Below are 72089 nucleotides of genomic sequence, written 5' to 3'. Positions count from 1 at the left end.
ACAGATGAGCTTCAGCTTCTCAGAACAGGCCAGACGAGATGAAATTAATCTAAAAGAACTGAAAAGCTTTAGGGAGTACAATTGCCCACCTTTCTGGTATCTCCAGTTACACACAGCAGTACACATGCACACAATTACAATCCCACAGGATGAAAAGCAACTAACAACCAATCAAAACATTATGATGTTAGAAAGTCTTAAAAGAACACAGCTACACAAGAGAATTATTAAATCATTAGATTAAAAAAGAGGATTTTGCAATGACAACTTATGTCAAATTACTGAATTCAAACTTCATAAGAACTTCAACTGGACTGAACATGACCAGGACGTTTAGGTTTTAGGTTCACGTTAGGTGAAATGGCTTGCGTCTGTGTGTGTGTGTGTGTCCAGCCAGTGTACAGACAGGGGGGGGCAGGCACAAGTGCCCTCAGGAGCTGGAGATGGAGCTGGCTGTAGCCTCCTCCAGAGACGCAGCACTCAACAGGTGCTGATGGGATGAAATGCCGGTTTGTAGGGGCCGCACTGTGGAAAGACATGAGATGTGGTGTCCATTTCCTGAAGATGAACCATAAACCATAATTACCAATTTAGAGATTGAACAAGGTCATCCTAACTGCAGATTGGTGCCCCCTGTAGGAACCCTGTGTGAGCACTCATTATATTCAAAGGGCAAGGTAAGTGTTATTTTGGGCACTGTATAGTCTCTACCTAAAGCTTTTTGAAAGTGGTTCTGACTGTGTTGCCCTCTTTTGTGGAATCAAGCTTTGATTGGATATTTAGGGAATGGGGTCTTATTGACACAGAATTATACTAAAGTCAAAGTATGATTTCCAGATCTGGGATCAGCTCCAATGAGTTTCACTGTTCTATGATGATTTGATTGGCTGACCTGTACTACTCTGGTCCAGAGTAAGGCTCTGATTGGCCAGGCCCTCATCACAGGCCAGCAGATGCTGGAAAGCATCGAAATTCACGGATGCGTCATCTTCCGACAGCGTCTGAGGGACCTGTCCGTCGCCTGGCCGACACACTTCAAACCGCACCCAGTGATAGCTTAAAGACAGGCGCACACAAACAAACAAACAACTCCAGGTAGACCTATGCCAGTTTCCGTTGTTTCTCATTTTAGCATGGCTTTAATACGTGACCCGAGAGAGAAAGAGCTGCCCACTTACTTCCTGCATTTGCGCGCTCCAGGACAGCTCTGGATCAGGTTCTGAACGGTTGGGTGAGAGAAACCAAAGAAGTCAGCGCCAGAGGGGCTGACGTTGGTCAAGGGCTTCCCTCTGTGCAAAGTCAAAAGACCAAACTTAGAACAGCAATACGTACATGCATTACACTGTTTATTGTGGCACAGAAGCACTGTGATCAGCAGTTGAAGAACTGGCAGCAGCAGACGCCTCTACCTCGTAGCTGCGATGGCCTTCAGCAGCTCAGCATGGCAGCTGAGTGCGGAGGCAGCCACGATAGTGTTCTGGGGGTCCTCTTCCGGGACTATCTCGAACTGTAACACACAAATCACCCAGCCCTCCAATGGCACTTAGGACATTTTGGAAAGTTGAAGAGTTAGACTTCAGGCGGTTCAGTGTGGCAACTGGGTAAACAAATGCACCAACTTCTGCCTTTTGATTCGTGAATTTGAAGGAAAAGGCTGGGAGCCATTATAGACCTCAAATTAATTCAGTAAACTGAAAGAGATGAACTACAATAGCTCAAAAAAGACTTGTCACATAATGAGAACTGCTTTAAAGACAGAACTCAAGTTTGACTTACCAACACCAAGCTACACAAAATCCTGTAGCTCACCTGGTAGAGCGAAGCTAAGAACGCTGAAGCCATGCGGTCGATTTCCAAGGGCACTCGCATATGAACATACTGACAAATATGTAAGCTGCTGTTGCTCTGGATAAATGAAATGGTCTTAAAGAACGGACTGACCATACCTGTGGTCCCTGGCCACCATCCTTGATTTGACAGGTGTACAGGCACTGCTGCTCGGGGTTCCTGGTGCTGGCAAACACTCGTGTGCTGCAAAAACCCACTGGGTAGATAGCGCTTTCATCATGGAAGAGGGCCCTGTCTGTGATTATCTGTGAGATGCATACAAGCCAGCTGTCATTTACTGTACATCTCCCGATTAACCCCTATGCTACGGTGCACAGTGGTCAGTGAGAATATGAAAGAATGATGACTTCTAGAGTTTATTACAAAATATTACTTAGATTATAGATAACCGATTATATTAGATTAGACTATAGATTACTGGTCTAATATTGTCCAATTAGCACTCTGTAGGCATCATTAATTGTGGTTTAAATAGTACTAATAGCAGTGAGTTGTGTTAATTTCTTTGAATGAAACATTGTATAGTGGGATGTTTCTTCAGCAGTGTAACAGCATAATCAAGGCTTTTTTAGAAGGTCAAAAGTGATACAAAGCACACCAAATACACAAGCACTCTCTGTACACAAACAAAATGCAATTGCAACACAAAGTTGGAATCTGTGTTAATACTTCAAAGCAGAAACTTCTCAGTACTGCAGTACATGGAATTCAGAAATCGATACTGCATAGGAAAGCCGGCCTCCATTCAGGTCTGCGCAGGAGACGGGAGATAATATGATATTCGTGTGTTGTGGGTAAAGGGCCTGCGCTGATTACTAACCTCCCCCAGGCTGTAGAGAGTGAGACCACCCAATACGATGGGGAACACGGGTCTACCAGTGGAGTCCAGTGGGATGGGCCGCACCAGCTTACGTACCCCGCCCTCGGCCACTTTCCTCTTCTTAGACATTTTCTTTGTCACTGAGAACAGTAGGAGAACGAACACTTGCACAAAGAGGACAATACCCAGCAACAGCGTTACTGCCCAATCTATGGGCGTCTGCCTTTTCACAACAGAAACCTTTTATTATGAAAGAAATGGAAACCGTTCTGCGGTGGGAGAGAATAAAACTGGCAAGCTTGGATGTTGTGACCCTCAGGGGAATTTCTGGCTCACCACTTTCTTCTCTTCCGTTTTCCCGCCCTCGTTCTTTTCGTTCTTTCTTGGGTTTCTTCTGGAAGCCGTCGTCGGGCCCTGAGGGGACAGGTGCCTGGCTTTGGCTGGCCGGCGCAACAGTGCCCCCTGCAGTACTGGAACTGAAAGTGGCAGGAGTGTGGGAAGTGTTGCTGGGGGTTGAGAGCAGCTCCCCCTCTGTCAGAGACTGGAACTGCAAGAGAGTCTTCAGTAGGAACCTGAAAAAACAGTGTGAATTCAAAGTGAATTCAACAAGCTCTTGAGACAGATGAGGACAGACACATGGGATACTAAACCAACTGGACCAGCATCTGCTGATGCCTGCTACTCACCCATAAACGCCAGCAAAATACATATCACGAAGAATTTCTACACACTCCAGATTTTTATTCAGATACCAACTTCATAAGTATGGGTTCATGAAAAACAGAAATGTAATCACAGTGGAAAATTGCGAAATACTATATACACATGGAATTTCCTTTCAGTAGCAATATGCAGCATACCTGCCAGAATGAAAATCAAGGCCTCTGTTATATTGTTTTCATGTCATTTGACCTCTTTACTGAAAAACAATACATGTGGCTTTGCATTTTAAAATACTGAATTCAGGTCAGAATTTAATATAACCCACCTTGAGATGCCAACGTGAATATACCAAGAGGTAAGTTTTGGTCATCTGTGATCATTTAGGAGTCTGTTGTGGCTCCTGGACTACACCCCAAATTCATCAGCAGGCTACGACTGGACAGTAATTGCATTTCACTGTGGCATGAATAGCACACTGAAATGCAATGAATTGTATCGTGTTTTATTTTGGCATGTCCACAGCAGCAGACAGTGGGATGCAATATTGTTGGGAGTTGATTGCACGTCAAATTTTGCATTGTTTTACTGCAAATTCAGCATTTCATTTATTAAAACAAATTCATTCATATTGCTTTTCTGATAAGAGATGGAGCGAATGTTAAAATCAATGTAATGAATCTTTCATTTGGTATTTTGGCATGTTTTGTGCATTTCACGGTTTAAACAACTTCATGTGTGTTCTGCATAACTACATTCACTACATCTCAGTGTGGCATATATGGTTGAATTGAAAAACAACTGTTGTGCCTTGAATACATTTCAAGGTGGATTGTATTCCATTCTGACATGAATTCAGCATTTGTTCTTTTTAAATGCATAGCTGCATGCAATGTTTTTCAATAAAGAGGTCAAATAACGTGAAAGCAATAACAGGATTTCCATTTCATTCTGGCTGGTATTCTGCATGTTAATTCCATTTCACATTTTTACCACTGTCAATTTGGCACAAATTCCTCTCCATGTATTAGCAAATATAAACCTGACAATATATTGACTATTAAGACACATCGTGAATCTTTCTTTCTTTGGAATGATTTATTGCACATATTTGTCACTGCGCTTGCCTGAAGTTATTTTTAAGATAGCAGATTAATTCAAAAACACCAACTTATTTTGCTTATTAGGACTATAATATGCCCACCAGGGGCAAAGCATCCATCATCCTGGGATTTTTCACCTACCTCCTCTCCTCCTTTGCACGCACAAACTTCTCCTCCAAGTGGGCAACTTCATCACACAGAGCTGCGTTTTCCTGCATTCGAAAGGGAGCTTAGCACTTGGAAATCAGGCACACAGTAATAGGTCAGTAAGTCTTGTACAAGTGTTGAAATATTCCCACCATGCTTCGGAATCTTCCCCACCGAAGGAATACTCACAAACACCATGGCACGAGCAGCTCTGCGAAGACGGAGGTACTTGAACCTGTACTTCTCATTCTGGTTCCTGCGCAGGGTCTTCCTGGCCTTCGATCTAGGTTCTGGGTGTCCATGAGGGGAAGGCGCGGACGGGAGAGCCGAGCTGGAAAAGGCCGTCTGCGTGGAGAAAGCCTGCAAAGCCTGCTGCCTTTCCTCATCTGTCTGGATGTGGCACAAAGTGGAAAAGTACACATGGTATGTGGGGAACGCTAAAGTTTAACACAGGAACAAATGTTGCACTAAAACGAATAAATAAACAGGAGTCTGGGCCACACACACACACACACACACACACACACACACACACACACACACACAGACAGACAGAGACGCAGACTGTGTGATGGCACAGGCTTTCTAGACACACACATTCACAAAATGGCCACTGTAGCATCCTGATGGTAACCTAAAAATACATTTACACAACAGGTAATAACAATTAATAGTGAATAAGAATAAAATAAATGATAGTGCTTATACAAAAATAACCTGAACACTGTACAGTGATGAACTTTAACAAATGTTTCAAATCAAAAGGTAAAATGTGCTTAGATGGTGAGACCTGGAGTGTCTTTTTCTTAATCTCCTTGCCATTTTGGCTTGGTTTTGGCCAACAGAGAAGTGAGATGTAGTCAGCACAAAGCAAACTTACCAAGAGGCAAGTTTGGTAAGAGATGTGTGCTCGGTATAATACACACACACTTACCAACTTACCAAAGTCGCACATATTACCGAGTTTGAGCTGTCTTATCTGGTGTTTCCTGGTCTGTTCTGCCCAGACTAATGATAGATTAGAAAAGTGACATGTACCCAGCATGAAACAAACTTACCAAGAGGGCAAAGACGCCGTTTCTGTTCTCAATCCTCTTGAAGCGCCTGCTTCCTTTCTGTGTCTGAAATACAGCGCGAAACTGAAGCCATGCTAAGTCTGGTGGCAAGGCCTGAGCGTCATAGTTGGAACACCACGGTGTAAACCTCTCATCATGTGGTGCTTGTCAGAGCTCCCTCTCGGGCAGAGGCATTAACCCCGATGCAAGTAACAATTGTGCTCTACCTCCCGGGTCATAATTAAATCAATATTTTATAACAAAAAGATGTAAATGAAAAACAGATACATGCTACTGGTTATAAATAAAATACATGGAATACAAATTATAAGTGGCATAATGACAGAAATGATATAGACACACACCATGGTAATCCATGCAATGACTTACCTCACGGTACATCACAGCTTCGAGACTTGACTTTGCACTGAGAATGGAATATTTTCTTTTAAATTTTTTTATTAATACTCCACTGAAAGTATTGGGTGTTGCATGCAAGGTGTCGCAAAGGACACAATTCGACTCCATACTTTGACTGCACCAGTCCCCGATCAATGATCCTCTGCTTGATCTCTTTGATGTGCATAGGTCTCCCTGCTTCTTCCAGAACAATCTGAAACAATTGAGGAAGGATTTAGTTCAAGAAGGCAGGAAATCACATGCAACAAAACAGAATTTAATTATTGTCTCACACCAGCATCTGAAGAAATAAGAAAAAGGTGTGACCTGGGCAGCATCAAGCCACGTAAGGTTTGGTTTATCTGAGACTTCTCCGGGTGGCTCACTTAATCAGAAAAACACCACAACACAACCTACTTGAATACAAATACAATACAAATCTAAGTGTGTTTTAAGCAGTACAAAGCTTAGTGTTTATACTTGTCTAGTTCATGTCATCCAGCAATCTAAACCTTTTGCTAATTGACTAAGGGGGGGGATTTTACAGACACTTGAATGCTTCACAGTACTGTCAAACACACACGTTTCAAGAGTTTCAGACGTCCCAGACAGGCCAGTCATGTTGTCCAATGCTGGGAAAAGTGAATAACTGCCTTGACCGTCGGACTCCATCTCTGACTCGAAGTTGGAAAGGGTGTTGAGAGAGTCCATTGGTACCAGTGGTACTGTCGTAGATCTGCGATTATGTGCTGTGTCGGTAAAGCAGGCTGGTGTGGGAAAACACAGACGATGGAGGTTAGCTAGCTAGGCAGCTAACTCGTATGTAAATAGGCTAAGTTAGTTAACCTAGCTAACTCGATCGCAATTAGCCAAATTCAGACTGCGGTCAGAAAAACAAACGGGCAAACCTCTCACTTACCTAGCTCTGCATCACCATCAAGAACGGGTGACAAACACCTAAGCTACGCTAACTAAGTAGCTAGCTAAGGATTTCATTGCATTTAAACCTAGCTAGCGCTACTTCACCTGGCTATATCCATCTTACCAACATTTAACGTTAGCTCGCTAACTAAATTAGTAGTCTTTTTTTAACCAGTGTTCTTATTTTGTGAAGAACAGCCGGAAATATAATGTAGGTAGATAACCTAGATATGCAATATATAGCCTATAACTAGCTACTTTATGCAGTCTGTACAGTGGTGGAACCCCTCACCATTCTCTTTTCCCGGGAAGGAATTTCCGAGAACACCAACGTCCGTTTGTTCTACATCGTCAGTCACCAAATTTGCATCGTCCGCTCGCCATCTAGTGGACGTGGAGTGAAGAATCCCGTGTTACTGCACGAGTACACGTTTACAAAGCTCGAGTGCACCATTTACTTCCACGCATATGTTACGGTTTACAAGCTGTCTTATCTGTACCGCGCGTGTATAGTATATATTAGACTATGCCATATCAGTCTGTATTATGGTTATAGTATGATATAATACTATATTATGAAATTAGGTCTGGCAGAATATTTCTGTTTATTTTCTTTTTTCAGTGTAGGTTATTGCGTGCATCGTGCTACAGTAGTGTCTGTGCTGCCTGATGTGATGTTATCATATCCTAGTCCCTTTGTTTGAGCCCCTTTTCACTTGTGTTCAACTCCTGTTGTGATAAACCTCACATTTCACCTAGATATTACTTAGTGGACAATTGTAATTAAGAATGTTTTAATAGTATATAAAGTCTATGGTTCAGTGGTTCAGTGATCTGGAATGGCCCTTACTGAAGCCAACAGGCTAGTAATCCTAGTAATCCTAGCAATATGTCTTGATGAGACACACTGTTGGCTCTTGCCCTGTGTTTGATTTTTCTTCTCCATGAACTCTTACCCCTCATGAACGCTAAATGACCTGAGTTCTTGAAAGTACTTAGTCTTGAATGTGCTATTTATAACCCACCCATGCACATGCACGTGTGCTCATGCACACACACACCACTAACAGTGGGGAGCAAACACACCCAGGTTTGGGAGGGTTATTTTAAAAGTATATTTGTTTACAGATTATTGATTAACTATTTAAAACATAAATTGTAAACTAATCCATTAGATTACTTACAATTCATTATTTTCTTGGTTTGACTGTCAGCGTTACCGATTCTGGCCACCAGTGGTCCACCTCGGAGGAATACTAGTTCGGTCTCCATAGTTACATTCTCATATCGTATTTTTCACCTCGAATCCCTGCCTAGCACTTTGTACTGTTGCTATTTCTGCCCTCTGCCCTCTCTGATTTTTGGCCCTGCTCTGCTTTTTGGAATACTCTTTACCTGGTCCTGTTGTACAGACTTTTGCTATTAAGTTTTACCCACATATGGTTTCTTCTTGTGCTCCTGAGTCTCATTCGTTACATTAACAAAGAGTTTCAGATCACTGGTCCTCTACTGTGCCAACTAGTGTAGCCAACAGCTCCCGCAAGATCCAGTATCTTCTCTGTGCAGAGTCATGAACAACTTAGCACAAGTGTGAAAGTCCTACACGCCTGTCAAATAGGCCCCAACAAACCTGGCAGACAAGCTAGTGTGATCACTTCAGAAAGAAACCAATGTGCTAAGAGAAAGATGCAAAGAAGAAGAATGGAGCAAAAGAGAATTTACAGGTATAACGAGGATAATATGAGTGAAAACAGAATGAAAATATGAGAGAGGAAGTCATCCAGATGCTGTCCAAGATGCTGAGTACTCACAGACAGGGTAAAAAGGGTCAAAACAGTCATAGACAGGTAACCCTGCAATGTATTACAAGTGCAACTACAATAACAAAATTCTGAAGATGTCAAAGAATTCTTGGAAGTGATGATGACGTGCCATGGATAATCGAGGATTCAGGAAGATGGTTTGGCAAGAGAGGATCTACCTGCAATTTGTTGATAAGGCTAGAAAAGCAGGTGAAAAAGCCACTGTCATGAAACCTGCATTCATAAATGCCAGACATGTCAGTACAGAAGACTAGCAGAGCATACATTAAGTACAAGCCATGACACTCCTGTGTTTACAAAACCTCTGGGTGTCCTCCACTGGTTGGCATCTGGCTGTCTCAGCATGGCCTGTAAACATGGCCACTCAATAAACAATACATTTTCAAGTAATATGCTAAACCAAACATGTCATCACCCATGTTGTGGCAAAGTACCCAAGATAAAACCTTGCAATTGGGTCCTCTGCCTTTTGTGTGTGTGTTTATGTGCTCAATCGTTACAGAATATTTTGCCTATCTATGGATCCAGTAGAGGTTCAAGACAGACTGGCCCAACAAGAAGTCTTCATTGCCAAACTACGTGAGACAGTTCAGACTTTCACAGGCTCTTCCCTCAGCTGCCTGGAACTGTTTTGTGTGAGATATATCAGGGGAGATGTACAGCTGCTGACTATGCTAGAGAATTCCGTACAACCACCCCTGGCAGTGGCTGGATGGAAACGGCACTGAAAACCATGTTTCATTGTGGACTCTCTCCTGAACTCCAAACAGAACTCATGTGGCAAGGAGAGTCAGCTACGCTATCTGAACTCATCAAATTCACCATTAACGTGGATAACCTACGACGTGCACATCGTCTATCGCAACGCACACCACAGCCATGTCGTTCTGGGCCACCCTGGCAGCGAATCCACTGAAGTCCCCAAGCCAATGCAAGTGGGTTGCTGATGCCTCACCATCCAAGAACTAGCTAGACAATTCTCCAGTGGGTTGTGCCTGTATTGTGGCGCTAACAGTCACTTCAGCGATTGCTGCCCTGTCCGCCTCTGTTGAGAGAACGAGAGGATTTCTACGTCTAGCACACATGTAAGAACATCTTCTCTACTGTATATTACTTGTTATCTTACACTACCTGTAGTTCTGTCTGTCAATGGTAAGTGTTTCTCTCTCTGCCTTCTGGATTCTGGAGCAGCTGGGATTTTTTTGGAGGTTGGGTTAGCTACACAACTAAGAATCACTAAAATGACCTTAGATCCCCCGTTATGTGTTAATTCCCTTAATGGCCAACCCATAGGTGAGGGTGTAATCACATACAAAACTGTCCTGGTCACACTTAAGATCGGCTTTTTTCACTGAGTCAATCCAGTTTATTCTTTTACCCACGTTCCGTGACTCCATTATATTGGACTTTCCCTGGTTGTCTACCCATGACCCTAGTATCCTGGTCTACTGCTGAACTGCAGTCATGGAGGAAGCACTGCTTTCAGAACTACATGTCTTTGCCAGTCTTCCAGATGCCCCATCCCTTTGCTCTATAGGCCCTTCTCGGATGTATTCATTAAGGCTACTGAACCTCCGCCTCATCGACCTTGGGACTGTATGGTGGAACTCCTTCCTGGGGCTTCCCTACCATGACGAGCTAAACCCTACCCACTTTCTCAGCCTGAGGAGGCAGCTATGGAGGCATATGTTGCAGAGGTCCTGCAACACGGCTTAATTCGTCCCTCCACTTCTCCAGTTGCTGCTGGTTTCTTCTTTGTAGAGCAAAAGGGAGGGGGATTAAGGCCATGCATTGACTACTGGACCCTAAACGGAGTGGAAAGCATGCTTATGTTCTCTACAGATAACGATACCAATCTTCTGTCTTTGAAATTGATATGAACATGTTTTCTGACTTTCCCACACACCCAGCTAAAGATGCCAGGAAAAGAGGTGCTTAGGGTCAGTGACTCATAACATTCATAATTTCTGTTAATAAGAATTAATTTTAAAAATAATTTCCCCTAGGGCAATGCCTGTGCAGCTTTTAAATGTCACAACACAGTCAGTCTGATGGCCATGTGTTCATGCACTCCTTTTTGTACAAAATAGCCACTCTGCTCACCAGGATCCAGGAGCTCACCGTTTGACTTCCTTTTCAGTTAAAAGAATACAAGAAAAGAGGTTAAGGAGGAATAAATAATCGAGATGATCTGAGCATTGTTCACATATCCAGCACTGACACCTAGGGTACCTATTCACTGTGGGGCACTGACCACCCTCCTGATGCCTGTTGTGGGATTAAGAAAAAAGCAGGGGTCAAGAACCATTGTCGTTGGATTTTCGGAATTTTTCACTGGGAGTTTTATAAAATCTTTAAATTTAAAACACTGATACAACTGTATGAGTGCTTCTTCTTTGAAGGACATTGTTTGGACATTGTTATCATATCCTAGTTAGCTTTGTTTGATCCCTTTTCACTCAGGTTCAACTCCTGCTGTGATAAGCCTCACATTTCACCTAGATATTTACATTTACATTACCTACATATTACTCAATGGACAATAAGAATGCATTAATAGCCAATGGCAAATTATTGTGTTCGTTTGGTGTTTGGGAGAGGCCCTTGTATAAGACAACAGGCTAATCATCCTGGATGAAGTCTTATCCCCAGTGACTACTAAATAACCAGAGTGCCATGTAAACGTTGAGTAGACATTCCAAAGTGCTGCGAATGTGCTTCGGAATATGTTCGGTATGTTTCTGTGTTTTGCTTATGAGGATGTTTGTAGTTAAAGAATTATTAGTCCTAACTTTTTTTGCTTATTTTGGGAAAGTTTCTCTACCCCCATTGTTCTTGGGTTGCATCAGACAGAAAAAAAACAGGAGTGGGTTTCAGTCAGCATGCCAAGCAGGAAAATTCCAAATTTTACAGATCACTTCATTAGGGTGGGGTAGTTTGAATTAGGCTTTATATGATTATTTCAAAGTTTGAGTTCTTTTTCATGTTTTGCCAGACTAACGCCTAGCTTGCGCTGCCTTTGCTAAAATAGGCCATTGCAAGTATGATTTCAAACTGATGTATGTCATTCTTCTGCACCAGTGATCTGAAGATGTAATTATGTTTATGGTAAGATGATTATGACACTAGTCTTACTAAGACACAATCTTTTTAACAGCACATTCTTGTGGTCATGGGCTAACTAGGGTCTTACTCAACCTAAACTAGTGTGATTTAAAACATCTGATCCAGTGCAATGTTGCTCTACGTTTCCCTACCAAAGTCTGTTTTTGTGTAACCCTAAAAAGAAAGGTTGCCTGCTTTTTTCCCCCTTTTTTCAACAAACTTGTTTGTCTCCACACATGCTTTGCTCCTGTGTGTACAAAATGTCACAGTAGACCTTTAAAGTCATCACATGCGATCTTAAACTGGATGGTGCCTCAGGCGTAAACCACACTAACATTAGTAAATTGGAAAACATTTGTTTTGTTTGGAAAATGTATGTCTATAAAATAAAACATCTTTTCAAATGTGCTCTTGGGAATGTGGGCAGTTCTGAAATGCAGCTTTAGTGTTGTGGTCTGAATAAGGGAAGACGTAGCTGTTATAAAACACTGACATAAATATGTGACCTCCACAGTTACAAAATTGCAGAGCTTTACTGCAGTAAGTATTTTAATTTCATGTTGAGCTGCTCAACTTCCTAATCTGTCAAAGCAAATAAACTTTTCCCTGCCATTGGCTCTACATATTGGCTGCTATGTTTCATGCAACTGTGACGTAGCAGCCAACAAAGTACTGTCTTTGAAATGACAGAGGAGTCATAGGTCAGACAAATGCGCATGCATATCATTCACCATTTCCACCTCTTTTACGATAATTGATAAGGGGTGTGACTGGGATATCTCTGTATATTCAGTCAAATACTTGTCTCTAATCCTTTGAGATTTGTGGCATCTGACAACAAAAAAAATCACTGACGATAACACACCTAAACTTTGCAACTCAATGAGCTTGTATTTTGTTCTGATTTCTCATCTTTTGACTCATTTTGTTTTAATCACTTTGTTTAAACAATGCATAATTGATGTTGGCAATTTACCAGATTTGCTGTTCAGGATTAGCTAAGTGGCACATGAATAGTAGCAGCAGACTGAGATGTTTAGGCCTGTTACCATCCCCTATATTCCTTATAGAATATGGTCTATGGGGCCTGTAGTTGCTATCCAGTCATCCTGTATCTCATTTTATTAAGAGCTTTCTAATTACTGCCAGATTATGAGACCTAACAGGTACAGAATTCAGTGACAAAGATCCTCTTAGAGATATAAAATAAAAGCTATCTATTAAAATCGATTTGCTCCAGTTGACATTTCATCAGAACATGAGGCCACGAGTCATTTGTTTATTTTAAAAGAAAACTGTTGTTTTCTTTTAAAATTTGCTTTGTCCATTTCCATAATAGTTCGGTTTTTACTGCTCCATAAGAATTAGGTCATTTCCTTCCTCTATTACAATTAGGTAATTTTCTTGCTTCTTATAAGCATAGTTGATGTCATCAGTTTAGGAAGGACTGCCAGACCTCTCACCAAGTCAGTTAAAACAACTGAGTTGTGAGCAAGAAGTGTGATTCACCTCCCCCCCCCCCCCCCCCCCCCCCGAGAATGTCAGCACAATGATGAACAGATGAACGTGTCCGCATGTCTGAAATTGATCTATGTGTTTATTCGCAGCCTAGTTTCATAACTCCGAGCATTTATTTCTTTACTGGGAAAGAACCATGGGTTCAGCTAGTGTCACGTGTTATTATATCACTCGGAAATGTTTAGAACCGTATAGAACAAACAAACAAAAAGGATCTTTTTATTGTGCATATTATATACATGATCTGAACACAGGTGAGGTATTTCAACAAGGACATTGTCTCTCAGTACTGTGCCAGTCTGTGCAAGAGCAGGAGAGATCCAGCATGCCTTGAACACATTCTCCAGTGGACCCCTGGGCTGTAGTATTAGTCTGGGGGCTGTGTGGTCTAAGCATCTTCTCTTGTGTAGTAATGTGATTATCTTGCAGACATGTCTGTACATGGCCACAGGGATATAGGAAATGTTTGTAAACAAATAAGCCATTGCAAGCATGAAAAAAATATCTAAATGATTTATGTCAGAATTCTGTGTCAGTGCTTTGAAAATGTAATTATGTTTATGGTAAGACACAGCCTTACGAAGTCATACTCATTAATAGCACATTCTTGTTGTCATGGTCTAACTAAGGTCTTTAAAACATTTGGTCTGGACCAATGTTGCTCTAATTGCCCAACTATATTTTTGTGTAGACCTAAAAAGGTTTGGAGCACAGGATTTTTCAATACATGCAGAAACTCACAGTATAGCCAATCTATGCTGGAGTGTGTCTAAAAACAATTACAAGAGATTAATAAAGGATTACAATAATTCATTAAGAGTAGTGTGACTTAAGCATGGACTGCAAGGTGGAGAAGGGTCCAGCAGGTCATTAAACTGGATGCACCTGCACCTTTGTTATGGGAAGGCCATTTAAACTGTTTTCTTTCCTAGCAGGCTACCAAATATGCAGAAAGTTATAAGGTGATGAGTCATAGATGATGAGAGAGAAAGGCCAGTAGTTGCTCATTTTGTTTCCAGTTCTATAGTTAACCTGCGTTGTAATTGAATCAAGAGACCGGGCCTTCGGAAATGTTTTCATATTTACAAACAGCAACAGACAAAAAGTCCATAAACAGATTAATTAATAAACTTGAATCAGAAATGCAAGGAAAAACCCCCAAAACATGTAGTTCATTGAGTTCCCCAGGACTAGTGTAAAAGAACACTCCCTTAATACATGTGCACTGACTCCCAATGCTTACAGAATGATTAGCTATTGTTAAATTCAGTGTATTTCTATTATGATTAAACTCAATTTATTTCTATTCAGTTTTATTTCTATAGCAGACATTGTATCAGCTATAGTCCCCTAATGACAAATGAAACGGGATACATGATACAACTGGATAAAACCTGGAGCATTAACTACAAACAGGATCTTGTGGATTAAGTTGAAAATTAGTCAGTAGGCTGACACTGACATATTTACTTTATGTTGATTGCTGTGCCTTGTTCTTTAATAGTGTAACAACATAAGGAGTTGCTAATTCTGATCTATTTAAATAAAACTTTGCTGAACTAGCAGTTGCTCTCCTTAAACAAGCTGAATTGAGAAAATATGAATTATTATTTGGTAGCTAAGCCAAAGAATTAGCCTACCATGGTTAAAGCTACACGGTGGAATGAAGCGAAAAAATTTATATGGTAGATGCCTGGGAATTTTCAAATCAAACAGTACAAATCAATCGCTGACCTTTGGCCTGAGTGCACAGACATCTCATAGCATTTTCCCAATCAGATTCAGAGCACAGAAGCTGTTCCTCCCAATCACATCCTTCCAGATATCTCTATCATTCCAAACATGTTCCCCCAACAGGACTACAGAGTTAAAAACCTTAAATACCTGTCTCAGATGCAGAACTTCCTGCATCCACACAAAGAATTATTTTCCTCCCTGAGGTGCACAGTCTCAACGAAGTGACTCCTATCTATGCGCTGCCTTGTTTTGATTCCATTCCTGTTTCCACACTTCGCTTCGATTTTGTTGCTGGTTCCACCCCTTGTTTCGATTTTGTTCTTGGTTTTGCCCTTCATTGGTTCTGCCCTTCACGAGGTGCTCCTCATTGTCTTGGCATTACACACTGTATTTAAACCCTGTGTTTTCTCAGTCTTGTCGTTGGTCATAATTTGATGTTTAATGCTTTGGTTCCATTTGTAGGTATCCGAAGTGTACTCATCTACCTGTTTTGCTTTTGTCGGGTTTTTTGGGTTCTTCGTGTTACCTGTTTATTCTCATTTCGTTTCTATGTCTGATTTTACTGGCTATTTGATCTTGGACTGTCCTCATAGATATGAATATGGATTTGCCCTTAATGAATATCATTCACCTACACACTTGTGTCCTGCTTCACCTGTTCCACTGTTGCAGTGCTACAATATACAATAAAGCTGAGGTGCCCTCACTCTAATTTGTCCAGTTTCTCATTCCTAGAGCAATATGACCAGTGACTTTCTGTTCAAATTGTAGTAATAGTAATGTATTATTAGTATTATTAATGAATGAATGAATGAATTAATTAATTAATTAATTGGTTTGCGAGCTGTCTAACCTACCCATCAGCGGACCTCATGCTGTGTGATTTTAACTCTTTCACAAAATCTCTTGCTGATGGGATTTGTTCACCTTGCATGATTTTGCTGACAGTTTCAAAATCCAGCAGTCCTCTCAGCAAGATAATCATTTCATGAATGACACTGAATAAAAATGTTATGTAACGCTGTCCTTCAAACGGGAACTGGGTTAAAAGGGTCCAGTTTATCCAATTAACTTTTTATTGAGGACAATCATTCGGAGTAATTCTGGAAGGCACATGTTTTAGTGGGGAGGCACTGGGATGATGTACCCTCGCCTGGAGCCTCCATCAGGGTGCAGTAGATGTGGCTCATCCACATGTGGCTCGTCCACATGTTTGTTATACATGCTTGTCTGTTGTGCTTGACTTACACACTTGTGATGAACACATGACTCAGGTTCTGTGGGTTGTGCCTCATTGCAACTGTGTGATGTTCTTATGTTGTCCCTTTTATAAGCCCTTGGTGTTTTTATGATCATTTGTCTGTCATAATGTTGGCTTCTTTTGTTCTCATTAGTGCACTTTCATGTTTGCATCATTAAAGTCTTTAGTTGGAGACGTGTTTGCCTCCACTTTTTTTTCCTTTTTTTGGAAGACAACTACTTGTTCATGTTCCTTTTCTGCCTCCACACTAATTCTGTTTCCTCTATCCCAGACATTTTTCCTAGCCCACTGCTTTCAAAAAGGTCCAAATGAGGACCTTTTGCAAGTTATATAGATGAGTCATAGGGCTCAAACTTTAGCAGAGCTTTCCCTCCTTTGGATTGACCTTTAAATCTGTACTGAGTGTACATTCTACTGGTGGGCAGGGCTTCTTAGACAATCCCAGAATTCCTAGTGAATTAGTAACATGGAGCAAGGGACAGAGACCATAAAGCTGAACAGGTGAAAGCATATTCACTGATTAAACATTTAAAAACAGACACCTTTCAGTTAGAAACTCATGTGTTGCTGTTTCTTATCCTAACCATTTCTAAAGCCTTTGTGGAATGTATTTCTAAGTAAATGACAAAAACTGTTTTGCCAGAGTTATATATATTATATATATATCATACTTTTCATGAATATATATATATATATATATATATATATATATATATATATATATATATATATATATATATATATATATATATGAAGATTCCAGGTGACTATGGGAACTTGTGTTAACTCTGAACTGCTTCAGTGTCGAACTCCGGGGTTCTCCACCACCTCCGGTGTGACCGCGAGCTCCAGTCGCAGTCTTATCCCCAACACCCAGGGATCCAGGCAGCAGCTTGGGATGTCAGCGATAGGGGCTGGGAATAGCCGTGGCTAGGGCAATATCCCCTAGCTTTAGAGCAGCGCGCTTCATCCTGGGAAGCGCCTGTTTTATGCTCTCCCAATAGCTCACTCTTGAGTGCATTCCCATGAGCAATCCATATGGCGGCGAGAGAGTTGGAGTCCTGTGGTGGCCGGCCCTTCTGTGACCGCCCAAGTGCTGCAGGGCAAGGAGCAGGACGCACAGACTCCCTTGATGTAGACAGACATTTATTGACACACAGGAAAGATAAACACAATTGCACTCACATAGAACAAGCAGCGTGAACACGAGCAAAGTCTAACCAGGGCAAGACTACAATCACAACAAAAATCACGATTAAAGACTGACAAAGAGGCACACACCAACGGGTTTAAATACATACATGCATAATATTAAACAAGGTGCAGGTGTGTGCTAACAAGGGGACGTGATTACAAATAAGATCACTGCACATGGCAGCCCATACCATGTGATCAGTGGGAAGGGGAGCGTTCTGTGACAGTCTACTGTGTTATTTGTAAGAGATGTAATCAGCTTTGCATTGGAGAAACCAAGAGATGGCTTTGAATATCTCTGTCATGATTGCCCCTCCCTGGTGTCGCGTTTCCCATAGCAACAGTGTCTATTATTGTTTAATTCCTGGTTCCGTTTCCTCGAGCTTCCTTGTTTTGGTTTCATTCTGTTCTGCACCCTTGCTTGTATCCCCGTCTACATTTATGTTCACCTGTGTCTTGTTCATCAGTCTTGGTATTTAAGCCCTGTGTTTGTTGGTTATTTTGGTAATCTATGTCTGTTTGGTACTTCAGGTCGTTCAGTATGTTTGGTTCTTGCTGTTTTGTGCCTTAGCCTTCATTATTTTTGTTATCCTGGTTCGTCCCTGGTCAGTGTTTATGTTTCTATCTGTCCGTTAATAGATTCCCTCTGCTCTTGCATCCGACCCCTCTTTATATATAAAAAGTGTATTCTAATACTATTGTGTATTATTTTACAATAATTATTCCATATACCACTGTTGTACTGTTATTATCTATAGTCCCATTGGTTCTCCACATTGTATACCTGCTATTTCACACTGTCACTTTCATTATGCTCCATATCATATCATATAACTAGTGGATAGGGTGGCACTTGGGCAATTGTGTTCATTATAGTAACTGTCCCCATAGTTTTTATTTTTCCTTTATTCTACTCTATTTATTTATTTTTTTACATTTTTCTTTATTCTAATCTACTCTTTATTCTACTTTACTCTTTTTTTGTTTGATCAACTGCGTCACCCAAATTTCCTCCATGGGGATCAATAAAGGAAACTTATCTTATCTAACTATAGACCCCTAATGAGCAAGCCAAAGGCGGACTTGTCAGCATAAAAAAGAATTTAAAAGGGATTTAAAAGGGATTTAAAAGGGAAACATCCTCCCACCCTAAACTAGTATGAAATAACTGAAATCTGAGAACAGTTTGTTTTAATATTTTTATTTGCTCATGTTACATACAAGACATTCTTCATGTTTGTTTGTTTTTTTTAAATGTATATGTGGGGGGAAATACATGAATAGAATATTTAGCGTACCAATGTGGGTAAGACGTAACTTTTCCGTTCCACTTCATTGCAATATTTTTCAGGAAGTCCAGCCACCCTGTGGGAGATTAAACCATTTATCATTAGCCATAAACCACCAAAGCCATTATATTCAATTCAACTACATACTTCCTGTGTATTGGCTTAAAATAATTAGATATGGGAGTCATTCTTGGCTGTTTGAGTACATGTTTTAAAGGGTCTACATCTGGAAAATGTTACTGTATCTATTTATGACATGTTTTGGCAGCTACAGAAAGCTGGAAACTTCAGAAGCATTCCAAAACCACACTACACATATTTCAGGACAAAACACCTTTTCCTGTGGGTGTTCGAGTTTGAATGGCACCGGATACATGATACAACTGGATAAAAACCTGGATCATTAACCACAAGCAGGCACTTGTGGATTTTTATTTGAAAATTAGCCAGCTGGCTGACACTGAGATATTTACTTTATATTGGTTGCTGTGCATTGTTCCTTAACAATGTGACATTAGGATTTGGTAATTCTGATCTATTTAGATAAAACAATGCTGAACTAGTAGTTGCTCTCCATTAACAAGCTTTCTTCTAAGATAAGAAAATTAATGAATTATTTGTTAGCTAATCCAAGGAATCAGCCTACCATGGTAAAAGCCTTAGAGTACTCTGAAATAAAGTAATAAATTAATATGGTAGATGCCTGGGAATTTCCCAATTAATGGGTCCAAATTGATCGTTGACCTTTGGCCCAAGATGCACCCCTTGTTTTGATTTTGTTTCTGGTTCTGCCCTTCATTGTTTTTCGGGTGCTCCTCATTGTCCTATAATAATGTAATAACATACTGTATTTAAACCCTGTGTTTTCTCTGTCATGTAGTTTTCTCTGTCATTCATTTGCTTGTTTGTTTTTGCAAATTAATTGGTGCAAGCTAGTAAAAGTAACTAACCAGTATCAAATACTCTTTAAATTAGTTAACTACAGGAAGTTACTATCAGAATATGCAGTAATTCTCTCCTTGTGAATCTTATGAATCTTTAAGTTGGTTTGTCATGCATTTGACTTTTTCATAATTACCAAGTTTGTGAGCTGTCTAAGCTACCCATCAGCGAACCTCATGCTGTGTGATTTTAACTCTTTCTCAAAATCTCTTGCTGATGGGATTTGTTCACCTTGCATGATTCTGCTGACAGTTAAAATATCCAGCAGTCCTCTCATCAAGATAATCATTTCATGAATGACACTGAATAAAAATGTTATGTAACGCTGTCCTTCAAACAGGAACTGGGTTAAAAGGGCCAATTATGAAACTTATCATTGATGATGTGGTAGCTCAGTGGTTAAAGTAATTGACTTATAATTGGTAAATGTAAAATGGTGTCAGTCATTGGGACCAATAGTGCTGTTTGCCAAGCTTCTTTGTGTTGCTTTTGTGTGGCTCACTTCAGCTCTTTTATCTTCTTCTCTTTGATCTCATCCAGACGTGCTCTGCGAGCGCGCTCCCCTTCGTTGAGTCTCTCTGCCTCATGGAAGCGCTCCCGTCTCTGGACAATGGCCTGCATCTCTCGCTCACGAACCTGCTGGCGAACTCCCTCACCGTGGCAGAGTGCCTGCTGGCGTTGACGCTCCTCTTGCTCCTTCTCCCATGCAATTAACTCCTGCTGTGTTCTGTCAAATCCAGAATTCAGAGACACCTCTGACACCTTCATGTCAGTGTTGATCCCAAATGTGAAGATTACCTGAGATAAATATCCTTTAATCTGGCCCAAAATCAAGATCGAAAAATAGGTGATGTTTTCAAAATGACACTTTACATGCCACATTATACAATTTGCAGTAATAAATCCAGCAGCACCTCTGGGAAAGCAGACAAGGTGTGGAATCCTGTCTGGGAAATAGTGAGGGATTGATCATATGATCCTGATGTTCCATAATTGTATAAAAATTTAAAAGTGTAATGCCCAGAACTATCATTCCCAGACTTCTGTCTATTCAGGTCCATGTTGTATCTGTGGATTCACAGGCTTGAAATGTAATCTAGTCTCTGGTGGATACCAAATGCTAACTTGCTTTTTGGAACATGAAACAATTCCCAGCTTCCTTTCTTATAGTATGTAAATGTACTATTTTTCCACCAGAAAAAAAATAAATGCATATGCTTATGCTAGACTTCCAGCAGACAATAAATGTGTTTTCCAGTAAATGGAAAGAACAGTTGGCTCCCATTCCTTTCCCTCCTCCACCACACTTCTGTTTTCTCTGAACTTTTTCCCTAAACTAGCCCACAAAAATAATTATCAAGTTCTTGTTTTGACCTTTAGATCTGTATTGCACCCTTATGCTAGCATCTCAAAACTGCCAAGGCTTGCCTGAGACACTGCCTCGAGTGTTTATGCCAAATGTATGCATTCCAATGCAGGCTGGGATGTTTTCAGACATTCACCAAATTCCTGATGAATTAGTAACACGGTCAATGTGGAAAACGCCTGGTGCTTATGAATGTGGTGCTTGTTCACCTCAGGACCCTGTCGAACTCCGCCCTCTCCCGGCTAGCCTCAATAGATAGCATGTGCTCTTTGTAGGAAACCTGCTGTAAGCGAGCGACTTTCAGCTTTTCCTCTTCCTCCAGTTTCTTCTTGATCTGCTCTTTCTCCTTTCTTCTCCATTCCCTCTCTGCAGCTTCCTGGTTCCTGCGAGCCCTGAGCTCATCCTAGGAGGATATGAGATCACAAAATTAACTAAAAAAAAATCAAGGAAAAAAAAAAAAAAAGAGAACTTTGCCCCCACAGATATGATTTATTACAGTCATTATTCATATAAAATATGTATATAGATTTTATCCTCCTCTGTCATAAATCTGTCATGACATTGTTATTTACTTAGAAATACAATCCACAAAGCTTTTAAGAAAATGATAAGAAACAGCAACACTGAAAGGAGTCTGTTGTTGAATGTTTAATCAGTGAATACGCTTTCACCTGCTCAGCTTTATGGTCTCTGTCTCTTTCCTGAAGAGTTCTGAGTCTGGCCACTTCTTTCTCCTTCTCTCTCTTTATTCTTCTCTGCTCATCCTCATACTCAGCCTCTCGTTCCTGCAGCCAGAAAACAAACCCTAGCAGGGTCAAAAGGTCACCAAGTTCACTTTTCTGTCTGTCCAAATTCCTGGGTCTATCTCACAGCCTTTCCACCATTCTTGCTTTGGGAGAAAATATTTCCTTTATATATAAAGGTTGGACTATATTGAATTTTCTAAGTTTTATTACTCCAAGTGCATTGCATTTCTGTTATACTCTGAAGAGGTAACAACATAATTTTCTATTGCTGAGTATTGTTTCACTGCTGGGTGCCATAGACAGATCAGAACATTGTGTACTTGGTACCAGATGGCAATCGAAGGAGAGAAGAAAATCCAGCTTGCATCTTTGTAACATTAATTCTAACATTCACAATTTCCCCAAAAAAGCACATGATTTAATGGTTTTAGTTATGTTTCATATAAAGTGTTAATATCGTCACTGTGACAGGATAAGACATGCCTCATTTTCCAAACACCTAACTCTTGGACATCAGTAGAAACTAGCCATTCAAGAAATCTGTATAATTTACTAATTCAGTCTGATTCTGTCCAGATTATAAATCTACCGATTTACTATCAGACCTTCAGGTTTGTACATAATGTACATGATTTATATAAAGTATATAATTTAGCCACGTCCTATAGGACTTAAAGAATGGGTTTGCAGTTCCTTTTCAGAATGTAAATGAATACCACAATGCTGTGTCACAGTAAAAGGGGCATGTCTTCAGACATGCAGGCCCAGAACCCAGACAATAATTAGTCACAAACCAAGCTTCAGTCTTTCAACCAGGTTCTCACTGATCTTGCCAGACCCAAATAATTCACATGCTGCCAATATGTCTGAACAGATGTTTGCATATTTTTGTCTAGTAATATCCATTTGGCAGACCTTTCTCATAGACAGATACTTTATGCCCAGTTTCACGTACCAGTTTCTGGCGTGTGTAGTCCAGAGCTCGGCGGTCTGCCATTCTTTCTTCTTCCTTACGGTGCTCCTTAGCAAGCAGACTATCTTCATTTATCTTCTGAATTTCCAGTTGTAGCTTGCTCTTCTCTGATTTCTTTCTTTCCATAGACTAGAACCACAGACCCACCCAAACACACACACACACAAACACACACACACAACATACATATACATATACATGCACATAAAAAACAGGTTTACCGGCATTGCAACACTTTCACAATAGCTGACCCACTCTTTAAGATATCAGGGCTACTATATTGGGCACTAGAAGGAGTGCTGCAATCAGATCACTTGGGAGAGTGTTATGTTAATAAGTGTGAAGTTGTGGATAACACCTCCAGCTCCTCCATCTGCATCCGCTCCATGTTCTCCAGCATCTGTTGCCCCTCCTGTTCCTTCATTTCCTCCTGAAGCAGCTGCTCTTCTAGGCGTTCCTCAATCTGCTTTAGGATACACATCTTCCCTCTGATGTTAGAGAAGTGTGTGAACGCACACGCACACACACACACACACACACACGCACACACATGCATGCACGCACAGACAGTAATGCAGGTGCAAGCAGGAGCAACACGTGGCTGAAGAGCAGCTGATGTGGCACATGGTGAGCCCTCACTGCATGCGCTGCTCTTTGCGCAGCTGGTCAATCTTCTCCTGAGCTTCCAGGGCTCTGCGGCGGTCTAGCTCCATGAAGGCATCCAGCCTCCGCTCCTCTTCTTCCAGCTCAGACTGAATCTGCTTCTTCTCCAGTATCTGAGCATCACGTACTGCATGGCACTGAGCTCCCAGGATCAGCTGTACAGGTTCCCATCCAGCCACACACACACACACATTGCACACGTTAACCAAATTGGAAAAAAATAGCGCATGCCTTCTTGGCATACAAACTAATTTCAACATAGATATTAGTGTAAAATATGACTAATAGTTTACATAATTTCAGTTGAGAGCTTTTAGTGATTCAGACCATATATGCACTAATGTGTTCCATTCCTAACCCATTAACAATTAACAACACTTTAGCACCTGTATATTCTCGTGAAACAGTTCAGCTATTGCTCAACCTAATTCAAAGTTGGACATCAGTACATAGTTAACTTCCTGACATGTTACTGCTCTTCACACCATTGGCCAATCGTATCTCCCAATAAACTATTTTATCAATTAATCTGCGTTGCCAGTGTTTACTACAATGTAGTCATCTATGTAGGATATATGATCTAACCAAACAGTTCCTTATTAAAAGTTATTATGTTAGCGTGTTGCGATGAGATGTACCTTGATGACATACTGAAAAGCCAACTGCATTTCATCAGAGATTCAGCAACATTACATTGGATTACATTTGTGTGAAAAGACGAAAGAGGGAGAAATTACGAGAAAGGACGAAAAGAAGCATGTTGATACATGCAGGCACAGCTAGGGAGAGCCAGAGGGTGCCAGTCAGACCTCGTTGAGCTTCTTGACTTCATCCTCTTGCTCAATCCTCAGGGCCTTAGCCCTCTCCAGCAGGTACTGAGCACGCTCCCTGGCCTCCTCCTCCAGCTCGCTAAGACCCTGGTTCTTCTGCCGAGACAGGTCCACCTGACGCATGTGAGCCTTTCGCTCCTCTGCTGCATCCTACCACACGTGGGGAAAAAGCACTGAGAGCAGCAGAGTGAAAAAGTGCAGTGGTTGAGGTGCTCACTCGATTTGTAAACAGAAAGTTGCCAGTTCATGCCCCTCCACTATCAAGTTGCTACCTTTGGGCACCTGAGCAAGGCCCTTAATCCTCAATGACTTGAATTGCATTCAATCATAATTGTAAATTGCTTTGAATAAAAAGTGTCAGCTAAATGGTTTATTTCAGGCATTATCAGCCTTCTTTACTATATACATTTTTTTCTCTCTGTCTCTATCAGGTTTGTTGCCACCCATTCTGAAGTTCTGAAGTTGTTATTACCTCAACAAATGCAACACCCAACAATTGTAATAATAGCTATGCTAACAAAAATGGTAATTCACATTCAGTCTTTTGTAAGAAATCATTCTTAATCTGAAACTGAGAGGCTGGAGCACTGGACTCTTAGTTGACTAGGTGCAGCCTTTGGAAAGGAAAGGTGTAAGAAAAATGTCTGCAGTGTCTGAGAAGATTCCACTATCCATGGAAATGTGTCCCCATATGTTTTATTACAGTAATGGACTGACTATATAAAATGATATAAAATACACATATAACTCTCTGAATACTGACAAATCCTGCTCACAGAACCTTTTGCCTTAGAAGAGAGATAATATAGTGTGGCCATTGGCAATCAGCCAGAGAGAGAGCTTGTAAACTAGAGAGAGCTTGTAAATGTTGTTTTAGAAATTGTTGAGCTGTATGAGTATTTAGTTTAGCCTGTCTCTATTAGTGATCATTTTTAGAAGGCCACACTTATGCTCTTCCCATTAGTCTTAAGTCTTATCTGTTGCTATTACAAAACCGTGTTTGTGAAAAAATAAAACATTTAAAAACTCTTTACCTTTTTTCTACACTGATGCTAGTAAGCTGACTAAACTTGTTCAAATGTTCAGATCTTTTTAATTCATTGGCTATCTTAGTGGAACTCTGGAGATGTAGAGTCATTAATACGCATCATATTGTTCATAGAGCTTCAGATTAACACAGCTCTAGATCAGATAAAATATTAGGATACAGCTTTAGGCACAGGTAGCCTACTAAAATTAATATGGAGCGAATTTTTTTTTCTTTCCATACCATGGCCTTCTCCCGAGATATGCGCTGGCTTTGCAGTACCGCTTCCTTCTCAGCTTTCGTTAATACACGTGACTCGGCCGTGATGCGCTCAATTTCATCTGGGCAGAGGATGACGGACTGTCCGGATGGATCCTTTCTTGGAATTCTATTTGAAAGCATTTGTATAGTTAACGTTTAACTTATGTGTATGTATATGTATAGCAAACCTAATTGTTAGTAAGGAGTATATCATGTTATTTCTTTATATTTAGCGTTGACATGTATCTTTGGGACCAAACAACTCTGATCAAACTTTCCTCAAGTCTCTGATCAGGTCCTTAGTAATGACGCGGACTGTCTCCGATTTCTGTGCTTTGCCGATGGGAGCAGAGCGAGACAGTGTTCTGGATGTCGGGACGTGGCCTGTATTGTCTTCCAATTCACACTGTGACTGATGGAAAAAAGCGAAAACTAGTTTCAAAATGTCCGCTTTATTCCAGAAATATTGTCCTTGTGACGCGATCAAAGACTACCGGTTTAGTTGTAGGGCTGTATGTCAACGAAACGTTGCACAGTGTTCACCTGTTTGGGTGTTCCAAAAAGAGCCTCATCCACTTGAGAGGTGAGGGCGCGCCTGCGGTAGCGTCGAGAGTGAGCGCTGTTGCTGGACATCCGTGTAGACGAAGATGCCACACTTTGAGGCTACGAATGCCAACAAAAAGGAACATTCTTCACAGGCATACTATTTTTTTTATTATCTCATGCATCATGTTATGCCTATAGAACAACTGACAGATTCTTGAACCTTTAGTCTGTCGTGGCTCTTTGTAATCAAACATGAAAACTCATCAACTTACCATGGTTCTATGAGATTTCAGTAATGCACCTAAAGCTTTGCTTCAGATACGATTATGAACTCTTATTATTGCATATACGTTTACCGTCATTTCTTCATTCAATACATTGCTTTTCCTTTATGTTTCCTCTACGGTCCAACCAGCCCTAACCGAGTTAAAGCCCTTTGTTGTTATGTTTCTATAGAAACGGCGAAACCGAGGAAGCTGTTGCTGTGGTTACAAAGATCTAAGAGCCAGTATGTTAGAACTGCTAATACAACACTTGCGGCTATGACAGGAGCCACAGAACTACGACAAACTTTTGGTGTATTCTTAGAGCATCCGGAAGTACACGAACTTTCACCCAGTTTCGCTTTCAGCTGACAGAACACTTTATGCGGTCAAGTCATCCGCGCTTTAAATCTGAATGCGCCTAAATGCTCGTGTATACTGCGGTATTTCCATGCTCTCCGCAAACGTATTCTCCCCAAGCAGATAGAAACTTTCATAGTTTGTTCAAGGGTATTGGCACAGACACGGTTTAAATACAGGTACAGTTTAAATCACAACTCATAGCATTAAAAAATCACCTTTGCAAGGATAGGCAGATTCTAATGTAGCATTTTAAAAGCCCTAATATCATTAATGGGACTTATCGCACAGAAATTTCCCATAATGCCAAAATAATTCTTGTCACGGCATGGCCCCCTCCTCCTCGACGTGTGTGTGTGTGTGTGTGTGTGTGTGTGTGTGTGTGTGTGTGTGTGTGTGCGCGCGCGCACATCACCACGCCTTTCCTTTATTAATTGGTCATGTGTTACACCTGTACTTCGTTATTGTCCTTGTTAGTATGTGTATTTAATGTTTTGTTAGTGTTTGACCTCGTGTTCCACAGGGTTCTCTGTGTAAGACTGTGCTTGTTCCACTTTATTGTGTTTTGCCTTTTTGTTGTTTTTTTATCTGTCAGCGTAGTGTCATTCTTAGTGTTTTAAATTTAGATCATTACTGTGTCAATAAACGTCAGTGTCTTTTGAACCACAACTCGCCTCTGCATCATTACAATTCCAATAGAACCTAAGGGCCTTAGCTCCTTGCTATCACCTTTGCTATCACAAGTTTAGACAGATTCTACTGTACAATTTGTTCATAAATTCACAAGTTCACAAATTAAAGTCATATTACTTTCAGGCAAATTAATATATGTATTTCTTATTTCTTATTGTTATCTATTTCTCAGAATTTTCCTGTAATGCCAAAACAATTCCACTATCACCCAAGACTAGTAGCTTGTTTACCTAGTTTAGTTCAGCATCCAGATTCATTTCATTCCTCAATTCCGATTATTTTTTTCACGTTCAATCTGTCTCACTCTCCCGAACGTTGTAGTTGTCTTGCATACCTAACAAGAGTAGTTACCTGTCAAAGGAATTTTGGGAACATGATAAAATAATGGAACACATTCACCTCTTGACTTCTGCCAAATATGGAGGCAGGTCAGCTTGTTGCTGGAGCTATATTAATTGGGAGCTAACTAGTATACTTTTCTGCTGTCTACTGAGCTACAAGGGCTGATATTAAGTTAAAGAAGTTATTGAATTGAAGTCTTTGGCACATCAAAGTAGTTTAGCCAGCATTCAGTTTTAAAAGACTGCAGTTAAATCAATCCACTAATAAATGACATCCGTTCTCATGAACAAGCCCTCCCAGTTTCCGTGTTCCATGTTTTCCCCGTCTTGTGTTTTTATTTCCGTTCCATAGTTTCGTTTTCTCCCTCGTTTGATTTTCAACACCTCGTTTAAATTTTCTATAGATTTTCAACTCCTCGTTTAGTTGATTGTATTTAAACCCTTAGTTTTTGCTTTTTATTGTGCATGTTTATTGACTCCGTGCGTACATATAATTTTGAATCATTGTGTTTGTTAAGTTTCTACTCCGTGCCTTTGTGTTTCTTAGCCCCGAGTTTTCCTAGCGTCTTGTTATAGCCGGATACTCCTGTTTGTGTTCGTTAATCCTATATCTTGTTTATCCTAGCCCTTGTTTTGTAATCCTGTACTCTTCCCGTACTCTCTGTGTTGGTAATATGACACTGGAATGCTACAATGACTCTGGTTTTGATTTGCCCATAATAAATTTCGCTCATATCCCTTTGGAGAATCAGGATGTTTTCTAACATGGTAGCAGCAATTCCTCTATGACCAAATGGGAAGGGAGATTATGGGAGTTGCTTTCTTGTCCAGAAATGGAACAGGGGTCATGTCTATTTTTATTTAATGATTTCTTTAGTTTCCTTTACACTCCTCTGTCATTTACGTCAAAGAACATCTGGATATCTTGTCATTTTAGCTTTGTTTCCACCTGTTGCATCATCATGGTGAGACATGGTATGAGACCGGTGTGCTTGTATGTTAAAGCACTAGTATGACCTGTATGATGGATATGAGAGTTGTGAACCCTTGCTTAACCCTAGCACATAATTTTTTCCATTATATCAAGAAATCACCAGTGAAACAAACAAGAAAAGTTTTGGGATTTTTCACTAGGAGAGATTGAAAAGACATTATGTGCCATTAAGCAATCTCTGATGTGGGATTTCCCTCACATGGAATCTCCTAGAGGACATGTTGTGTCAATATTACACCATAATGATGCAATAGGGGGAAACTGCTGAGACGTCCAGCTTCATTTCTCCTCTCATGTGAATAAACAAAAATGAGGAGTGGCAATGAGAAACTACAAAATAATGTATTTAATTTTCAGCAGAAAGAGACATGGTCCAAGCTCCAGGTCTGAAAACCAAAACAACACCTCCTTCCCATCGGGGCTCAGGAGAATCCCTGCTATCATGTTAAAGGACAATCCAATTCTACAAAGGGAAAGTGGACAGCAAACCCTCAAACCTTCCATATCATACAGGTCAGACCTGTATACAGCTCTATCACAGAGGTATACAGCTCTATCATAGAGCTGTACACAGGTCTGACCATTACGATAGGGGTATCCTTTTGCATTTTTATGACTGATTGAGACTCTTTTTTGGTCTATTCTATTCTATTCTATTCTATTCTATTCTATTCTATTCTATTCTATTCCTAACATGCCAATGACACTGAGAATGTAGTGACATGTTATATAGTGTTGAGCTGGTATGAATGCATCAGGATACAGCAGTGTTAAGAAGGGGAGTTAAAGTGTCACTGCTGTTTTGAGAGTGGTCTACCTCCTACAAAAACCCAGCTAAAAAGGGCCATGTGGTCACACACTGAAACTGGCTATTGAAGCAAATGTGAAGGATGGACAACACAGATAAAACAAAAATCAATGTGCCATAAATATGATGTGATGTAAATAGATTTTACTGTAGTTGCTGATTGAGGAGATCTGTGTCTTATCTGCCCGCATGTTAAATACATTTACAACACTGCACCCTGTGTCACCGGTGTAAAGGAAATACTATGTGCTTCAGTGATTCACATACATTCAGCAGTATCGAATGTTTGTGTAAGCAAAGAACGTTAAGGGAGTGTGACAATAGATCAGATAAGCAGCAAATGTCACTCTTGTTTTATTGCCTGCAACTTATTTATTGCCTACAAAGAAGAAACGACACCCAGCCAGATTGTTACCAGCTGGCCAGAGATAAGCAACGCTTAAAGCTGATTGGTATATGAGCCATAGCAACAGGAGGCAGGAAGTCCGTGATTGGTCAAAGCATACAGTTAGAATTGTATATAGGAATTGTATTAAGCAATGCTCTGTATGACTCGGGGCTTCTCTTGGTAGTGAGCCCCACACTCTGTGGAATCTTTCTTTTCTATTAAAAACCTTTTTTACTTATTATCCACATCTGACTCCCCGTTTCATTGAATTTCCACCACACCGGACACCTGGTTGCAAATGCAAGTTTAAAATTTTCCATGTTTATCAGAAGTCAGTGTAGTGGAACAAACCCAAAGTGATGCCATTTGTTATTTTACATGAAACCAATATGTTATAGCAGTTGAGACTAAAAGTGTTGTCTGTACAGCTCTATCAGAGACACAGATCATGTGAACCAGAGTTTGAGATTTTCCATGATTACCAGAAATTTGTGTATTGGAACAAAGCCAAAGTCATGTCTGAAACCAGTATGTGTATGTGTGTGTGTGTGTGTGTGTGTGTGTGTGTGTGTGTGTGTGTGTGTGTGTGTGTGTGTGTGTGTGTGTGTGTGTGTGTGTCTTAACCTTCTCCCCTTCCTCTGCACCTGGTGTAATCCCTCAAGGGGTTGTGGTTTCCGGTTTCCGATTGAAAATACACTGCACAAATTGGCTACCGCTTCTCATTTTTGTGTGGGTGATTGTAAAAGCTGTCTGAGTAACTGTAAAAGCATCCTTGAGTTCGAGATTGGTGCTATATAAATGTAACTAATGATATTTTAAAATTGTTGACTGTCCTAGAAATTCTAATAGAATAATAATATTATTAATTATAAATAATACTATTATTAATTATAAATAATAATATTAATAATTATTAATCATTAATAGAGGTATGTAATAGAGGTTTATGCCCATTCATATCTTACCTTAAAGATCTTTTGAGTCTTTAAGGCATTCCTGAGTTTATGACCCCTGTTTCAGTAGGCAGACAAAGGCTAATCTTCATTCATACTGTCATGTACACAAACCACTCCACTCCCAGAACAATTAAACCCCCCAGTAAATTACGCCCACCTTGTTCATCATCTTCTGAATACTAATGTCCTACACCTGTCACTTTCTATCAGCTTCCATATTTAATCCTTCTCTTCCCACTGCTTCATTTCATATTGTTTCTGCGCAGACTCATCGTACAGAGTGCTTTTCTGGATTTCTGTCCCTTTGGAGTTCTGTAATTTGATATTAAATTCCCCAACACTTCACATATGGATCCCTGTCCTCTAACATGCTAAAAAACATCACCAACTATAGCCATACCTGAGAGGTGTGAGAGCACTCATCACCACTGCACCAACTTTCTAAGGCATTACTCCCTTTACTTAGGTACACAACACCAATCATTTACAGTTTATTCCCATGTTAACTGGGAGAGAGCACGCCTGGGCCACAGCTCTCTGGCATAGCAATCACCCAGCCTTTGACACTGATCCAGTTTGATCTCCTACTGCTGGTATTATATGACAGGAAAAAGGAACTGCTGCAGATTATGCTTGGCAATTCTAGGCTATAGCAGCTATCAGTGGCCAGAGTCACCCAGTTTTGCCAACAGGGACTTGAACACAGCCCTCCAAACTGAACTAGCATGCAGGGTGACCGTAGATGACCTGGAAGAGTTTTGTTCACATGTCTTTTTCAGTGGATAATCTCATGCAGACACACAGAACGGCCTGAGCAAAGGTGCTCCCTCCATTTTCAACATCCACGAGGAGTACCTCTGCCATCTCAACGTCAGACACCCCAAGAAATTATTCTACTGCTCCATTTTTAGTAGGAAGCCCCACTATTGTAACTCTGATGTGGGGAATAGAGAGCACCTTGTGATCAATCTCATACAGAAGCACTGGCATCACTGGATCAAGGGTGCCCAGCATCCCACATCATAAGAACTTCAGCTACAAAAAGATCCCTTATCCCTCGACAGACAAGGTAATCACTATTCCTTACTTGCTTAGACTTGTTGGTAAACTACTGACGCGGTTCAAGAAACACCAAGACAGATGCTTTCTGTCGTCTGTATGAGATACCCTGAGAGTCCTCCCAACCCAATCCTGTCCTTCCAGCTACCTGCTTCTTAAACACCATACAATGGGAGCTGCATGAGGGCAATAATTTAAATCAACTAGTTTTGAACCTGACTGGAATAGAGCAACAATCATTTTGAAGAGGACTGTATGGTGAAACAGCACAGGAAGTTAAATATAAGTATACATTTTCTGTGTGGACATCAGAGCACTTTTATAAGTCTCTCTGGATAAGAGCATCTGCTAAATGCTGCAAATGTAGGAAAGTAAATCTAAGCAACATTCATTCACACACACACACACACACACACACACACACACACACACACACACACACACACACACACATACACACACACACATACACACACACACACACACACACACACACACACACACACTCACACACACTCACACACACACACACACACACACACACACACTCACACTCACACACATACACACACACACATACACACACACACACACACACACACACACACACACACACACACACACACACACACACACACACACACTCACACACACACACACACACACACACACACTCACACACATACACACACACACACACACACACACACACACACACACACACACACATAGCTACCTACCTTGTTTTCATACTGCTTTCATTCTTTCATTATGATGTTTTTTAAAGCTCCTTATTGTCCAAAGGTATATGCCTGAACTAATGCTGGAAATGTGAACTAAAAGACCACAGGAATGCAGATGTGCATAGCAGAGAGGAATACATCACTGACCTACTCACGTGACTCAATCCCCATAAACTGTTCTTCGGTTATTTTTTCTTTAATTAGGTTTAATTTCCGGTCTTGTTAATTGATGTAATAGTGTGATATTTTTGGGTTTATTTATTAATGACAGATTATTAACAACATATTACTTAACAATAGATTTTTGCACAGCAGGCCTCTGTGACCCTGAGTGTAAACATGATGAGCCCTCACCCACCAAAAAAAGAAGCTGCACAGAAACCTTTGTTTTTTCATAACTTTATCACATATTTTAATCATAGTTGCATATTACTCTTTCATATGACCTGCTGTAAAATGCTTTCACCTGATCCTTTAACTTGCTACTGTGACTAGTGCTGATTTGATATAGACTGCTCAAACTGTAAAGGTTGTGCAATAAGTGCGTGCTAATTGCTATTATAGTAATGATCTGTATTACAACTGTTTAACAAAATCATTCTTGGCTAATAAATTTATACTAATACACTTGGCTAATAAAAATACACTAGCTCTGCACTTCCTTGAATGAATTTTTGATTCAGGTTTCCGAGACAACATCCCTGGGCCAAACACAGCTTCTAAGCACCCTCTTTTTAACTTGCACTCTCACTTATCTGGGCCTCACAATAGATGGTAACCTCTTCAGCAAGATTCAAATCTTTAACATTTATTTTAGACAGTGATAGCTCAGTGGTTAGGGTACCTGACTTGTAATCGGACAGTTGCTGGTTTAAGCCCCAAGTTGCCATGGCTGGGCCCCTGAGCAAGGCCCTTAACCTTCAATTGCTCAACTTGTACTCAGTCATAATTGTAAGTCTCTTTGGATAAAAGTGTCAGCTTAATGCTGTAAATATAAACTTTGTAGTCACATAAATTCATTTACTTCTCACTTGTAATAGTTGCCTCTCATACTGGTATAAACATGTGTAGCTGGGTAGGTGACACCTCATGGTAATGTACACCTCTTACACTTAGAAAGCTAAAATAACTGCACTTATAGAGCATATGGTTATTTGCAATAACAGTATAGTTAACATAACTCTTTTGAAGCTGCAGTAATAAAACAATTGTGGTAAACTATTTTTAACATTTCTAGGATAAATATCATAAGCCTTAGGACTGGTGAAATGGTTTTTACATCATAACTCATTTAACTTTCATTGTAAGCAGATTATATATATATATATATATGAAATGTTGGCCATTACCCACTTTCCCAAATAGTATACTCTTTTCTCTGCAACTAGATTTCATCAAAATAAAAGCACAAATGTTAAATGTTCTTTGAATACTTTATTTGAAAGCATTATTTAATACATTGTATGAATGTGCAAAAAAAGGTTCATATGTAACTGGCACATTTATGCCATCATAAAAATGTTGAAATGCATACTTGTAAATATAGAAAATAAATGTATCATATAAATGTAGAAAATTGATCCCTGACACCAGAAAGCTTAATTTTAAGTAATACCATGCAATTACTGTATTATATTATAGCAAGCCATTTCCATATCTGAGTGCTCAAATAGTATTATGGATGTGTTTACAGTATTAATAAAATAAATCAATCTGCACCATATTACAGTACACCATTAATAGGTATCAGGATAATTAATAGTTTCATGTAAGGATTTAATTGATAACTGAATGGATAGCTGTGGCCTTAAACCAATAAGATCTAGGAGCAGTAAAAACTACTTTTAGATCCATTTAAAACTAATTCATTCATATTAAGAAATTAATAAATATTGAAAACACTTGCAACTTGTGTTGGCTCATTGTAGCTGAGAAATATTACATTCACTCCCAAATTGACTTCACGGAAATTAATTGCATATCATAGCTGTTGGCTGCTATGCTGTATAAACCGCACAAACATTAGTATAACTGATAAAAACACACTCAAGGTATACTAAGTAGTCTTAAGACTTCTAATCAACATTAGACGCATAATGCATAAATTAAGACTGGCATCATCTTATAAAATAATTCATGATGTTTCAAGATTTTGTGCACCTGGGCATGTAATACACCTCAGCCTCAAAGCACCAAAGCATCAAAGCTGTGTTTTTGCATTATAGGCATTCACAAAGGACCTGTCCCTGTGATCACAAATCATGTAATTTCTCAGTGCATAGTTTTTTTCAAATGATGCCACATTATTGCACGCTTAACAGTTTATGAGCTTAGTGTTTTTCCATTATCTTAGTGTTTTTCCACTGGAATGAGTTAAAGTGTGTTGTTTGGTCAAATGTCTAGTGCACAGGCCATTGCCAAGACATTAGTAAGATTACTGGGGAAAACAGAGGGGGCAGAATGTGTACTGTAAATATGAACTGAAGGTTAACTAGTATGTCTTGTATGAAATACTTAACAGTGGCTCAAGATGGAATGGAGAGCAGCCACATCAGGGACATTGGCTATTGGCTCATACTGACTGCCGTTGAACCTCCAAAGGTAGGGCCTGCCTGGCTCCAAAAGAGGGAAACTGCAGTGGTCTAGTGAGCTGACTTCATGGTGTCTCTGTGGTGTTATGGTGGTGTTCGACACATACAGAACATCCATCAACACTACAGAGCGAAATGCTTGATTTACAGCTTCACTCACCACTGTTCCCAGTAGCACTGAAAATGTACACGCCCACACACACATACACACACACACATGCACACACACACACACACACACACACACACACACACACACACACACACACACACTTAAAAAACACTAGATGAATACCATATCATAGGCTATGGAAAACTATCTAGAAATTTACCCTCTGTTTTCTTATTTTGTTTGTTAATATCAGGAATATTGAAGCATGAATAACTATGGATAAAATGACCTTACTTTTCTCTCTGCAAATGGTGGAGGTGTTGTAGTCTGACAGATGTGGAAGAAGCCTGAACTCTGCTAAAAGATTGAAAGACTCTTTAATCACAACATATTGAAGCTAACTCAGTCTTTTTTTGTAAGCCTGGACTCTTTTTAAAATCAGTTATTTTCATGACTACACAAAAACATCAGTGAGTGCAAGCATTATGAGGTCATTTCCTGTTCCAAAGTAGCAGCCCTGTAATTTATCAGAAATGCAACCAAACAAAAAATGTGATTTGCAATAATGATTTACAGAGCAAGCATTTTGTATCCCTACTGTCCATGTACATTTACTGTATTTTAAGTATTTCATCATACCTTGTCGCTGACCAACCCATGAGTCATTTGTCAGTGGAAAGAGTTTCCCAGCGCAGCACCTCCACAAGGACATGTTGTAGTACCAGTGTCCACAGCAGGAATGTCCATCCTGGACCTCATACACCAGAGTTTTCTCTGTGGAGTAGCAGCACTGCTGCTTCTTCCTCAGGAGGAGAGGACCACAGCACTCAGCCTCTGATTGGTCCTTCAGCCCTTTGAGGTCATGAAGGTGACCGGCGCAGCACTTGTAGCCAGGTGTGCTGGGGCTGTAGGCATCGAGGCCACAGCAGACCACATCCTCCGCTGGCCTGCTGTGTCTGTACACACAGAAAAAAAAAAACATTCATATACCTGGAGAATGTGCAGAAGCCTACATACAACACAGACCAGTTAGACTCTAGGTACACATCAGCTGTGTTTATTTAATTTGCTACACAGGCATCTTAAAATAGAGTCTATCTGAATGAATAGTATTAAAATAGCAAACTTAATGTCCTTTCATTTAGCTCACATTCTGATCCCCTCTCCTACATATGCATACCCATTATTATGTCAGAGGTGTCCATAAAATAACCGGGCAGCCAATCAGAAATGGGTATTTTCTGAGGCCAATAAACACAGAAAGATTTGCAGGACAAAGAACCTAATAACATTGTGTTTAATACAAATAATAGTGGTAATTATTCAGAAAAGAAAAATAAAATAATCTGCACAGATCACCCATTCTTATCAGACAATTACTAAGCACCAATGTCTCTTTATCTTCCGTTCTTTTAGCTCTACATATATAGGATGGTTATACAGATAAAGACAGGCTGGCACTTGTTTGATTTTGTAATAGATACAAAAGGCAGCAGTACCATCATGGTCTATGTAACAACATGAAAAATACTCCATCTTTGAAAAGTTATATGCTTATATTCACCAAAATACATTTTTTTAGGGCAGGTCATGTCTATACAGTTTTGTCATTGCTCTGGCATGAAACACTGATGAATGAGTACTGCAATTGTCTTATTGCTGGTCTGTGTCTTCCCAGTGACCTGTAAATCCTGTAGTTGCACTAGGGCGCCTCCTTGTCTATTAATGACTTGGGCTATTGCCAGGACACATTTTTCACATTACAGAATGGATGTTTCACAAACAGGATCAGTGAGATCAGTGAGAGCAGCTTGGTTGGAAAACAAAGCAAGGAATTAAAAAACCCCTGGTAATACATCCGCCCAACACACGTATGCACAGAGAGAGAGACAAATCCATCTCAGTCCAGTTCCCAAGGACTGCCAGTCCAGATTCCCTTTCATCTCTTCATTAAAACAGCTGGCAAAAATGTCTTGCATGCTTGAAATAAAAAATAAACAAACTGGTATACAAAAAAAAAAACCCCACAAAGGAATGTCCTGTACAGAACCTACACGAGCAAATCACACAAGTTTGAAAATGATGTGAGTGGCTGTACAGCACCTATGTCCTTTGCAGCAGATCTCCTTGTGAGGGTTGTAGGGGTGACTTCCACAGCACTGCTTGCCCGCGGGCAGGTGCACGTGTCCCTGGCACACGGTGTAACGATGCGGAGAGTAAACGGCTTTCCCAGCGCACATCGAGCTTGCCGGCTGGTCACGATACAGCACATCATCACAGCACAACGCTCCGTCTTCCCAGAGCTGGTACACTTCTGCACCGCAACACTGCCAACCACACAGTGGTCATTAAATCAAAGGCGAGAGAGAAGTGTGCAAGAGAGCAACACAGAATCAGAACTGAACAGCTTTTAAAAATTCTCCTGTCTTGGAAGATCTCCACTGCTGCAGAAACATTACAGTGCCCGTTTGCACACTACACTCATCAAAAACAAAAACTTAATGAAGCATACTCGCGTGAGGCCAGATTTCTTCTGACGCTTCTTCCCTGAGCAACAGATGCTGGTGTTTTCATCCTCCTCCTGCCCGCCACTGTATTGACACTCAGGGTGAGCTAAATGAAATTGAGAAGAGAATTGAGAATGGAAGAGAATTGAGAATGGAAGAGAATTGAGAATGGAAGTGAGAGGGGGGTATGTAACACCGTATGTAACACTATGTTTATAAATAACACGTTTTCTTGCTTTTTCCTAAATCACATACATCTGCTACTACTACAAGGAGGTGGGAACACGTACTGAAAGAAAAAGACAACAAAGCATCTGAACGTTTCCAACCCTGTAATTCTACAGCGAACCTTTTGGACCCATGTTTCCACTGGTCTGAGATCTGTGAGACTTTCAGCTGGAAGACTTTGTATAATTATATGGCAGAACGTGCTCTTCTTCTGCAAATTTAGCTTCTTTCTTTGAGGGTGTATTTACACATTCAGAATCAACTTTTTCAGCTGTATTTACTAAGGATCTCGTGCTTTTAAGTGTAAATGACCAGTGTTAAAACTGACATAACAAATGCATGGTATTCCATGTTGCGATGGTACATATCTGTCAAGAATAGCTATGTTGCTGGTGTTTTAATATGTAGAGTTGACAGTGGACCCAAAAAATATCCAAGATGAAGATTTACTAAGCTTCTGGTGTTTTATTTTAAGCTCTTTCAAAACCTGCAAGTAGAAAAGTCTGGCCTTTTATCACCTACAAATAATTGTATAACAAATGTTGTTGCCTTGGAGAGCATTTAAGCTGTTTACATCAAATATTAACTGTTGCTAATTATGTTGAATACTTTACCTTCAGTGTCCATTTTTCTGGTTACATTCAGACTACATTCTGCCTGGCCCTTCTTGCTGGTTACACACACACCCACACACACATGCGCAGAGAAACATTATGCAAATCATAAATGTATTCCATTCAATGGAGTATTATATATACACATTTATATATATATATATATATATATATATATATATATATATATATATATATATATATTTTTTTTTTTTTTTTTTTTTTTTTTTTTTATATTGCCAAAAGCATTCGATTGTCTGCTTTCGCATTCATATTGTCACGGCTGGTGGGCTGGCTAGCAGGAGGGACACGCCCACTCCTGCTAGGGATCACACCCCTTACCTGCCGCGCTCACAATCGCTGGAGTACTGATTGAACTCACCTGTTCGTAATCATGATCTGCTTATTTAAACCCACAGATCCCAAGAGACGGGGCTGCACATTAGAGGACCTAAGACACCAGTCTCGTCTGATAACTGCATTCACTTAAAGAGACCTACTGTTTGAGTTTTGCTTAAGTGTTATCATCACTAGATACCAATGGATAATAAAGAGCACTTTGCTGTAACCCCGCATCTCGTTTCTTCCGTGCTGCAAGCGTCACAGAATGTGCAGCCATCTGGAAGCAAGGCGAGTAGCTCTGATTGGGCTCAACTGCTGGCTGCCCAGAAGGTGGCAATGGATCAGCAGGAGCAGGGGACGGGGGAGTTACGCTTGCTTGTCATGCACCTCAGGCAGGTTGACAATCATCTGGCTACGAGCCCTGAACAATGAGCAACTCCTCCCATTACACCACCTGTACCGGAGGGGATAAAATGCCTCATCGCTAACCCCGTGATGTATGGCAGAGACCCAGAAGGATGTGAGGGCTTTGTCTTCCAGTATGAGCTTTTCTTTGGATTTCAACCCTGACAGCCTGGCCATGCCTAGGTTGCTTTTGTAATCCCCTGACTCAGGGGGAAAGCACATACCTGGAGAGCTGCTCTCATTACTAATGCTTCCCCACTTATGAACAATTATGTCAGTTTTATTCAAGAGCTCAAGGCTGTATTTTTTCATTCATGTCAGCGGAGTGTTTGTGGGCACTCCTTGCTCCGCCTAAGGCAAGGAATCGAATAGCGGAGGATTATGCAATGAAATTCCGGACGCTAGCAATGAGGAAGGAAGGCAATGAGTGGAAAACCACCTTCAGCACAGCTTCAGGACATTACAAATACTTGGTGCTATAGTATGGTATAGCCACTGCCCCTATACATGGGTAGATCTGTCATCGCATATATAGATGACATCTTGGTCTATTCCTCCTCCCAGGACCAACATGTGCGTGACGTACGGGCTGTCCTCCGCACCCTTCTGCAGAACCACCTCTATTGCAAACTGAAGAAATGTGAGTTCCATCAGAAAGAGGTGAGTATCCTGGGGTATATCATCTGCGAGGGCAGTGTACGCATGCAACCATGCAAGGTAGAAGCAGTAAGGGACTGGCCAAGACCACAAACTCGCAGGGAAATACAGCACTTCCTAGCATTTGCTAACTTTTATTGCCATTTTATTAAGTACGGTCTGCTCAGAGCTGAAGGAGGCCTTCTCCACTGCCCCGGTACTGCAGCAACCAGACCCAGAAAGGCCTTTCGTGGTGGAGGTAGATACCTCAAATGTGGGGGTAGGCACAATACTATCCCAACACAAGGGCAAAGCAGAACAGCTAAAACCAATTTCCTATTTTTAAAAAAAACTAAGCCCCGCAGAGAGGAACTATGGCGTGGGAGACTGTGAACTCCTCGCCATGAAACTAGCGTTTGAGTAATGCTCCTTTTTTGTCATCAGTGACCACAAAAACCTGGAATACCTCCAAAAGGCAAGGAAGCTCAATTCCAGGCAAGTCTGGTGGTCACTTTTTTCACTAGGTTTAACTTCCACGTTATTTATAGGCCAGAAGAGAGGAACGTGATGCTCTCTCTCGACAACACAATAAAGAATCACAGTCTACCAGCATGGAGCCAGTACTGTCACCCACCTGCTTCCTGGCAACTCTGAGCTGGGATCTGGACTGACAGAGGCAGCAAATCCGCCACCACACTGCCCACCAAACTGCCTCTTTGTCCCACTCCACCTCCGTCAAGGCCTTATTAGATGGGCACACACCTCCATGGGGACAGGCCATCCAGGAGCAACCTGCATGGCGCAGCTACTGAGTGCTCACTATTGGTGGCCAGCCATGCACAAAGACATAGTGAGGTATGTGGCGTCTTGTTCCAATTGTGCCCACAACAAGATCCCTCGCACACCACCTGCAGGTAAACTGCTGCCGCTGCCCACACCAATAAGACCCTGGTCTCACCTGGCTATTGACTTTATCACTGACTTTCCTGTGTCTGAGAGCAACACGGTGATCCTGGTCATAGTGGACCGATTTTCCAAAATGGTACGGTTCCTCCCCCTCAAGGGCCTACCTACTGCCTGGGAGACGGCGGACCAGCTCTTCCGCCACGTCTTTCGGCAATTCGGGCTACCGGAGGACATTGTCTCAGACTGGCGCCCACAATTCACCTCCAGAGTGTGGAAGGAACTGTTGGGTAAGATGAATATCCCGGTTAGCCTGACATCTGGGTACCACCCCCAGGCCAACAGGCAGGTAGAAAGGGTGAACCAGGAGCTAGGCAAGTTTCTCAGGCTGTACTGCCAGAGGCAGCCTGAGACTTGGAGCACCTACCTCCCCTGGGCGGAATATGCCCAGAATTCACTGTGGCGTGCATTTAACACCCTTTCAATGTGTGCTAGGGTTCCAGCCCCCGCTATATCTATGGCATCCCCCCACATCTGACCAGTCAGCTGTGGAGTCGCAGCGAGCAGGTGTGGGAGGAGGTGCACCAGAAACTGCGCAGAGCCACAACCGACTACAAGTGGAAAGCGGAAACTAGCCGCGAAGTACGAGGGCCCGTACACCATCTCAGAGCGGATTAATGAAGTCACCTATTGTGTCGGCTTGCCTGGGTACAGCCGGGCATCTGGGGCTTTCCATGTATCGGCCCTGAAGCCGGTTGTGGAGGTAGGTCCAGTATGTCGTGGACTGGTAAGGGTATGGACCTGAGGAGCGCTGCTGAATACCGGCCTGCCAAGTGTCGGACCCTGACCTCGCTGCCTCCTTTCATCGGGAACATCCTCAGAAGCCTGCCCCTCGGCGGCCGAGTCGGCCACACACCAGAAGGCTGGCAGGACCTAAGACACCAGTCTCATCTGATAACTGCACTCACACAAAGACCTACTGTTTGAGATTTGTTTAAGTGTTCTCATCGCTAGATACCGATGGATAATAAAGAGCACTTTGCTGTAACCCTGCTTCTCACTTCACAGTTGACTGTGGAATATTTAGTATCGAGGAAATTTCACGACTATACTTGTTGTTGCGCTGGTGGCATGCTATCATGGTACCACGCTACATATATATATATTTATTATTATTATTGTTTATTTATTTATTTTATTTTATTTATTTATTTTTTTTAATTATTATTACTTGCTGATTACGTGAGAAGCCTGTGTAGAAATGGAACAGATAAAATTTACACTGGATGGCATTCCCCCAGGTCTAAACTAAACCCTCTGCATTAATCTGCAGTTGCTGGAATTCTTAACAGTCCTGGATGTAAAAGTTGAGGAATATTAAACACTGCTGCTGCTCTGCACTTCATGGCAGCCAAGGATGGTCGCTAGCACCGCTACCGCTCTGCTCCACACACCGACTGAGGGCAGCCACTAGCGCCGCTCTTGCTCTGCCCCATACGCAAACTGAGAGGTGGATCCTACCAGCACCACTCCTACTCTGCTCTACATACCAACCGAAGGCAATCACTACACCAATGCAGTTCTGCTTCACATGCTGAGCAACAGCAGCTGCACTGCTGCTACTCTGCTCTACATGCCAAGACGAGATGCCACCACTCACTCGGTCATTATGTACAAACTGCCACCTTTTGAAGGAGGAGATTGAAGAGCTAGGGCACCAGATCTCTGTACTGCATCAGGTTCAGAAAGATGAGACCTTGATAGACTCCATGCTCCCTATAGACATCACTGTGGGAGGCATACTGAATGATTCTGTCTCTGGGATTCCAGGATCCTCAGACACCCCAGGTCCAGTACAAACATCTCTAGAGAAGAACACCACTCTCCATCAACATAGTGCTGCCACCAGCCAATTGAGAGTGTGAATAATGATCAGCCTGCAACTGTGCCCCCCAATCACAGACAGGCAGAGTGGTGGTGTGTTACTAACTGAACACTCTCCCACTCATGAGAGCCACTGATTAGACAAAAATTCACAGAACAGCAAGCACAACCACTGCACATGTCCAGGATAATACCATCCCTATGGTGAAACATGGTAATAGCAGCATCATGCTATGGGGATGTTTCTAAATAGTAGAGACAAGGAAGACTGATAATGATTGAAGGACAGATGAAGGCAGCCAAATACAGGAACACCCAGAAAAGCTTCTTCAAAGCACACTCAAACACAGACTGGTGTGACAGGATGACAGTAGCTCATAGCAACCAAAACCACAGTGGAGCGGCTTTTGGTTAAGTATTGGAATGTAATGAAGAGCGGAATAAACTGCCCAAATCAAACAGTGCAAATCTTGTAGAGGCAGCTATTATAGCTGCCAAAGGACTTCTACAAAAATGTCAAAATGCTTTCACTTTGTCATTATGGGAGATTAATTGTAGATTTATAGGTAAAAATGACAATTATATCTATTATTCAAACCCTCTATGAAATAAAGTGTGCAACTAGTAAAGGGGACTAAATACTTTCTGAATCCATTATGTATGCATGTATGTGTATACATACATACATACATACAGCTGTACAGACAGCTCACTCACTCGCTCGCTCTCTCTCTCTCTCTCTCTCTCTCTCTCTCTCTCTCTCTCTATCTGGAGTCAACCTCAAATCGGGCACCAGTCCATCAAAGGAAGCAAGCAAGCACATGCCTCCCACTCAGAGTAGGCAATTTTCAATACTTGCCCTTTTCCTGCATATCTTTGGAATGATAGAAACTAATCCGCCCCAAAGAGGAAACCAAGCCACCCACAGGAACACCACAGATGATTAACACAAGAAAGCAACTGGATTAATATGGATTATACTTGAACTTGAGTTATTTTATTTATTTTTACTCTTAGTTGAATTGACAACTACTTCATACATCTTTCCTTCTCAATTTTCTAAATCTGTTTCTGGACAAATATATCCAAACCAATACAAATGTAAAGATTTAGAACTTACTCTGTTCCCGATATAGTGTCAGTACTAGAAGAATCTGTTGCAGGAAAGAGAAAAAAGAAACAAATAAGAGAATTTATACAATACGATGAAAGGGCCTCTGCTATGAACTCTACCAAATCACATTAAGTTCAGGCATAGAACTTTTCCACCAACAAAGTGCTGGTGCTCGTCCCGGAGCTGGTGCCAGTTCCTGTGATCGAACTTTTTAAGAACGGACCCATGTTTCCACTGGTCTGAGAGCACAACTATTATGTATCTGGATATGGGCATTCCTTCATACGAAAACTGAAGTCGGAAGACTGTGTAACAATATGGCGGAATGTGCTCTTCTCTTGCAAATTTTGTTTCTTTCTTTGAGGGTGTATCTAAGCATCCAGCTGCATTTGCTTTTAGTTGTAAATTATGGTAAGGCAGGTAAACAGCTTTACAAGGTGATGCTAGGATGCTGCCCTTGGGCCCCTTGTATCACAGGTTCATTGGTTCCAGACCAGCAAGATTATGGGACCAGAAATGCACAAATCTTTCTATTTGAGAATCTGTGATTTTGCTAACTAAACATGTTAGGTATTCTCTAGCAATTCTGCCACATTCAGTGCTTTTAGGCATACCTTTTGGTATATCCTCTGAACAGCATCTGCTGGTACTGCGATTCTCCACTTTTAATTGGAAGGTAGAACAGCAACATTCTGTTCTATTGTCATACAAATCCTCGCCACAGCATCGATGAAACACTGATGTCTTTTTCATGACTTTGTTCCCAGCACAGCATAAATGAGTTGCATCATTAATGACTACTGCAAAAAAAGAAACAAATGTGTGACAGAATTGCAAAGAAAGTATTTGGCAAAACATTTTTAAAATTTGCCCAGAATGAGCCCTTTCATGATCCCACTGGCAGACTGACAAAAAATAACATCAGATTAAAAACAAATTCCCAATTCTGATTTATTATGAGAAATTATTATTATTGTCTATGTACATCATATGTCCAGTTGCAAAATAACTCATTGGCTGTGTAGCAGGATATATAATGCTGGGCGATTTAATCTCAGACTGATTTCAGGACTGCTATGTCTGTACCTGATCCACAACAACTGGCCTGAGGACCAAGCCTGTTCTGGATGCTTCCCCCACAGCAAATCTGGTTGATGGGGTTGTAAGCCTTGGATCCACAGCAGTCTGACACAGCCTGGCCCAAACCATGTGTAACCTCATCTACCCGACATCAATGAGAAGAGATTAAAGGAGAAGTATGTATGCACAAAAAAGGGAGCATGATAAAACTTGGGGGGGGGGGGGGTGAGTAAATATAAGAATGAAATAATGGGAAAAGTTTCAACTTTTCATCTAACAAAGAATCAGTGTTAGTTACAGGAAAAATGTGCTGAGAACAGACCAGCATCATCTCTTTTCCAGCGGGAACTGAACATGGATCACATCCTTTGTAAAGGTTAGATCATAGTCCAATATGTGGCAATAGAGAATTAACTATTTAAGAGTATCCATTTTTTTTTCAGTAAGTGAAAAAGTGCTGTGTGTGTGACTGTATGTTTGCATGTGTGTGTGAAAAACAAAAGGTGTTTAGTTGTACTCAATCCAAGAAAACAAACTGAAAAACATTTGCTGTAGGTGTGTGAAACAAATAGTAGAATGTCCATAAAAATAAAGAATGTAGCTCGCACACTACCAAAAAAGATCATGCACTGATGCATATACACTGAAACATTTGCATTTACCTGACACTTTTATCCAAAGCAACTTAAAAATGACCGAGGGCCTCGCTCAGCAGCCAAACAGCAGCAACTTGGCAGTGGAAGGGCTTAAACCCCCTGGCTTTTGATTACAAGTTAAGTACCTTAACCACTGAGCTACCACTACCCTCAGCCTGGCCTTCTTTCCTCAGAGGGAGGAGCCAACACATGAAGAAAGGATGCAAGGAAAATTAAAGAGTATGTACAATTAAAGTTCTGTGACCACACACTCTACAATGCAAGTGTTAGCAGTACCATAACTGAACATCATGGAAATCTCTAAAGAGAGCACAGAATTTGAGTGATGATCTATATCTTACCACTAAGAAAAATGCCTTCATACCTAGAAGCCTGTTATGTTGCAAGCTATCTGAGGTAGAGAGTAGCAAGAATCATAGTATTGCCATTGAGAAAATAAGATAATTAAAATATCCATCTTTCCCAGAAGCACTTCAGTCTTCACTCATTCTTTTTAATAACTATGGGAGAGGAATGGAATTATAAGCGTTCCCGTCAAAAAACCATTATTCCCAACATTACAGGCAGTGTGTGAAAATGACACTTCACATCATAACTGCCAGTGGCTATAGGACATTTTATTCCAAGTAATTTTGACTTCTTTTTTTTTTGCTAGATTCTGTCATTATGAAAGGCTTCCACAATGTAAAGCATATGATTTTCCTTTGGGGTGAAGAAAAAAACTTAAAAAACTAGTTTTAAAAAAATAGTTTTGAAGAACAAAACTAGAGTTATATTATTTTCCTATGACACCAACGATACCCATGACGGTCACAAGATTATACACTCTATATACTGTATATTGAAGCAAATGTTCATATGTCAAACATGGAAGTTATGTTGTAAGTAATATAATGGTTCATTGTAAGTTAATTTTGGTCCCACTGTAAATTAATTTTGCAGATTTTGCACTATTTTGCTTAGTCATCCTTGTCTAGCCTTTCCTTTCCAGACATCCAGTAGGGTTATTGGCTAGAGCTGTAAAACTGGAATAATGCAACGTTACTCACTTTTGCAGCAAGAACTCTCCATGGCATTATAGGCCAAAGTTCCACAGCAGTCCAGTCCAGAACCATTATGTATATTCCTTCTGCAACATGTGTACTTGTTGACATTAAATAAGAGTTCACCACACTGCTGACTTTGTGGGGAAAAAAAACAGCAGAATCCATTCATTCATGACAAAGCTTGACAAATATAGTAGTTTTCATTTTACACATATATTTGCTGAATAAAATATACATTTTTCATATGCGATTAAACATATAAAAGAAATAACAGTTACCTGGACTCTTCTTTACAAGTGCAATCTCCTGCAAGAAACAGAGTAATTGTATTCCTGATTAAAATATACAAATAAATTGGGATTGTTAAATAATACAATTCAATTACTATATTTTCATTTTATAGGTAATGTTACTACAATATAGTAACCCATTTCAACTAATAGCTACTTACTGTTCAGTATAAAACCCCATCAACAACACAACACATAAAACTACAAAGGATCGACTGAAATAAGCTTTTATACAGATATCCAGCAGATGGTGCAGCTTCTGTGCATCTTTATGTCTCCAATATGCATAAGCATTAATGCATCATGGATGGAAGACAAGGGAGTAGTCGAGTAGACTTCTTTTATCAAGAACATTAGACAAAAATACACAAAGTAAATATCTACATACAGTGGGCTCCCCTGTGTGTGTGTGTGTGTGTGTGTGTGTGTGTGTGTGTGTGTGTGTGTGTGTGTGTGTGTGTATATATATATATATATATATATATATATATATATATATATATATATACAGAGAGAGAGAGCGAGAGAGAGAGCGAGACCATCTACCATCTGAGAGAGAGAGAGAGAGAGAGAGAGAGAGAGAGAGAGAGAGAGAGAGAGAGAGACCATCTACCATCTGAGAAGAAAGAGAGAGAGAGAGAGAGGCTACCCCGTAAAAAAGCCTTCTCTAACGTTAAAGGAAATGTTCGCGTTCGACTACCTTTGCGGATCGCAACAAATATATTAAATGTTAAACTGACACGCGACTGGCCAAATAAGATTTTTTTTTTTTTCTGAGAACCATTGCTGGGCTACATGCGTATTTGGATATAATAGATATTTTTGATATATTTTAATGGCATTACATTAATGTTTTAGGATTTTAGAGTTAAAATTAATTAATATATATTGTCTGGAAGAAAAAAGCCATTCGTCACTTTGTATACAACGGATGAGGTTCATTATGAATAAAAGCTGCTTAAATAAAAGTCAGGATAACTAAATTAACATGTACGTAGATTATCTGGTGAGCCCATAAAGGAGCGGTTCATGAATAACAGAGAATTCCATGAAGTTTCCAGACTGGAATTTTATTGGGCCCATCCACTCCGACAACCTCCCCTGTCCCCACCCTCGCGTCGCCTCTCACCCCATCTTATATTATATACGAAATAATTAATAAAATAGCTAATTAAATAATAAAAGATAGTAAATGTAGTAAATTATACTACTACATATGGTACTACTAAATGATACATTTACCTGTGGGCGTGCTAAGGCTATAGAATAGCGCTTGAAACATCATCCATATCACCTGGTGCATTACAAGCGTAATATTTAGGATAAATGTAGCCTACTGACTATATATGTATATATATATATATATATATATATATATATATATATATATATATATATATATATATATATATATCACACACACACACACACACACACACACACACACACACACACACACAAACTGTTTGTTTGATATATATGCTTACCTTGTGTAGAACAGGTCACCAGAATACATAACGCTAATACTGACATGAGGACAAACCAGAATTAGGTTTAGAAAATCAACAGATAATTTAAATGTTTTTTTTTTTAAATATCCAGTAAATTCAGGAGTGATATTCACTTACATGCCGTGTTGTGTGCCATGGTGCATCCTTTTTCCCGTGACCAACTGTGCGCACGCAATATAAATGACCGGACATTTTCAGTTTAAACCCCGCCTCTTTGCCAGACTGGTTCAGTTGTGTCCTGGGTTAATGTAACACTGTAAGTGTTAATGTAACACTGTAAGTGTTACATTATCAGGTAAATTCACTGTAACAGGTAAGTTCATCATTATCAGCACAAGACCACATAAATAAAACTGCATTCCGTGAGGACATCCAAAGTGTGCAAACCTGTCAATCTATTTGTGAACGTGAAGTGAAACAATTTTCGCATTAGAATTCAGAATGTGAAAACGATACCATTGCAATTACATAAATTACAAACTAATGCTGATCTGGCTACTGACTTACTCGTCATCAGGTTGACTCATCAGTATTATCTCACAATTTACGAAAAAACGCTGTATGAAAAGGCTTCCTGCTATCAACTGCAGGAAGAATAATAAACTGGCGGGACATACGATAAAAAAATAATTTATCATTTATCATATTAAAATGCACAGTTATTGTGTGTTGCCTGTAGTGTGATTCGTCAACGGCAGAAAGTTAATCATTAAATTTAGCTGCCGTGGAAACCGAAACGAATGGGCCCGTTGACATACACGGCTGTAACCCACAACAGTCCACCTTTAGGCTTCACCAATACTGTGTAGACAACGTTATCCGTTTCAGGGCGCGGGCGTCCAACAGTGACACTTATTCCAAGACTGGCTATTCACTTCCTCGCATCAATACTTCTAAAAGGTAGTTCTGATCAGATGAACAAAGACCAATGTGAGTTTTAGATAATATTTAATGTAACGGTTAATTGGTTATTCTTAAAAGACAAGCTAAAGGGCTTCTTCCTAGTTAGACTTGCTCTAGTATTCAGGATAGTATAGTAGCCTGAAGATGAAGCTATCTCTCAGTTCTAAGAAACAAACAAACAAACAAACAAACAAACACACACGAAAAGGCTAAGCAACTATGGAAAGCCAAAGTGATCTAAATTCGCCTCAAAGAGGCTAGTCATTTTTATCGTAGAATATGATGACAACTACTTTTGGGTCAGACTGGATTTCAAAATGTAAATTGAAAATATGTTAACACTGACATTGACATTTCAACAGTACATCAACCACTAAATCTAAATGATTAATTGTTTGTATGTGAGCATTCCCTGTGTTTTGTTTAGGATTATGATCCTTGTGAAAGATGAAATGTTCTTGTGTGTGTATGTATAGGCTGAGACTGGCTCTGCAGGCGGGTTGGGAATGGACCCTGGTAGGTATCCGTCTCCTGGGAGGGATCCAATGTTGGAAATAAGATTAAAAGAACTTGAGCTGGAAATCAAACGACAGGAGAGTGAGACGGAACTACTCCGAGTGCGGGAGGTTCAGGTGGAGGCTGAAAAAGGTTACCTTAATGAGAATGAGCATGGGCTTGGAAAAGCCTCTGTCTCTTCCTCAGGAAGTAGTCTCACCAACATGAGTTCCTGACACACTCACCAGAGGTCCGGTTCCTAAGCCTCGCTCCTCCAGTGCAATGGCTCGTCTAGCTATTCCTGTTCCAGAAAATGCAATGTTTGATGCAAGTCGGCATATCGGGTTGGTGCCAGTATTTAGGGAACATGAAGTTCATGTGTATTTCCCTATTTTTGAATGCATTGCTACTGCACTCAACTGGCCACCTAGCATTTGGTCTTTGCTTTTACAATGCAAACTTACAGGTAAAGCACAGGAAGTATGCTCTTCTTTGACTGTGGAGTAGAGTTTAGATTATGACTTGGTAAAGTCTACTATCTTGAAAGCTTATGAATTGGTGCCAGACGTTCAGAAACAAACAAACAAAAAAAACCAGCCAAACTTATGTGGAATTTGCCAGAGAGAAGTTTGGGTTGTTTGAGAAATGGTGTGCAGCGAGTGGAGTGACTACTTTCAAACAGCTTAAGGAGCTGATTATGTTGGAAGAATAAAATGGTGGGTTTTTTGAATGAGAAAAAGATAGATAATTTGTCTGCTGCAGCTACATTGGCAGATGAATTTGTGTTAACACACAAAACCGTCTTTAACTCAATTTCACCGCAGGTCGTTTTATGACTAGTAAACCGATCGGCAAAGCCACTATTGGTTCAGAGCTACCGCTACCCGATGAGACCACTGTGTTGGATACCCATAAGTGTTTTTATTGTCATGACCAGGGGCACCTTATTGCCATGTGTCCTGTTTTGAAATGCAAAAACATTCATAAGAGCACATCTGTGAAAAAAGTAAATGCATATTGCAAGGTGACTACAAACCCTGGAAATTGTGAAGTACCTACTGCTGATGTTGAGCCTGTCTTTAAGCCTTTTGTGTTCTCAGGAACTTGCATTGACAGAAGGTGAGCAGAGCAAGTCCGTAACTATCCTGCGGGATACTGGGGAAGCTCAATCATTTGTTTTGGACAGTATACTTTTAAAAGGCACTTTTAATTGGAGGGACAATAAAGCAGCGTTTTTCAGCATTTTAAACTGACATGTAAAGGCCATAAAATAAGGCATTTTTGATGGATTTTGCTGCGTATTTTACAGCATAGTGAAAAATAATGGCATTTGTTTGTGGTGTAAAAAATGTCCAAAACGTCAATTTTTTCACTGTTTTACAAATTAAATGTTTCATCTGGGGTGAATTTAAACCACTTTGGCTTTCCATAAGCAACATCATAACCACACTATTTGGGGCGTGGGTGTAGGCATTTCACAAGTCTTTAAAGTCATCTAGTTTAAATGAGGTTCATGCATAATAGCCTAAGGCATTGTTGGGTGTGTTGAGCAGCTTATCACATTGCTCAGAAGCTTATCACAATAGACTACTTGAGAAAATAATGATTTTAATGAAATTATATCTTACAGCAATAGCTTTTAAAGGTATTTTTAATATAAAATCCAGTGATAAAACTCAGCAGCAAGATGTGTGGCCACAGATAAGCAATCTGTAGCTTGCATAACGTATACATTGTCAAATTAAAATTAACCTAGTTAAATACATCTTTTAAAGCTAGACGTAGTATCAGCGAGGTAGGTAATTCAAACCAGTTACTTGTTTAGAACTTACTTCTAAACAAATCTGATAAGAATGGTTCAATCTCTGTGAAATGGCACATTTCACATAAGCATTGTTAAAGAGTGTGGCAGCTACAGCGTGAAGATTGCCAATTTACACAGGCCATGAGTCACGTATTAACAGACCCTGAGTCAAGTATTCTGACATCATATATTGCCCAAAGTATCCTTCCCATATCTCAAAGACACGGCAGACATCCTGCCCACACTGCTCAGTGGACTAATGTTGATGACTTCATCCGAATCCAGTACAGGGACTTAGCTACTAAGACATTGTCATGACTGGACACCCTCCTAGCATCCCTGTCTCATGTCTTTGTTTTGCATTACTTCCTTGTTGCTTTTACCGCCCCTCGTTTGGTTTTCCTCACCTGTCATTACTTGCACCTGTTCCTCATTTCTATCCTTGTTATGTTCAGTATTTAATGTTCCTCCAAGATGTGAGTTAATAAAGTTAACTGACACTGACCATAAAAATGAGAACTACCAGAGAGAAAAAAACACCCCATGCCCTCTCTCTCACACACACCTGCCACAATTATTCCCTGTGCCTACATCACACCATGTGAGCACATTTTCAGTGAGAAAGGGCTGTGATCAACGAGAGGCTTGTCCTGATGTACAGACTGCTGTGAATTTTCTTACCTGCACCTCCTTTTACCAGTTCCCTACTTCAGCATTTCAGGTATTGTGCTGTTTAAACCAGATAAACTTAATGTTTCTCCTCATGATCTGTAAGCTCATGGTAGTTCTTGGTATGGTTTAGTAGGTTTTGCTGTAGGTTTAATAAACCTCATGTTTATAGCCTATACATTGCTTATTGTTAAAGTATTAACAGCAAAACCTTACTTTATGAAGCCAGCCTCTAGTGCTATATGTAATACTAGGTGTAAGGGTTGGCACCAGGCTGAGGCCCCCTCCGGCCACCAGAGGGAAGCCTCGAGTCAATCACCCTACTAATCAGGCTTGATGCCCAACAGCTGGGCTAGATCTATAAAAGCCCAGTGACCCAATCATTCAGTGCTGGGACTTTGCTAAAGCTTTGAGCCAAGTGCCTAGCTGGTAACTTCAGGTATTGAGGTCTGTGAGACCTTGTGCCACACCTCATTTCTTTCCTGTTCGGGTGTTGGTGTTTTTACACATCCCCTCCCCTCTTGAGTCTGTCTCTCTCCTGAGGTTTCCCTTGGCCATTAAAGTTCCTCCCTGTTTTCTGGTTTTGTTTGGGAGGTTTTAGTCTGGTTTTCCCCAGTGCATCGGGGTTGTCAATCTTCCCATGGCGTTCTTTGTTTTCCCTTTTTACACGCACGGCGTGGTGTTTTGTTTTTCATTTTGTTTTACCTGATCCAAGATCTAACTGTTCTGCACATGGGCCCACCCTCATTAGTGGATGGTTGCTCACTCATTAGGCTGTCACTGTCAGTACCTACCTGACCTGGGTTCAAGCCCACCTGACATTAGGTTTTCTTTACTCTTAATGTAGCAACTACGTCTTACTTTTACTCGTCTCGCAAAATCTTTTGTTTATACCAAATTGGATACATAATGGCTCATTAAAAATGAATATATGATAAAAGACTTGTTGAAGATGAACAGCATAATGAATTTATTTTACGATCTGTCCAACAGCAGATTTGTTTTGGGTTCTCAGTCATTTTCTCCATTGTTCGCAGCTCTGAATATTTCTATTATAGTTCCAATAATCACAGTACTGCCTTAAATACAGCTATAAAAGAATTATAGTTACATTTCAACTTACTGTTTAACACATTAATGAAAAGAGAGCAAAGGTTATTGTCAGTGTCTCGCAATTTTTCGCAAACGCTGTCTTTCACCGTGGCACCACCTCGGAGGGAAAAATTGTGTCTATCCAAACAAAACAATAGAAAAAAAGAATGTTCTCTCATACATTATCATCAAAATATGTTTGCTTTACTGTTTTGCACAGAATTAAGACTATCCTGGATCTATAAGCAGTATATTTAGCAGTTTTTCCAATGCATTCTCCATTGCATTCTTGACTCAACTCTACACGCCTGCAGACTTCTGATTAGTCAGACAAAATGGCTAAAAAAATATATGCTGATGTTAGCTACTTAGCTATTTAATTATGCAAGTCATCACTGCACAAAATTTTAGCGCACTTTTTAGTTGCTGCCGTTATTAATTCATGCTAATACTGGCTTCCTTTCAACTACTGCTATAGACATTTTACTAACTTAAGCCCCTCGTCAATATAATTCACATATTGTTTGTGGGCTTACTCGTAACTCAACCACTCAAACCCTGATTTTATGATGGCTAGCCAAATGATCTCCTCAAAACAGCAAGCTAACGTTTAGCAATAATGCTAGTTAACTACAAACATCAGGAGGTAACTAACTACAAATGCAGAGCGAACCCATGTTAAATAGTTCAATGAACTTGGTAAACATGCATTGGCAAGATTTTAGCCTCAGGTCGTTAAGACACGTGGGTAAACAATGGGTTTTATTTAGCTAACTATTGTAGCCTAGTTAAAAGCCATCTCACGTTTGCTAGCTAGTTATTGGCACCAAAAAGACTGACTGGCATCAAAAAACCATAACAGTATTTGTACAGAAATGGTAAAAATAGTAAAATATATATATATATATATTGGTAAAAAATGGTAAAAAATTAACAACCACTCAATAAAGATTGTTAGGATAAAGTTACTTCTATTCTTCCTTTCTCCGGGCGATTAGCAGCAGCTGAACACCTGTGCCATTAATGGGTGCATCTTAATGCAGCTAAATTCATAAATGAGGTATCTCCACAAATTTTGGACATATAGTGAATGAGAATAGCAAACGCATTATTTTATTTAGTGTACTGGCAATCCCCATCTTGTTTACTGGGAGTAGTCTAAGCAGAAGGCTAATAACATTTCAATGTTTCCATTAACCGATTTTGTGATTGTAAAGTTTGGAGAACAGACATATTCCAATGCAGGAAGAATTGTAATATTGAAGGGCAATCCAAGGCGTAGTCTGAGAAACAGGCAGGGTCAAGATCCAAAGAATCTGATATAGCAAAGAAATCCAAAAATACAAAATGGGAAATGAAATAATGAAATGAAATGAAAGACCAGAGAAATATAACTATTCAATAATGCTCAGTAATGTAAGCTAGGCAAGTGAGACTTCGCAAAGATTTAGTGAACTCCTCTGTATATATATATATGAAGATACATCAGGTTAACAATATCTATTCATATTCAGCTCTCACCATTTTCTCTGATTCATTAATTCATGACATATGTAAAGAAAAAGTATAGGATAACATAAATTTTTTTTTAAAAACTATTAAAAATTGTCTTTTTCTGAGCAGGAGTGACCATATACTTGGTCCAAACTTGGTGCAGTGTCAAAATGCAATGACACACTTAAATATAGATCATTTTTGGTTTAAAACATGCCACACCAACATTATATATATTATATGGTTGCATTTGGGCCACTTCTGGCCCAGAGTCCAAATGCCATAGTAAACTTAATCTGTAGCTGCTACGATGAGGCCACTTCTGGTCCAAAATGGAAATGTCATACAAAATATTTCACATGGTTGCCTGTATGTGGACCATATGTAGCCCAGAGTCTGAATGTCATGAGTCATGACAAACTTTGAATGTGACTGACATGAGTTAAGACACGAATACAATATATGACTTTCAAGCTCACTATCTTTTAAATTAGAATCATTGTTGTATGCTGACGTATTGGCGACAGGGGATAACACACTACAAGGTGTTTGGCGAGTCTTACAGTCTTAAGAAAATATCTGTAGGAGGGTTCTTCTCAGGTCTTGCTTCAAGAAAATGTTTTCAAGCTCTCATCCATCTTAATTTGGGATGACTGTATACAAACATTTAATGTCCACTGAAAAAAGCAAGACGGTAGCAGGTAGTGCTTGTTTTTTCAGTTGTTAAAGGATTTGTAGAAAGTGTGTGAAGAATCTTTAACATATGTAAGGAAGGACTGAACAATCGGTTGTAAAATCTCATACAGAAACTGGATTATTACTTCTGTTGCAGGAAGATGTAGATATAATAGCATGTCTAGGATTGTTTTCCTTATGAATTTTAAGAAGAAAATAAACAGCTGCAACAAGGATTATCTACAATAAGATTCTGTGCAGAATAAGGGAGGTGTCCTGCTATAATGGTATGATAAATAGTTGAATGGTTGGTAGACTGTAACCGTGGAGTAATGTCAGGGGTGTTCTGTCTATAATAACTAGTATCAGAAAATTGCTTGACTGCTTCCTCCTTGTAAAGGTCTTTTCCCCCAAACTACAACAGCTCTACCCTTATTAATGGGCTTAATAACAATGTCACTCCAGTGAATAGTATTCTTCCTTCTGTGGATTGTTTTTTATCAGATTTCTTGAAATTTATGTTACTAATTTCTCTTTCCTAGGTATTAATAAAAAATTTAGTGCTTCAATTTCCCCTTTAGGATGTGTCCAGGAAGTTGAATCTTGGTTAAGAAAGTACAACACAAGTTCATTAGGACATATATTTCTGAACAATACTAAGCACTGGTTTATTCACAGACTTGCTCCTAAACTTTAATTTCCAAATCTAAAAGTTTACATTTTAAAATCTATTTTACAAGCAGTTGTCAGGACAGGGTTTACTTTTTTTGAAGAGCAGAGATTAATGGCATAATTTCAGTGGCACTGTGCACTATTTTGGACATGAATTGGCAGAACCTCCACCCAAATAGTGCATAATACATCTTATCTAAAGCCATTTATATTCAGGAATAGTTTAGATAACTCATTTAACATTCAATGGCTGTTAATTGAAATGTTTTTAAGTAGGTGTCATTCCCTACTTAAATGGCACCAATAGTCTTTATTCAAGTGGCAGACTAAATGTACTGACTAACTTATGCCAAGAACACACTACATGACTTTCACAGCCATCAGATAGCTGTACTTTTCACTCTACATGACTTGCTGTCTTGTAATGGGAAATCTTTAAATTGTGGTAGTTTGTACAGTACATAAATTACTGGTGACAGGGGATCACACAATACAAGATCTTTGAACACCTGGCAAGTCTGTCTGGTCTCCAAGCTATGTTTTGTCATGAAAACAAGTGAGAAATGAACAGGAGAATGATGCTCTAGCATGCGTGAGACAGATTGTTGCTATCACTTTAAAGTAATAGCTTTACATTTTTAAAGAATAATTGGTCTTTGAATATATTGATATTGAAGTTCAGTAGGTCTATCAATATATTGAAATCAAGAATCATATGTATAGGCCCTATATGAACTTACAGCTGTCAAGATTAGTCCCTCCATTTTTCCTTGTTCCATGGTTTCCGTGTCTTGTGTATTTTAGTTCCATGCCGTGGTTTCATTTTCTCCGTCCCTCATTTCTAGTCTTGTTAAGTTCATGTCTTTAAACCCTGTCATGTGCCTTGTGTTTTGTTAGATTCATTGTGTGTGGTTTAATGTATTTGAATGGTTGTGTTTGGTGGATGTTTGAAAGCCCGTCTGTTTCAAAGCCTTCGGTTGTTAGCCTGTTTTATCCTAGCCTTCGTGTTTCCTAGCTTATAGCCTGTTTCACCTGTTTGCCTTCGTGTGTTCAAGTTCAAAGGGGTTTTGTCATTTCAGCTATATACAAGTACACAACAAAAAACGAGACAGTGTTCCTCCAGGACCATGGTGCAACACAAAACAACAGTGCAACAGACAACATGCTACAAGTGCAAACAGTCCAATATGGTGCAAAAATGTCATTAAATAAACATTAAATAAACAATAATAAATACAGAACAGGACAAATACAAAGTGAGTAGACAGTGCAATTATTTAGTGCAGTACACAGTACTGGGCATATGTAAAGCGACTTGTGCATAGGAATCAGTGACATGCTACCCTGAACATAGCAGTCACTGGTAGCAGCCAGAACAGTTCAGAGTACAGTGCTGGTTTAGTACAGTACTCTAGCAGCAAGTGTGTTTTTGGTTTGTCATTACTAGCCTTCGTTATCCTAGCCCTTGGTTTATTTCTCATGTATCCCAGTACTCTCCATCTTGGTAATATGACCCTGGACTGCTATAATGACTCTGACTTTGGATTTGTCCTTAATAAATCTTGCTCTTCAACGCACGTGCATCCGCCTCCTTACCGCTCACCGTGCATGTTGATGCATGTAAATATTTTTCCCCTGGGTTTCCACTCACTCCGTATCATCATGCATTGGCTATACCTTGACACAGTACTCAATGCCAGTCATAAAACTTGGGCTATATTTGAAATAGCCTACTACATACTCGCGATCTGATTGGGCCCCAAATCAGTATGAAGTACGAGACCAAAATACATTTTTCCAGTATACACAGATGACCTATTCTGTCAAATATTTCAGTATGCGACCAGAGCTATCTTTGTGGTGTACTGTATCCTGCCTGGCAGGAACGTTCATGCAGTCACATTACCTTGTAATATGATTTGCATTTGTCACATTTTTTCTATACCGCATACTACTATGGGGACCAGTTTACAGTATGTAGTAGATATTTCGAACAGAGCCTTGGTTGCGCTTTTCACACTACAGGTTTGGACTAGCCAGCAGGTCCTGATATTTAGCACACTAGATATTTTCAGGACTCTGCAAGCGATTGACGAAACATTGGGAACGATTCACACATAGTGATTGAGAGCTGATTTTCAAACCCCGGTGATTTGGCTATGACCTGTGACCTCCACAACCTGTCGGCTAATGGAAAGTCAGGGCTAATACTGTGTAATGTGATCTTGGCCAAGATCCAATGAAACAAAGGCTCTGAACTATGAGCATACCTTTTCTGTACTTCAGCTAACAACCAAACAAGTTCTGCAACTGAATGCGTCTTGTTGAAGTATTTTTTATGATGTGCCTTTTCAGCCCTTCTTTTGTGCTTTTGTATCCTGTGGGAGACAGCATTTCCGTTATTGGCTGATGGACATACACTAAGGATACTGTAGGCCAATACACAGTTCAATATTAGAATACTTAATTTGGGTTCTACTTTGAGCTCTCTCAATAGTGTATGCAAAAATTCCCACTCGGAATTGTCCTAGTACTCAGGATGGCCAGTCCATCCTAGCCAGAGTGGCTCCAAAACACTAACTCTCAATGCCACGGCTCAAGAGTGCCAGTGCGCTGCACTGTCAGGAGCCCAACTCTTTGGCCTTATGCACAGAGAGCTCACCATAAAAAACTGTTCAGACATTTCTTTGGTTTAACTCTACCATGATGGGCAGTTGGCTGAAGTCAGAATCTTACAGATTTTGAGTGTTAGTGGGAACCAGGCTCTCAGAGATTAGGGAGCTGAGAGATACGTTGATTAATCAAACAATCCTGAGGCCAACTGTGGGACACAATGAAAAACATTCCCACATTGAGACTGGTAATGGGAGTGAGCTTTACAATAGCCTACATCTGTGGGAATGATAATAGGTGAGAAGTTTGTTCACAACATTATTATGTATGTCCCTTCTTCACAGGTGATTTTATGATATATGAATCATGTATGGTTGTTACTGATTTATATACATTTCTTTTGTGACATTAATTATGAACATTTGAAAGTTATAGAGTTACTAAATACAATTCTTTTAATAGAATCTTGTAGTGTCTCCCTGGAAGGTAAGGAGTGGGCAAGGTAACTGGTCAAATACAAAGGAGAAGCACAAATCTTTCTAGCATACCAGGTCTTGATATTCACTCTGACTCATGTGTTTTAATTACGAAGGGAGAAAAGAGGCTTCTGGCCTGCTTACTAAACAGCTTCTCCAATAACTGAGGAAGTTTCCAGACATTTTTGCAGTCTCAATGTTCATCATCCATCTTTGAAGGGACTCTGCCCTTCCAGAGCATTACTGTTTCCAGTATAGAAAAATATGCTCACTGTAGTATCAGATGTACAGCATTTGGCAGACACTCTAATCCAGAGCAACTTGCATATTATACTGTGCATATTATACATATTATACTATAATATTACATATTGTACTGTGTATGACTATGTATGTGACAAATAAACCGAACTTGAACATATTTATGTAGGTACTACACCAGTCAGCAGGTGGCAGCACCACCAGCAACACTTTAAAGCACCATTTTCCTTCTGTGGGTTTCTAATTGTCGAGTTAGGGAGTAAATCTTGATTCTTTCTTTATTGTCTGGTAGCACTGACTTAAATAGGCTTGTGAATGTTCGCAATGGGAAGCGTATTCTTTTCTTTGGCTTTCAAAGGTTTTGGTTCGTTCAGTTTGTTTGTCAAACATTTTGCTCAGGTTTTCTATTGCCTCAAGGAGGACTTTGTTGATGACTGTTGTCTCCGGCAGTTGTTTTTTGGCTTTCATACCACTTTATCTCTGTGGGGTTATTGCTTCGCCCTCGTTTTAACTATAAATTTTATGCATCTGTATTGTTTATTTTTTAATGTTTTTTTCTATTTTAAGAATTTTTTTTCTACTTTAAACAGAGAGCGATGAACATTACATAGGGCATGCCCTTTTTGCCATTGTATGTTGTACTAGACAAAAAAGGCCATTCAGCTTATTTAGCACTCAAACATTTTCCTGCACATAAGTCTGTAAAACAAGATCTCTATATAATTTTGATATAGACTTTTAAAAATGTATATAGCTTGGCACTATGAATAATACCATAAATCTTATTTCTTCTATCCTTCAGATGTGGACATATCCAAATTCCTATTACTAGATTCCTTCAGCAGTCAATGTATGTGAATACAACATTTACATACAATTAATATGCAGGAAAGATTTCTTTCAATTCAAGGCTTTTTTTCACAATAGACTTGCTTTTCTTCACTAACAATAATATATCAATAATCAACAATATTTATACTGGACTGCAGGACTTAAGCCAGGATCAATATACAAAGGTAGGCCAGACACTGTTCCAGTGACTGAGTGCACTCAGAGTCACTGTTGTTAAGGCAGCTGACATTCTTGTGGCTTGTTTGATACTACAGATACCCAGCCATGCAACGTAATGATCCTAAGGGCAGAAAAGGAAAAAAAATGGATGAAGAAAAATGGAAAAATTCGGAGACTGTGGCTGTGTGTGGAGATGGGGTGTGCAGCAGTATGGGCAGTGCAGCTGGGGCTAGGGAAGCATCTGTGTGGCAAGACAGGGAAGGAGGCTGTGGGCTGTGTGCCTGGAGACGGGAAGGAGGCTGTGTGCCTGGAGACGGGGAGGCGGGCTGTGTGACAAGACAGGGAGGGGGGCTGTGTAACTGGAAACAAGAAGGAGGCTGTGTGCCTGGAGACGGGGAGGTGGGCTGTGTGGCTGGAGACAGGAAGCGGGCTGTGTGACAAGACAGGGAAGGAGGCTGTGTGGGCTGTGTGGCTGGAGACGGGGAGGCGGGCTGCTGAGGATTGCATTCTAGCTTCATCAGTCACTATTCATCAGTGTACCTGTTAACTTTAATAGGTATAGCTAATAAAAAAACAAGTAAATACTTGTGCAGGCCTACTGTCACGGAATGCTCGCCTCCCACGAGTCACGTGGTTTGGCCTGCCACGTGCACTGGGAGGATCCTGTTCGTAGCCACACCTGCATTGTTATTAGTCTTTGTGTATTTAAACTCTTGTCATTGTGTGCAGTGATGTTGGTTATTGTTGAAGTAATGTGTCAATGTAGTGTGGTAATGTGAATATTAAATGATCTTCTTGTTGTTAAAGGTATCCGTGTTCATCATGTTTGTTCAGTGTTAACGGTGTTGCGTTCAGTGTTTGTAATACATGTGAGTGCCGTTGTCTTTGTGTTTTGATTAAATGTTCATCCATGTCGAGGAAGTCTATGCATCCTGCTCCGTGCCATGCGGCACTCCGGCCTCCACGTTACACCTACTGCTTATATACCCATGACAGCATACCATTTCACAACAGAAATACTATCATTAAGTATGCAAGGGATATGACTGATTACTGATGGAGATGGTCACCTACAGTGCCAGCCAGTATGACCCCCAACAAGCTTCCACAGAGAAGTCAAGTGTATTTATACAGCGCTTTTTACAACAGATGTCACAAAGCAGCTTTACAAATGTCCGAGTCAAAGCAAATCAAGTGAGCAAGCCATGGGCAAAAGTGGCAAGGAAAAAGTCTCTAGAGCATGAGAATCCTCCTCTGACTGACAACGGTCACCACAATAGTAACAATATAAACAATAAGGAGCAGAATAAATAGTGAAAGATGGAGAAAAATAAGTAAATAATATTAAAAATGTAAAAATAAGCAATCAGTGTCTAGTCTGGTTTTATAGAAGTCCTAGTCTGGTACCGAGACTGTGCGTGTATCTGAAGCCCATCCCGCATGAGAACATCCATCAAGGGCAACAGAGAAGTAGTTGGCTGGGGTGGAGGTGTGGTTGGCTATAGCAAGGGGCATCAGGGGGTGGTGGGAGGAGCCATGGCAGCTGAGACGGGTTGAAGCTCAGTAACATGACATCAGGAGTAGGTGTCCCTCGGCAGAAAGAGAAAATAGATCATAAGCATAACTATCATAATCATAACCAGGTTTCTGGTTTAAATCTAATGTGTCTGTATAAAAAACTGCAATGCCGCCTCCATGGCCAGCTGGATGAAGGCGGTCTACATAGCTGTAGCCAGAAGGACCTGCTTCACTTAAAGCTATGTGGCTTGATCCAAGTGTCTGTTAAACAGAGTACATTAAATCTATGATCTGTGATGATTTCATTTATCATGAGCACTTTAGATGTTAGGAATCTAATATTTAGTAATCCTAGATTTAGATCAAAGGTGCTATCAGTGTTCAAGTCACTTACTTTAATACTAATTAGAACAATACACAAGACATTTCGAAACATTTGGCCCTGTGTACTAGAATTAAGAAGCAAATTCAAAGTTCAATATCATTCAGAATGCCATCTTGTGGACTGTTCCACCTAGACATACTCCACATATGTTTGCATTACTTCTTGTCATTCAGCCAAAGGCTCAATAACTAATCCAAACAAAAGCAGGGACAGAGGACACCCCTGATGTGTGCCCCTACCCAGCTGGAAAGCCTCTGATACACAGCCATTCATAAAGACCCTGGCCATTGTAGAGCTATAAAGAACCCTAACCCATTTTATGAACGCAGGACTTAGTTAAAATCTTTCTAAGACATCAAATAGAAATCAAATTTAACTCTGTCAAAAGCTTTATAAGCATCAAGAGATACACAGAGTATCTTGCATTGAGTAGAGTGGGCATACTATATCACACTAAGGTGATACCGAACATTTGTATGGGAGGATTGACTCAATATAAAACCTGTTTGATCTTGATTAATTGGGTTGGGTAGAAAAACCTCCAGTCTGCAGGCTAATAATTTAGACACTATCTTACAGTCAACCACTATCAAACTGATTGGGCAGTAAAAGAACAATTATCTGTTGCCTTCGTGTGTGATTATTTTGTTTTTTCATGTATCCTCATGCTCAACATGTTGGCTCTATGACCCTGGACTGCCTTAACAACTCGGATTTTGGATTTCTCCTATTAAATGTCGCTCTTCTCTGCACATGTCCACCTCCCTACCGCTCAACATTACACCAGATTAAGTTTTTCAGGTAAATAGCCCTTTTAAAATGACATGCCATACATTTTGGTAAGAGTTGCTATAACTTTGGCCAGAATTTTATAAAATTTCGCACAAAACCCATCAGGCCCTGGTGCCCTACCCCCTGGAAGAGTAGCGATAGTATCAAGAAACTCTTGCTCTGTGATGGAGCAGCACAGGATTTTTCTGTATTATTCAGATGATATCAGGAGATTTAGATCTTTGACAAACCTCCCCCTATCGTAAGAGGTCCCTTGGCATCCTGGAGAGTATAGATCCTTGCAGAGGTTCTGACAATACTGTATCTTTAGCTTATAATGAATTGCTCCTCCATTATCTTTAAAAATTTAATAACATTAGATTCAATCCTACCCTTAGCCAGACAAGCTAGCAGTCTTTCCTGTCTTTCTAGTCTGTCAGCAATTTTGTCTGAAGTTTTGGAAAGTTTAGACAGTTTGTCTTCCTTGTCTTCCTTCCTCATGGACTCATTGTGACATTCCCAAACAACAGCTGAGATGTCCAGGAGGCTGGGCTCGGTATTGCTAGCGGTGACGCTAGTTGTAGAGAAGGACACCATTGCATTGTCCACAATTTTCTGCTGAGTTCTCTCTCTGAGGCAGACTGCCAGTGTTCCAAAACATATTACTAGACATATGATCAATTAGTTTATATGTCTAACAATTAGGAAGAATAGTGAAGACACAACCGTCAGCCAGCCATCGTCACGTGACCTCCATGTTGTGATATTTATATGGACAAACCTGGCACTTGCCACATTTCCTGTCTGCAATTTTGGGTATGTCTCCGTACGCATGTCCTTCACAACAGCTACAGCAGCTGTTGTTACTCTTGGAAGGCTGCACCAGGAAATTCCTACTTCAACTTTCCATCATTCAAGCCCTTGTTTTTCACTCCTTCAATGATGTTTAAGAGAATGATGGGAATGATAACAGGCAGTCAAGTGTCAGCAACTGTATGAGTTTTTGACTTTGTAAAGGTTACGAACTCTTCCCTTTATCTCATAGTAGTCCAAAACTATTTGAGGTTTTCTGTCTTCTCTGATTCTCAGGGCAGCTTATTGGTGCATTGTTCTCATCAGCAGAACATTTTCTCTTTTTCCTAAGGCTACAAATTACTAGCTTTTTCAGTGATATGAAACACTGAAGATGTGACCTTTCAGTTTTTCCAGAAGCTGAGAGGGAAGCTCTGACTTGTTTTTTGTTTATTTTTTTCCAATGTTCCCCACCTGGTAACCTTCCTTTTGAGCAGTTCCTGATGTGGAGAAATGAGCACATGTAACCTTGTGACAATTTAGGTCATCAGTCAGGTCTAGTTTCACTCTTATGTCCATATGCATAGATTTTTTGGGGGGAAATGTCCCCCAAATAATTCCTGCTCACATTACTCATAAGATTGTTAGGTTGGGTGGTGTGAGCAGTGTTGCACCCAAAGTAGAAAAAAAAAAACAATACCATTCCTCATGCAATAATTTTAAGTTACTTTGTCTGGGACCTTTGGAACGTACATCTGTGTATTCCAGGCACTGTGCCCAGGCAATTCAACTAATTATATGCTCACAGTCACGTAGCAGCTTGTACTGGAAGGCAAGAAAGGCAAATACTCAAAAGAAGGCATATAAAACCTCAAGAGAAATAGTTTAGAAGGTTGCTGTGTAATATTTTCTCCTCTGTGTTGTGTGACCTATAAATAGACCTCCGAGACATGTAAAATCATGCCAATTCCTTCCCACACACATCATGTGATCTATTAGTGGTTCTCAAACTGGTATGGTTTTGTTAGGTTAAGTGCCTAAAATAGAGGAAAGCTTCTTGAATATTAGTATCCAAAACAATCTAAATAAAGGTATATAAAATGTTGATATTTCTTATGTCGTAAACAGCTAAAACACCATACGGTCAAAGTGATCCCAAAGAGCATTATTGCATACAAAATATGGTCAGGAAACTGAAAGCATATAATCATGTTAATTTTATGTCATATTAAGGCACAACTAAACTTTCTTGTTTTTCATGAACAGATGGTTGTAAAATAGCATTGTTTTATAACATGAAACTTGGAAGATAATTAAGATGTTTAATTAAAATTAATATTTAAGATAAATGAATAACACACAACAGTGTGACCATGCCTCTGTGTGTCATGTTTACACTAAGTTGTGTATAAAACAGACCTGCAGACTGGAAACATCTCTTTCATCCATCACTTGTCCAGTGCATGTTCACAATGATCCTGTCTGGAAAATCGGCTGTGGGATATCCCCTGCGAAGTTCCCTAGACTTCTTCCAAGCAGTTAAGGAAGTGATGTGTAGCTTATTAGTACAAAGAAAAAGGGAGAAATGTTTCTCAGCCAAGTCCTAAAGGACAGTTTAAAAAATATCTGCCTATGCACTTTTGCTATAGCCAAACTAAGTATGGACAAGTTCACAATATATGCAATATGAATCACGGAGTCATTTCTTTATGTACAGATCTGGCACCTATCATATGCTTTCAAAGTTGATGTGTTTATAAATGTGTGGTCTCTGTCCTTCCCTCTGTCTTGCTTGCGCTGGCCTGTGTCAGGTCGATTGGTCCTCCGGCTTTGCCATTTTGCGCTGGCTTCGGGGCCGTAGGTGGGCACGCCAGGAGTCGCACCGTTGAGGAGGGGCTCTGTCACGGTATGACCCCTCCTCCCAAGTGTCTCCCCGTGTGTGTGTGTGTTTGGTTGGTTGTTTGCAAGTGTATGTGCACTGAGCCAACTGCAATTCTAACTGCATATTCTTTGTGCTCCAACAATTATCATTTTATCTCATACTGTTTACTACAGCAGTTTCTAGAAAAGAAAATCTAGAAGTTCATAACTGTTGGGAATACACCACTGGAATGATGTCATATCAATTGGGATAGCTGCAAAATTTGCTTTCACAAATTCCCTGGTTCATGTTAATGTCATTATGAAATATAATCTGCTTTTGCTTTTTCAAAAAGCAGATTGTTTTCATACTTCACAATGTATGTATGACAAAGAAAATTATATTTAACAATCTTCTCAAATGATATCATTATCAAAGCTGTAAGAGCCATTGGTCAAAAATCATTCATTCCCTTGGGATTGGATTTCATTGGAACTGGAACAAATGTAGAATCTTTCCACATCTGAGGAATGACACTTGTTGGAATATAACCCTAGCAGTAGAACACAGTATTTCAGAGTCCTACCACATATGCCAAGGACCTGCAGCTTTGTACATACTAATAGATTTAAAACATCTAGAGAAACTAACAAACTCAATAATAAGATGTTGTTCAGGACATAGAGCTTAAGTCAGCCTAGGATTTCACCGTCAAGTCAGTTAAAACCTTGCTAAAAGTGTTGAACAGACACTCACAATCCCTTCCACCTGGATATGTTTAAAGGAATCTCTTGACCGGTTTTCTGAAGCCACATTTTGAACACCTTGCCAAACACATAAAAGGTGCAACTCTCAAAATATTTGTGATTTTAAACACAGGATGTGTGCCCTATGAGAACTTTTTATATCCGCCGGAATATTTTACCATGATGCCCGTAAATACCGAATAAAGTATAAGAACGGTAGGTTAGAAATTTATAAAATAGCTTTCAAAAGTATCTGAAAAATCATGATAAAGAAAGGGTTTTATTTCATTAAATCAGTCTGAAAAACGTTTCTCTGCACAACACAGTGGTTCATTAAGTCACACTAATTGCTTCGCTCTAATTTTAAATTAAGCCTTAAAAATAAAATACTCCAACCCATAGAGTTGGGTATACTGCCCAACTAACCAATTTACACTAATTCCCATGTTCATTAAAAGTCAAAAGCATGAAAGCAAGCAGTAATCTACGGATCTATTAATACCAAACTTTACAATGCAACAGGATGATTCAAAACATACTTTAAAACTGTATAGACAGGCTAGAATAACAAGCTGAACTCAGAAAAAGGTTTAGTGCTCACAGGCCCCAATCTCTCAGAGTTTCTACGGGGTGACCATTCGGTGAGAAAAGCACACCCCATCAGTCAGAAAGTATGTACATGCCATATATAGCTGCTTTACCTTCTTGAAAGGAAGCCTCAAATATGTCAGGCTGTCATTACAGCTGATATGCAAAATGTCTGTAAGAAAATAAAAATCACCTGTGCCATATGATATTTAAAAAATAAATATGTAGAATGGAAACTTTCATAATATAATTATAATAGCTCCTTATACACATGGTATTTCATAATAAACTATATGTATACAGTATAAGAGCTGTATGTGTTAAATGTTCTAAGTGTAGTAAAAGCTACAACAATTATGTTTAAAAATATTTTATATATAAGCAACGTGTATTAAAATTGTTCTCTGATGTTTCTATAGAAGGTATGTGACTTTGGTTAGACCAAAAAATGCCCAGATGCAGTTTTACATGATGACGTTGAGTCAGCTGCCTGCGTTTCCACGCTTGACCGTAAGTATTAGCAGTCATCACCTCATCGCCACACCCCTTGGAAAAATAATCAAATAAATTATAGAAAACCCATTAATCGTAAAGAAAAGAGAGATAACTGTAGGTGACCTTATAGAATCGACAGAGCACAATTGCCAAAAAATGTAGATGTGTAATTTAAAATGAAAATTTGTCATCTAAGCCACTCGCTTACATGAGAATGGGTGGGGTTAAAAGTTGTACTACAGCCAGCCACTAGAGGGCATCAGATACATAGTGGCTTCATTTTTCACCCGTTGTCATCCGGTCCACTTGTATATAACTGTCTATGACTGGAACTGCCTCTCTTTTTAGTGTCAAGTACTGAGTGAAGCTTTCTCGATATTATCTAAGGCTTGAGAAATTGTCCAGAGTGAAATGTGAAGAGCAAAATGAACAACTTATCCTGTATCTTGTTAAATATGAACATCAACCATGCCTGTTGCTCTTTTGTAGCAGCTTGTACTGGAAGGCAAGAAAGGCAATTACTCAAAAGAAGGCATATAAAACCTCAAGAGAAATAGTTTAGAAGGTTGCTGTGTAATATATTTTCTCCTCTCCGAGACATGTGTAAAGTTGCAAATCATGCAAATTCTTTCCCACACACATCATGTGATCTATTAGTGGTTCTCAAACTGGTATGGTTTTGTTAGGTTAAGTGCCTAAAATAGAGGAAAGCTTCTTGAATATTAGTATCCAAAACAATCTAAATAAAGGTATATAAAATGTTGATATTTCTTATGTCGTAAACAGCTAAAACACCATACGGTCAAAGTGATCCCAAAGAGCATTATTGCATACAAAATATGGTCAGGAAACTGAAAGCATATAATCATGTTAATTTTATGTCATATTAAGGCACAACTAAACTTTCTTGTTTTTCATGAACAGATGGTTGTAAAATAGCATTGTTTTATAACATGAAACTTGGAAGATAATTAAGATGTTTAATTAAAATTAATATTTAAGATAAATGAATAACACACAACAGTGTGACCATGCTTCTGTGTGTCATGTTTACACTAAGTTGTGTATAAAACAGACCTGCAGACTGGAAACATCTCTTTCATCCATCACTTGTCCAGTGCATGTTCACAATGATCCTTTCTGGAAAATCGGCTGTGGGATATCCCCTGCGAAGTTCCCTAGACTTCTTCCAAGCAGTTAAGGAAGTGATATGTAGCTTATTAGTACAAAGAGAAAGGGAGTAATGTTTCTCAGCCAAGTCCTAAAGGACAGTTTAAAAAATATCTGCCTATGCACTTTTGCTATAGCCAAACTAAGTATGGACAAGTTCACAATATATGCAATATGAATCACGGAGTCATTTCTTTATGTACAGATCTGGCACCTATCATATGCTTTCAAAGTTGATGTGTTTATAAATGTGTGGTCTCTGTCCTTCCCTCTGTCTTGCTTGCGCTGGCCTGTGTCAGGTCGATTGGTCCTCCGGCTTTGCCATTTTGCGCTGGCTTCGGGGCCGTAGGTGGGCACGCCAGGAGTCGCACCGTTGAGGAGGGGCTCTGTCACGGTATGACCCCTCCTCCCAAGTGTCTCCCCGTGTGTGTGTGTGTTTGGTTGGTTGTTTGCAAGTGTATGTGCACTGAGCCAACTGCAATTCTAACTGCATATTCTTTGTGCTCCAACAATTATCATTTTATCTCATACTGTTTACTACAGCAGTTTCTAGAAAAGAAAATCTAGAAGTTCATAACTGTTGGGAATACACCACTGGAATGATGTCATATCAATTGGGATAGCTGCAAAATTTGCTTTCACAAATTCCCTGGTTCATGTTAATGTCATTATGAAATATAATCTGCTTTTGCTTTTTCAAAAAGCAGATTGTTTTCATACTTCACAATGTATGTATGACAAAGAAAATTATATTTAACAATCTTCTCAAATGATATCATTATCAAAGCTGTAAGAGCCATTGGTCAAAAATCATTCATTCCCTTGGGATTGGATTTCATTGGAACTGGAACAAATGTAGAATCTTTCCACATCTGAGGAATGACACTTGTTGGAATATAACCCTAGCAGTAGAACACAGTATTTCAGAGTCCTACCACATATGCCAAGGACCTGCAGCTTTGTACATACTAATAGATTTAAAACATCTAGAGAAACTAACAAACTCAATAATATGTTGTTCAGGACATAGAGCTTAAGTCAGCCTAGGATTTCACCGTCAAGTCAGTTAAAACCTTGCTAAAAGTGTTGAACAGACACTCACAATCCCTTCCACCTGGATATGTTTAAAGGAATCTCTCGACCGGTTTTCTGAAGCCACATTTTGAACACCTTGCCAAACACATAAAAGGTGCAACTCTCAAAATATTTGTGATTTTAAACACAGGATGTGTGCCCTATGAGAACTTTTTATATCCGCCGGAATATTTTACCATGATGCCCGTAAATACCGAATAAAGTATAAGAACGGTAGGTTAGAAATTTATAAAATAGCTTTGGTTAGACCAAAAAATGCCCAGATGCAGTTTTACATGATGACGTTGAGTCAGCTGCCTGCGTTTCCACGCTTGACCGTAAGTATTAGCAGTCATCACCTCATCGCCACACCCCTTGGAAAAATAATCAAATAACTTATAGAAAACCCATTAATCGTAAAGAAAAGAGAGATAACTGTAGGTGACCTTATAGAATCGACAGAGCACAATTGCCAAAAAATGTAGATGTGTAATTTAAAATGAAAATTTGTCATCTAAGCCATTCGCTTACATGAGAATGGGTGGGGTTAAAAGTTGTACTACAGCCAGCCACTAGAGGGCATCAGATACATAGTGGCTTCATTTTTCACCCGTTGTCATCCGGTCCACTTGTATATAACTGTCTATGACTGGAACTGCCTCTTTTTAGTGTCAAGTACTGAGTGAAGCTTTCTCGATATTATCTAAGGCTTGAGAAATTGTCCAGAGTGAAATGTGAAGAGCAAAATGAACAACTTATCCTGTATCTTGTTAAATATGAACATCAACCATGCCTGTTGCTCTTTTGTGCAGGTCCATGTTAATACTGCCTGGTATAGGATGTGGAATGGTGTATACAAATCTTAGGGGCATAAATATTCATCAAGACTGTCACATAATAGGCTAGGACCTTCTGGAATTGGTCCATTTAAAGGCCCACTTTGCTTATGCGGGATTTATATTTGACGTAAATGACAAGAGTTTGAGGTTCGTGCTATGTCAGTTCCATGTATCAAACTCTCCTTATTCAACTATGCCAAAGTACACCGTTTTCCATTCTATGGCACCATTAACTCATTATCATATGTTATTTACAGACATTTTGCATATAGGAGCTAAAGGACAAAAAAAGCAGAGAATCGGAGAGTTGAAACCTTTTTGTGATCTGTTAGACACATTCCTTGTCTGTTATTGCTTGAAAAAGTAAAATTTTCATCTTTACTTTTACAAAGTTAGTGTTGCTTCCAAACCTTTAGCCTGTAATACAAGTTGTTTTTCAAAGTCCTCTGCTGTTGTAGTCCCACAGACTGGCCAGTTGGTGGCAGCATTTCTTCATCCACTGGGCCGTTGTGTGGGAGTTGGAGACTAGTGCTTGTGCTGTCTGCTGAGTGTTTGTCCCAGTCTCCTGATCAGCTCTGCCAGCTGTTCTGTCTCACAGGATTTATCCTCCAAGAGTTCATAACGTAAACTTGAGATGTCCTGTTTTATCTCTCTCAGTTCCCCTGTGGAGTAAGGCAGACAGCTGATACCTGTGGACTAGGCATTGTCATATTTTAATGCAGTCCCGCTCCCAACTCTTCCACCAGACAGCTTGTCTCACAAGAAGATGGTGTTGACAAAAATAATGCAATATTCTAGAAAAAGAAACTCTACAGGTTTTGTAAATCATACGTGTCTCAGTTTTAATCAACTGAACAGTTTAACTTATTTAGTTGTATCCACAAAGATCGCACTAGAATCAAAATTCTTTACAATTATTTTACTTAG

The 72089-nt window shown here is 40.0% G+C and overlaps 4 protein-coding genes across 13 annotated transcripts in view; all 4 read right to left on the bottom strand.

The window, feature by feature from the left end:
• Positions 1-7253, bottom strand: part of LOC145658579 (transforming growth factor beta regulator 1-like) — an 8075-nt gene extending 822 nt beyond the window's left edge. Inside the window, exons 1-15 of one of the 6 annotated variants that reach the window (XM_081716039.1) lie at positions 6952-7253; positions 6616-6799; positions 6360-6417; positions 6164-6246; positions 6024-6060; positions 5637-5717; positions 4768-4968; positions 4573-4643; positions 3005-3240; positions 2669-2808; positions 1947-2093; positions 1410-1507; positions 1179-1289; positions 893-1056; positions 1-558 (exon numbers count right to left, since the gene is read on the bottom strand). The exon at positions 1-558 is cut by the window's left edge and continues 822 nt beyond it. In XM_081716039.1, the coding sequence (XP_081572165.1) occupies positions 431-558; positions 893-1056; positions 1179-1289; positions 1410-1507; positions 1947-2093; positions 2669-2808; positions 3005-3240; positions 4573-4643; positions 4768-4968; positions 5637-5717; positions 6024-6060; positions 6164-6246; positions 6360-6417; positions 6616-6743 (1683 nt within the window). In that variant the 5' untranslated portion in view covers positions 6744-6799; positions 6952-7253 and the 3' untranslated portion in view covers positions 1-430. Of the gene's footprint in view, positions 559-892; positions 1057-1178; positions 1290-1409; positions 1508-1946; positions 2094-2668; positions 2809-3004; positions 3241-4572; positions 4644-4767; positions 4969-5636; positions 5718-6023; positions 6061-6163; positions 6247-6359; positions 6418-6615; positions 6800-6951 lie in introns of those variants that run through there. The other 5 variants (XM_081716041.1, XM_081716040.1, XM_081716044.1 and 2 more) reach the window with 5 other exon arrangements.
• Positions 7254-18776: 11523 nt separating this feature from the next.
• LOC145658616 (cilia- and flagella-associated protein 45-like) lies at positions 18777-26799 on the bottom strand. Of its 2 annotated transcripts, XM_081716358.1 has the most exons (12): positions 26507-26796; positions 26232-26351; positions 25969-26100; positions 25671-25817; positions 24380-24550; positions 23547-23725; positions 23266-23395; positions 22890-23036; positions 21860-21973; positions 21398-21591; positions 20325-20549; positions 18777-18956 (listed from the first exon to the last, which is right to left on the bottom strand). In XM_081716358.1, exons 1-12 carry the CDS (start codon positions 26507-26509, stop codon positions 18881-18883), a joined length of 1638 nt encoding a protein of 545 aa, XP_081572484.1. In that variant the 5' UTR covers positions 26510-26796; the 3' UTR covers positions 18777-18880. The 2 variants fall into 2 exon arrangements, with proteins under 2 accessions (XP_081572484.1, XP_081572485.1); XM_081716359.1 differs by lacking the exon at positions 18777-18956 and having other exon boundaries at positions 20504-20641; positions 26507-26799.
• A 7469-nt stretch (positions 26800-34268) lies between these two features.
• Positions 34269-48918, bottom strand: LOC145643254 (uncharacterized). 4 transcript variants are annotated; one of them, XM_081715226.1, is made up of 13 exons: positions 48876-48918; positions 48735-48773; positions 47236-47263; positions 46961-47091; positions 45262-45396; positions 44790-44975; positions 44182-44215; positions 38892-38947; positions 38055-38155; positions 37646-37869; positions 36182-36498; positions 35837-35899; positions 34269-35607 (listed from the first exon to the last, which is right to left on the bottom strand). In XM_081715226.1, exons 1-13 carry the CDS (start codon positions 48892-48894, stop codon positions 35354-35356), a joined length of 1587 nt encoding a protein of 528 aa, XP_081571352.1. In that variant the 5' UTR covers positions 48895-48918; the 3' UTR covers positions 34269-35353. The 4 variants fall into 4 exon arrangements, with proteins under 4 accessions (XP_081571352.1, XP_081571353.1, XP_081571354.1 ...); XM_081715227.1 differs by having other exon boundaries at positions 35837-35896; XM_081715228.1 differs by having other exon boundaries at positions 44790-44972.
• A 19980-nt stretch (positions 48919-68898) lies between these two features.
• LOC145658482 (short transient receptor potential channel 6-like) overlaps positions 68899-72089 on the bottom strand; it is a 14269-nt gene continuing 11078 nt past the window's right edge. The window contains exon 12 of the mRNA XM_081715397.1: positions 68899-71824. Within this exon, the coding sequence (XP_081571523.1) occupies positions 71688-71824 (137 nt within the window). The 3' untranslated portion in view covers positions 68899-71687. The remainder of the gene's footprint in view (positions 71825-72089) is intronic.

Source organism: Electrophorus electricus, chromosome 6 (assembly GCF_041902795.1).
Source record: "Electrophorus electricus isolate QZ-2024a chromosome 6, ASM4190279v1, whole genome shotgun sequence".
Lineage (NCBI taxonomy): Eukaryota > Metazoa > Chordata > Actinopteri > Gymnotiformes > Gymnotidae > Electrophorus > Electrophorus electricus.
This window is presented reverse-complemented; position numbering and strand designations above follow the sequence as displayed.

Coding starts and splice junctions, on each gene's coding strand:
- LOC145658616 (XM_081716358.1), bottom strand. Junction 26,101..26,231: donor TTTTTGGAACACCCAAACAG/GTGAACACTGTG, acceptor TTTTTCCATCAG/TCACAGTGTGAATTGGAAGA. Junction 23,726..24,379: donor AAGTCAAGAAGCTCAACGAG/GTCTGACTGGCA, acceptor GAACCTGTACAG/CTGATCCTGGGAGCTCAGTG.
- LOC145643254 (XM_081715226.1), bottom strand. Junction 44,216..44,789: donor TTCAGAGGATATACCAAAAG/GTATGCCTAAAA, acceptor TTCCTGCAACAG/ATTCTTCTAGTACTGACACT. Junction 37,870..38,054: donor AGAAATCTGGCCTCACGCGA/GTATGCTTCATT, acceptor TGTGGTTGGCAG/TGTTGCGGTGCAGAAGTGTA.